The following is a 70,358-nucleotide window of genomic DNA, read 5'->3' on the forward strand; positions in this document are numbered from 1 at the left end:
ACCCGAGTCACCCCAGGAATGATTATTATCCATCCACAGAAACAGGACCTGATGGGGAAATTACCCATCCTCCGGCTCAGTAAGAAATGAATTTCTGAAAACATCCTAAACTTCCCCTCTGGCAAGCCCCCTCCTCAACAGCCACACTGACCTGATTATGTTTCCTTCCTTTTAGCTGGAAGAATAACAGACGTAACCCAAAGGGGGAGGGGGGAGGTGATTTCTGCAATATAGTAAGGGGTGCACTGAAAACCGGAAGTCCACCTTCCCCACTGTCAGCTTCAGTCCTGCTCTTACTCAAACTACTTTTGGTCTTTTCTGCATTTATTTCTTCCAGTTTGACCCCATGATGCCAGATATTAAGCTTCTACCTGCATTTCTTGATTTACTAAGTTAAAATTTTAAAAAATGTTACGTTTTCAGGGGCACCTGGGTGGCTCAGTGGGTTAGACCTTCCATGTGGTCCGCTCAGGTCATGATCTCGTGGCTCCCGAGCTCCCAATGCCTGGGGTGCGCTCTCTGCAGTCCGCACAGAGCCCTCCTGTGGTTGTCAGGCACGTAGTTACGAGGAAAACAAGCAAAACGAGTGAAATCACTCATGCAAAACGAGTGAAATCACTCATGCGTGCTTTCCTGGAAGTGTCTCACATCCACAGGTATGCTTTTGCCAACAGACCAACAATTCTGAAATACGTCACTACTAATAAATGTCATAATTTCAAAAGAAACAAGGACGAATGATTATATATCTCAACACGGAAAAGCTGCCAACGCATAACGTGCCGTGAAAAAATACATACAAGTCCTGAAAGATACATAACGTGTGATTAAAAGCAAGAACATGCATTGACGTTGGACACAGATCTAGGAAAAGTATGAAGTCTCACGTGGAATTATACTGAGCTTCGTCAGGACAGCTGGTGCGAGAAGGAGGGAGAATCGATGCGGCTTTGCCTTTATCTTCTACAAAATGGGGAGGAGCACCTACCTGGCTGGCTGGGTCGGGAGAGCATGGGAGAGCATGCCACTCTTCCTTTATTTATTTATTTATTTTGAGAGAGAGAGAGAAAGAGTGGGTGAGTTGGGGAGGGGCACAGGGAGACTGAGAGAGAGAATCCCAAGCAGACTCCATGCTGTCAGTGCAGAGTGAGGCTCGATCTCACAAATGGTGAGATCATTGAATCGAAATCAAGAGTCGGAATGCTTGACCGACCGAGCCACCCAGGCACCTAGAGCTTGCGACTCTTGACCTTGGGGTTGTGAGCCTGCGCCTCCGTTGGGGGGGGGGGGGGCTTACTTAAAAAGACCTGGGTGGCTCAGTCAGTTAAGCATCTCACCTCAGTGTTTTTGGGAGTTTGAGCCCCTGCATTGGGCTCTGCACTGACCCTGCAGAGCCTGCTTGGGATCTTCTCTCTTCCTCTCTCTCTGCCCCTCCCCGACGTGCGCACACACATGCGCACACACATGCGCATAAAAGCGTAAAAATATTTTCCTTTTTAAAGTGCATTTATTTTAAGAGAGAGAGAGAGTGAGCAAGCGAGGGGCCCAGAGAAAGGGAGAGAGCGAATCCCAAGCAGGGTCTGCATATTGCCAAGCTCGAAGTCATGAACGCGAGATCATGACCTAGGCCGAGATCATGACATGAGCTGAAATCAATAATCAGCTGACTGAACCACCCAGGTGCCCTGGAGCATGGGACTCTTGACCTCGGGGTTGTGAGTTCCAGACCCATGTTGAGTATAGTGATTACTGAAAAATAAAATCTTCAAAAAAATGTTTATTTATTAAAAAAAAAACCATCGTTAGGAAGATAATCCAATTAAAAGGAGCAAAAGGTTTGAAAAGAGACCTCACCAAAGCACCAAAGACATACAAAGGGCCAATAAGCACATGAAAAGATGCTCAACACATTAGTCTCTGTTAGAGAACACAGATCAAAATTGAGATACTATTGAGATACAATGAGATACTATTTCACACCTACTAGAATAACTATATATTTTAAAAAACCCAATAGCTTTCAAGGTTTCACAGCAAGAATGTCTAATCGTGCAGCCACTTTGGAAAGCAATTTGGCAGTTTCTTAAAAAGTTAAACATCAATTTACCCTAAGACCCAACAAATCCATTCCCAGGTATCTACGCCAGAGAAGTAATGTACGTCCACACACGTGTGCCCAAATGCTCACAGTGGTGTTATTCACAAGCGCCGAGCAGTGGAAGCAAGCCCAGTGGCCACATAAACACATAAACAAAATCTGGTGTATTTATACAGTGGAATATTATTAATACATAAAAAGGAGGGTGAAGCAGTAATCCAAGCTACAACATGGACGAATCTTGAGAACATTAGGCTCAGTGAATGAAGCCAGACACAAAAGGCCACATGGTGTATGGTCTCTTTTATGCAAAATGTCCAGATCAGGGAAATCTATAGAGATAGGAAGTAGATTAGTGGTGGTCAGGGGGTGGGGGATGGGGATGGAGGGGCAGGAGTAGGGGGTTGGGGTAGGGGTGTGGAGGGTGGGAGGTGGGGGGGAGGGGCGGGGGGGTGACAGGGGTGTTGCTAATGGGCATGTGGGATCTCTTTAGAGTGACAGAAATAGTCTAAAACCGAATTTGGCTAATGGTTGCACTGTGATGTAAATGTACTAAAAATAAGAAGTGTCCACTGGAAACAGGAACTTGATGGCAGTCAGAGGACACCTCAATAAAGCTGTTTAAACAAACAAAACGAAACACCAGAGTGTCAGAGCGTCTCCCATTGCGCCTGGCAGATGTCATCAGCAGGGGTCTCGCTCCCAGTGACAAAGGCTCCCTGCTGAGCCCCAGCGGGACCCTTGCCAAGCAGCGGGGCCTCAGGAATGAAAGCTGGTGTTTGTGAAGTATTCGGTTTGCCAGGATCTGAGATACGCCCTTGGCGTCAGCCAGGACGGGGAGTAGCGGAAACCGGAGAATCAAGCGGCTTCCCCAGATGGGGATTACTCTTCTCCCACGAGCACAGGGCCCGAGGCCAGCAGCCAGGGCTGTCCTTGTGGCCACACAATGTCACCAGGGACCCAGGCTCCCTCTCTTCAGGCTTACCTCCCTCGTAATGGGAGGACTTCTAGCCACATGCCCTAAAGATGCCTGAGGTCCCCCTGGGTACCATGTCCCACTTCTCTGCAGTCGGCAGGGCAGGGGTGGTAGGAAAGCATGTGCATCTGATCTGTCCCGTTTTAAGAGGAAACCACTAGATTTCCTGAAAGCCCCATTGATTAGATTTGAGGCGCCCTTCACTGCAGGGGATCCCAACGTTCTTGGCTGGCTTCGTGGTTACACCCAGTCAAACTGGGGTTCTCATGATGGAGGAGCGGGGGAGAGTGGGACTGTGCCAGGGACAAGCGCGTCTGCCGCTGGGGGGCGCCTGGCCTCTCTCTGCAGCCACCGGGAGAGTCTTTGCTGCTCGCTGCCCTGACACCCAGCTCTCAGGCTCCTGGCCCAGGCTCGGTCATCTTGCTCCCCCTCCGACCCGATATCTTGAGCAAGGCTTCAAGGACGCTCCTCAGACTTCCTAAGCGACACTCACTGCAGGAAAGCCAAAGAGAGGCCACCTGGGCGGCTCAGTCGGTTCAGTGTCTGACCCTTGCTTTCAGCTCCAGTCATGATCTCGTGGCTCATGGGATGGAGCCCCCATCAGGCTCTGTGCCTACAGCATATCCTGCTTGGGATTCTCTCTCTCTCTCTGCCCCTCCACCACTCACGTGCTCGCTCGCTCTCTCTCTCAAAATAAATAAGTAAACATTAAAAAAAAAAAGAATGAAGGGTTTGTGGCTCAGAGGCTTAACGGACTGAGCCACCCAGGCACCCCTCTCCCTCTTCCATCATGGCGGACCGGTCCTCTGTATTCTGGCGTGCATTCGCTTTGGGAAGTGCCCACAAGAGAGGACTGGGATGGGAGAAAGGAGAGGTGAGCCACCTCTCTCCCGTCCCGCCGCTGGGCTGCAGAGGCTGTGCCCTTGACCTACGGCTTACAGTTCCCGCACCCGCTCGCCTGGGCTGGGCTCCGGGTCCCCTTCTGAGATGTTGGGATACTATCAGCTTCGCTGTGTCCAGTCCCTGGGGGCCTGGGCATCCTCCCCTACGTCTCTGCACCCTACCTCAAACCGAAACTAACGCAGGAAACAAAAAGGGGAACCTTGCAGGGCTCCTGAGTGCAGGCAAGTCTGCACATTCTGTACCTCTCACAGGGCACCCGCCCCTGCAGAACGGCTGCTTAAGCCCGAGATCCTCGGGAGACCGGCTCATACACGGCCCGGTGCCTGGGTGGCTCAGCTGACTGGTTTGAGCGTCCAGCTTCAGCTCAGGGCATGATCTCACGGTCTGTGGGTTCGAGCCCCGCGTCAGGCTCTGTGCTGACAGCTCGGAACCTGGAGCCTGCTTCAGAGTCTGTGTCTCCCTCTCTCCCTGCCCCTCCCCTGATCACACTGTCTTTGTCTCTCAAAAATAAATAAATGTTTAAAAAAATTTAAAAAAAAGATGGATACAGAGCCCTTTATAGGAAAATTCCCACTTTGTACATATGAGTCAATCTACCAACATATATACAACGCAGCATGCTTTTTCTCTACACACACATGCCTGCGCACACACAGAGGACGCGAAACGGGCTAGAAGTTAACAGTGATCATCTCTGGCTAGTGGGATTACAGGTAATTTTGATCATTCCATTTTATGTTTTTCGGTGTTGCTGAGTTTTCTGTAGGGAGTCTGCTGTGGCTTGAAATATGCGGAAAAATAACAACCGAGAAATAAATGACTGGAATGGAATGCCGTCCTGTACGGACCAGTAGGGACCAGTGTCCTCGGGTCTCAGGTCACGCGGGGCCTCCTTTCCGAGCCTGCCCCCTTTCCATGGCCCAGGCCGTCTGTAACCCAGTCACCGACCCCCTGTGGTGCACACTCTCAGAAGAACACTAAAAACACTTTACGAATTTCCTTCTCACTTGCATCTCTGGGCCTTTGCACAGGCCGTTCCCTTTGCACCCTGTCTCCCCTGGGCTATACCCTGCGCCCCCTTTTCGCTTTGTTGATTTTAATCTGTATCCCTTTTCTGGAATCAACAGGAATAAATCAGCTTTTCTGAGTCCCGTGAGTCCTTCTAGCAAATCACTGAGGCAGAGTTGGTTCAGGGGACCCCCCCCCAACACAAGGAGATTCAATGACTCAAAGACGTGGTTCATGTAAAATCCTTCATAAGGTGCCTGAGGCCCAATACATGTGAAATGCAAGAGAATCGTGTCCTCTGTGCCTCAGTGTCCTCCTCTGCAAACTGGGGATCCCATACTCTTAGGATGAAGATGCTGATAATTTGGGGCGAAGGAGCTCTTCCCAAACAAGGGAGGAGAAGTAAGAGCCATAAAAGAAAAGACAGGAAAACCTAGTTTATCAAAATTAAAAAACCAAAATCTTTTGGAGGACAAAAGATACCCTGAACAAGCATTAAGGAATAAGTGAAAGGAGGCATTTCTCGAAGGAATTCGAGTGTCCGAGAAGCAATGGAAAAAATGCGAAGCCGGTTGGGGACCATCAGGAAACACAGACCACACCCCCATGCCAAGCTTCCTACCCCAAGGCTGCCATGAGAGGCTGGCCAGAAAGTGTCCCCACCTCAAGCAAGGCGCCAAGGGGCAGTATGCAGATGCTAAGAGCACCTACGGATCACCAGGAGAAAGGCTGAGCCGCCTACAAAAAGGCGCTATGGCACCTTGGATAAAGGACCCCAACATGTCCGCATCCCAATGCCCAGAACCTGGGAGTCTCACTTCATACGGCAAAAGGGACTTCGCAGATGTGACGGAGTTAACTAAGGATCTTGAAATGGGGAGATGATCCCGATTACCCAGGTGGGCCCTAACCCGGGTGACGAGTGTCCTCATAAAAGGCAGGAGAGGAGACACAGACGCACAGAGTAGAAGTAGAAAGCCACGTGGAGTGGAGACAGAACACCGTGGCTGGGGGAGGGGGCGCACCAGCAGCTGGAAGAGGCAAGGAACACGGTCTCCTCTCAAGGGACGGAGGTCGATCCTGCCACCACCTTGATGTAGGTCCAGTGACTCTTGTTTCGGTTTCCCGCCATCTGGAACTGTTAGGGAACACAGACAGACTGTGTTAAGCCAGCGATCAGGGGCCAGTGTGCGACAGCAGCCCCGGGAGACTTCCACAGTGGACAAAAGAAATGAACAGATACTTCGCAAAGAAGATACTGAGAATCACCAACAAGCTCATATAAAGAGGATCCACATCATTACTCATCTGAGAAAGATCAGCGGAAACCATAGTAAGGTACCTCTACGTACTTGCCAGGGTGGCTAAAATGAGAAGAGAAGAGAACAGAGGAGAAGAGAAAAAAGAAAAGAAAAAAGGAAAAAGAAAGAAAAGAAAACAGAAAAGGAAGGAAGGAAGAAAGGAAGGAAGGAAGGAAGGAAAGGAAGGGCACCTGTGTGGCTCAGGTGGCTCAGGCGGTTAAGCCTCTGAGTCTTGATTTCGGCTCAGGTCACGATCTCACGGTTCACGAGCTCAAGCCCTGAGCTGCACTCTGTGCTGACAGCTCAGAGCCTGGAACCTGCTTCAGACTTTGTGTTTCCGTCTCTCTCTCTGCCCCTCCCCTGTTCACGTTATGTCTCTCTATCTCTCTGAAAAATAAATAAACATTAAAAAGAGAAAAAGGAAAGAATGAGGGGAGAAAGGTGAGTCAGTCAATATGGAGCTTAGTCAGGGACAAGAAGCTACTGGAACTTTCATACAAGGCTGGGGTGGGAGAGGAGCGAGAGAACAGCATTCGTCAGTCGATTGCTTTTTTTTTTTTTTTAAGACAGGCAGTTTCTCCAAAGGGTAAACATACTCTTGTGCTATGACTCGACAATCCCACCCCTCCAATACCCAAGCGTGATGCCCTCCAAAGCCTTGGGCCAGATCAGTCCTAGGAGTTTGGCTCCTAACAGGGAAAGCCCGCCTGCTGGCCAATCCGTTAGAGGAATAAAATGTGTTACAGTTGACAACGGACTCCCCCCACGGCCAACCCACTGGCAACAAAGAAGAACAGACAATTGCAACAGGAACACAGATGCATCTCTCAGATACCATGTTGAGCAAAAAAAAAAAAAAAAAAAAAAAAAAGGAACATTCCATAGAGTCCACTGATACAAAGTAACCTACAGTGACAGAAATCAGAATAGTGGTTACAGCTGGGAGGCGCTGCTGCCTGGGAAACAGCAGAAGAGTGCATTCTGGGGGTCCTGGAAATCTCCTCTGTCTGGATCTGGATGTCCTTGCTGGTTACATGTATATATCCATTTATAAGCATTCATTGCAGTGCAATCGCATACATATATATATATACAGTGAAGCTTATACTCTTTACTCTTATGTTTATTTTATTCCAACAAAACGCATAATTAGAAGAAAAGAGAAACATCCAATAAGGAAAATGACTCAAGGATAGAAACAGAGCTCTGACGATCTGGAATAAATAAATTGCTCAATAAAATACGAGGCACCTGGGTGGCTCAGTCGGTTATGCGTCCAACTTTGGTGCAGGTCATGATCTCACAGTTTGGGAGTTCTACTCCTGAATCGGGCTCTCTGCTGTTGGTGTGGAGCCCGCTTCAGATCCTCTGTCCCCCCTCCAGCCCCTCCCCTGCTTTCTCTCTCAAAAACAAACAATAAAAAAAGTTTAATAAAATGTAAGCTAGTAAAGGATGATTACTCTTTCAATATATACTGCTTAAACGTGTTGTCAAAATCCCTGCGTCCATAGTTGAGAAGTTTCATGTTCTCCCAGTGAACACAGCAGAAAGCCACTAGAAGTCTCTGGAAAATCCAGGTCCAGCAAAGTGGATTGGATTTGTTATTTCTTCTTAATTTTTTAAATGTTAATTTATTTTTGAGAGGGGGTAAAGGGGGAGAGACGGAGACAAGAATCCAAAGCAGCTCCAGGCTCTGAGCTGTAAGCACAGAGCCCGAGGCGGGGCTTGAACCCACGAACCTCGAGATCATGACCTGAGCCAAAGTTGGACGCTTAAGCGACTGAGCCCCCCAGGCGCCCCTGTTCTTTCTTTTGAGGGATCAGAGCTACTCAGGGTGAGTCATCGGAGAGAGAATGGGGGAGTGTATTAGTCTCCTGTGGCTGATGTTAACATTGTCCCGTGAACTTGAAGACTTAATACAGAAATTTCCTGTCTCACGGTTTTGGAGGACAGAAGCCCAAAATCAGCATCACTGGGGGCCGAGAGCAGGGTGTCGGCTGGGTGACAGTCCCTCCGGAAGCCCAAGAAGAGAGTCAGTTCTCTGTCTCTCCCAGCATCTGGGGACTGCTGGCATTCCTGGGCTCGGGGCTGCCTCATCTGTGTGTGTCTCTCAAAAAAAAAAAACATAAAAAAAGACACCAGCCAACCATCCATTTGGAAACTGGAGAACGCAGATCCCAAACTTATACTCTTCAAAAACCAAAGCATAACAAAATGAAAAGCTGTTCTCGATCAATGACTTAAACACAAAGAAAACCTGAATAAAAATAGGAGAAGCCAGTAGAGCTGTAGATAGAAATCTTTGAGGGAGAGAAGCCCTTCTCAAATACAGACAGAAAAAAATAATGCCTGAGAGGAAAAATACTGATAGATTTGGTTATTTTATTCCATTTAAGTTTATTTTTTTAAGTAATTGCTAAACCCAACGTGAGGCTCGAACTCCCAGCACCTCAAACTCACTCTAACGCTCCACCGAAAGACCCAGCCAGATGCCCCCAGATTTGGTTATTTTAAAACAAAAAAACTTCATTTGGACACACATTAAACAAACAAACATTAAAAGGATAGTGAAAACAGGCATTTTCCCAAAAGCAGTACAAACGTCCAATAAATAGCGGAAAAGATGTTTGACATACAGGTCAGCAGGAAAATGTAACTTAAAAAGAACAATTGCATTCCATGTGCCCTCCTGTTTTTTTTTTTAAGTTTATTTATTTTGAGAGAGAGAGAGAGCATGTGTGCGAGCGCACACGAGAGGAGGAGGGGCAGAGAGAGAGGAAGAGAGAATCCCAAGCAGGCTCTGCACTCCCAGTGTGGAGCCTGACACAGCGCTCGAACACGTGAACCGTGAGACAGTGACCTGAGCTGCAACCGAGGGTCCAGCGCTGGAGGGATTGAGTCACCCAGACGCCCAGCCGGGTGCATGTCTGTGGTTTGAAAAATTCTCAAGTTGGATAATTGCAAGTGTCAACAGTTCCTCTGCCACTCCGCAGAATTTTAGGGGGCGCTTTTATATTCACTGTTTTTAAATGTTTATTTATTGAGGGGAGGAGGGGCTGAGAGAGAGGGAAAGAGAGACCAAGGATCCCAAGCATGGTCTTTGATAATAGCAGAGTCGGATACAGGGCTTGAACTCATGAATGATGAGATCATGGCCTGAGCTGAAGTCAGATGCTCAACTGACTGAGCCACCGAAACATTTTTTTAAATGTTTACTTATTTTTGAGAGAGAGAGAGAGTGCATGTAAGCAGGGGAGGAGGTGGAGAGAGAGAGAGGTGGGGACAGAGGATCTGAAGACGGCTCTGCTCTGACAGCAGAGAGCCCAGTGTGGGGCCCGAACCCACGAACAGAGAGATAATGACCTGAGCCGAAGTTGGATGCTTAACCGACTGAGCCAGCCAGGCGCACTATAACCATTTTTAACGGGTTCAATTCCTTCAGCCCTTGGCATCTCCCTTACCAAAGATGCACGCCAGCCGGAGGGGCACATGGAGAAGGCTCAGAGTCACAGGAGGACAATGGACAGTGTCCACGCCCACAGGAGGATCTCAGGGAAACCTTGCGTGGTCCCACCGTTCAGCCCTAGGAGCGGCCGGAGTTCTCCCAAACTGGAGTCAGGACCCCTACCAGGGACGGGCTTCAATTTCTCTGAAATGGCTGAACCTCGACAAAGAGGGTGTGCAATTGAGAAAAAATAAATGCCAAGGCACAAGGGATGTGCCCTCGGAGCAAGGTGGGCACACTGAGTGTGACGGAGCCCTCAGTGACCCCCCTGGTCCACAGCTGCCCTTGCCTAGTGGAGCGTGGCCTGAGCACCGCCATTCCAGGGCGAGGGGATCCTGCTCTAACACCAGGGTCCCAAGTTCAAGCCCGCCACCTCCACTTCCTCCTGCCTCTAGGAGGTCCCAAATCAACACCAGGGGTCTGGAAAAGGAGGTCAGTGACAGGGCATGAGGGTGGGCTCAGTGACCCCCCTCAGAGGTGACTAAGGATGCGAACGGTCTTTCCAGCCCTTGAAGGCTACAATTCAGAACACATACAAAACCTTGCCAGAGGGCACCCACATCTGGAGCCACAGGGGGGACAGGAAAGGACGGGGGCTACCACTATTTCCTCATGCCCAGTCCTGCTGCAACCTCGCCATCCTAGGACATGTTTCCCTTCTAGGTGCACGGAGCAAAAACCTTGCTGCTCTCAGTGGCTCCCCTACATCTCATCACTCAGCAAATCCTGTCTGCTCCACCTCTGAAATGTCAGTTTGCTCAGAATCCCACTTTCCTCCGCCTCCACAGTCTCTGCCTGGTCCAGCCATGAGGGACAAACACGGTCTTCTCTCCCCGGCGCTGGAAGATTCCACTGTTGCCCCCCCACCCCGCTTTTTTAAACATTTATTTATTTTTGAGAGAGAGAGAGACAGATCATGAGCAGGGGAAGGGCAGAGAGAGGGACCCGCAGAACCGGAAGCAGGCTCCAGGCTCCGAGCTGCCAGCACAGAGCCCGACGCGGGACTCGAACCCACGAACTGTGAGATCATGACCTGAGCTGAAGTCAGACGCTCAACTGACTGAGCCCCCCCAGGCGCCCCCACCATTGCCCCTTGTAGTCTGTCAGGGGCATCCTAAGTCAGCTCACGACGCTCCTCGGTGCAGAGCCCCCCCTGTGGCTCATGCCTCGCCTAGGTCCCAGGCAGCCTACTCTGTGTAGGTTTATGTAACCCATACATGCCGGTCTTTATGGGCTAGAATAAAAGAGAAAGTGGCAGAATGCAACACATATGGTAAGAGCAATTATCGTTTAGCGAAACTTATGTTCTAACAGTATATATAACATATGATATGGGATGTTACCATATGTGTTACATAATACATACGAGTTTTATATGTTTAGAATACATACTAGGTATAGATGTTACATACATATCTGTAGCTCTGCTTCCTGAAAATACGAACTCTCATACTGCACTGCGCATATTCAGGGTATTTAGTGAAATTTTCATCCCGATGGTACACACACACACACACACACTATCTATGTAATATGCAGCATTATGCTATTACATAAATACATATATATGCTACTATTTTTATTATTTTAGAGAGAGAGAGACAGCATGAGCAGGGGAGAGTCAGAGAGAGAGGGACACATAGACTCGGAAGCAGGCTCCAGGCTCCGAGCTGCCAGCACAGAGCCCGACGCGGGACTCGAACCCATAAACTGTGAGATCATGACCTGAGCCAAAGTCGGACGCTTAACCGACTGAGCCACCCAGGCGTCTGATAAAAATATTTTTATATTCCATTATATATTAGGTCACATAACGCATGAATTATGCCTTATTTATCATACAGAATGTGAGCTGAGTACTCTATAAATATGTAAATGTGTGCAGTAGGGTTAAGGCGGAGTCTGTGGGGAATGGGAGGCTTGCAGGGTGGGAAGGGAGAGAAGCCGGGCAGGGTCTGGGGTGGGGCCATGCTTTGGCCAATCCGATGGGGTGCCCAGAGCTGTACCGACTGAGACCAGGGTGCCAGCCTTTGCTCCCCCTGACCCCCCTTGCCCACTCAATTCCAGGGGTCAGTAAACGCTTTTGTGTTTGTTTGCTTGTTTAAGTGATCTCTACACCCAACGTGGGGCTCAAACTCATGACCCTGAGATCAAGAGTCTCATGCTTTTCCGACCGAGTCAGCCAGGCGCCCCGGGGCAGTAAACTCTTTACAAAAAGGGCCAGGGAGTAAATCTTTCCATCTTGGAAGGCCATATGATGTGCATCCCAAAGACTCAACTCTGCCCCTGGAGATCTTGCAGCTGCCTTTGAAGCTCCTCTCAAAAGAGCCACCCGGATCTAAATGAGCCGTGCCCATCGCTCCAGAACCATCGGGTTAGCCCTGTACTTCTTTACTGTTCCTCTCCTGCACTAGACGCCAGCTCCGTGATGCGGGGAAGCCTGGTCTTGTTCCTGGCTGGCTCCCAGCCACCAGAATGGGGCCAGGAGGCCACAGGTGCTCAGGAAACTTATTCTAATATAAGTTCTAATAAGAGGGCAGAGGATGCCCACTCAATTCTCCTTTGGGCATGCTCCCCTTCCTCTGTCCACGGGGGCCGGGGACACTCAAGGGTCCCAGGGGCTGGCACAGAGATGGTCATGTGGGCCCATGAATCAGGAAGGTGCTTAATGAAGCCCATTTTCTCTAAGCATGGCTTTCTCCAGGAGAGGGCCTGCCCGACTGGGACACCAATGCAGGGGACAGACACCAGGGCCTGCCAGGAGGTGGGAGAGGCAGAGCCCTGGGGCCATGGTTTGAGGCTTCTGGAGGCCAGTGTAAATGGGTTTCTGTTTTTTCACCCTTGTCCTGGGTCCCTCAGGTGGGAGGGATCCGGATTCAGTCCGGCCCCTTCTCCCCTCCTCACCGCGGGGCAGGCAGGTGACACTGGAAAAATAAATGTCTGATTGCGCAGGTCCCCCTGCTGGATTGTGAGCGCCATGGGGGCGGGGCAGGGCGGTCCCGCTCACTGCCTGGGACCCTGGCACGACACAGAACACGACACAGTGGACACCTGAAAGCAGAAAGAAAAAAAAAAGAACATCTTTTCCTAAGGTTAACAGGGATTTTTTTAAAGCTTTTATTTAAGTAATCTCTACACACAATGTGGGGCTCGAACTCAAGAGATCAGGAGTCGCATACTCCACTGACTCAGCCCCGAGATTTTTTAAAACGTTTATTTACTTTTGAGAGGGAGAGAGAGACACAGAGATTGAGTGGGGGAGGGTCAGAGAGAGAGAGAGAGAGAGACTCTCTCTGAAGCAGGCTCCAGGCTCGGAGCTGTCAGCACAGAGCCCGACGACGTGGGGCTTGAACTCACAAACCGCGAGATCATGCGCTGAGCCGAAGTCGGACGCTTAACCGACTGAGCCACCCAGGCGCCCCCTGAGATTTAAAAAAAAAATATATATATATAAAAAATACATCAACTTGAAGACAACCAACCTCATTTACAAATTTATTTATTCTACCCCCCCTCCACGTCGCAAAGGTACACCAAATTTCAGCTGGTAGGAAACCCGAATAATGACAGACCCCCCTGGCCTCTGCCTTGCGCACGGTGAGAGGGGTCCCTTGCATTTCCGCACCCCCTGATCCTACCCCACCCCCCGGCACCCCGACAAGTGGGCGAAGCCGCTGCATCCCCGAAGGTCCGGCCACACGGCAAGAGGGCAGGCCGGGCTGAGTTCTGAGTCTCAGAGGTGTGACAGCAAGGCCACGTCAGGGTCAAGATGGCGCAGGGGTTAGGAGCCTGGGCTCTGACGCACACTGCCTATCCCCAGGTCGCATCTTGCTTCTTCCTTGCCTGTGTGACCTTGGGCTGGTGGCTCCCCCTTTCTGTGCCTCAATGCCCTCATGAAGGAAATGAGAAAAGTACTGTTTAGTGATGTAATGGGCGGGGAGGGGGGTGGTGAGGAGCATCACAGTCCCTGCCTCCAGCAACCTGTGCCCCAGAGTTGGGTCGGCACCACCGTGCACCCCCGGGAGTAGCCATGGAAGCCAGGCCCTGGGTCTTTTCACCCAGCTCTGCTGTCACCCCTCCACACAGTGGTCTCTCTCTCACCATCTTCTCCTACATCCACTCAGGTCACTTCCAATTTAATAACTTTTTTTTATTAGTTTATTTATTTGAGAGAGAGAGTGAGTGAGCATGAGCAGGGAAGGGGGAGAGAGAGAGGGAGAGAGAGAATTCCAATTCGGGGCTCGAACCCACGAACCACAAGATCATGACCTGAGCCGGAACCAAGAGTCAGGATGCTCAACGGACTGAGCCACCCAGGCGCCCCAGGTCACGTCCAATTTTAAAGACACCTCCACCCAGGGCACCCTCTGCACCAGCTTCTCCTCCTCTTCTAGAAAGAATTCAGATGTTTCAACCCCCCACGTTTCTTGGTTTTCTATCTGGGCAGGTCTTGTCCACGTCACCCCGCCTGCACCCCCGCCAGGTCCCTGGCCGCCGGCAGTGAGGTGAGGGTGGATGGAGGGGAGAGGAAGCCGGCCCCGCCCCCTCCCCTGCAGCTTGCGGGAACTAGGCCAAGTAGAATGGATCTCGGGCCTTCCGGGTCCCCTCTCTTCTTCCTCCTGCACCAGCACCCTTCTTTACTCCCTTCCCCGGGCACCCCCCGCCCCCACACCCTGCTCTTAGGACTTCACCACCTTGGACTCTGTGGCCTTGGGCAAGTCCCTCTGCCTCTCCCGGGCCTCAGTGTTCCAATCTGGGGAAGGGTTCACAGGATGACGGCCCACGCAGGCACATCAGCTTCTCTGACTCTAACGAGTCTTGTCGTCCCCCTTTCGGAGACGCCTGTGTTCTCAGAAACACCCTGACATTATTCTGGGTGACACCCACAGTCTGAAAAGCAGAAGGCAGACTGCTGGGCTGGGGGGACCACACCCCTGGCACATCAGGGAGACTCCGGGAAGTGACACCAGGTCGTAAAGGCTGGCTCCTGGGCTGTCACTCTTGGGGGGAAGGCCAGAGGTCCTGGGGGGCTGGCAAGAGCCCCAGCGCTCTCTTGGGGCGGGGAGGGATGGTGGGTTGAATGGTGACCCCCCCAGAGATGTGTCCACGTAGTAACCCATGGGACGTGTGACTGGGAGCAAATCTGGGGGGCGGGGGAGACCTCTCTGTAAAGAAGTTAACGATCCTGAAGTGAAACCATCCTAGATTTGGGGTGGGCCCTGAATCCAATGCCAGGTGCCTTTACCAGAGACAGGAGCAAACGAAGGCCACACGACCAGGGAGGCAGAGACGGAGGTCTGCGGCCACAAGCCACGGAATGCCTGAAGTCACCAAAGGTGAGAAGAGGGAGGGGAAGATCTGCCCCGGCGCCTTCAGACTGAGTGCGGCCCTGCTGGCACTTGGATTTCGGATCTCTGGCCTCCAGAACTGTGGGACAGCAAATTCCTGTCGTGTTAAGCCATCAGGTCTGTGGTCAGTAGTTATGGCAGCCCCCAGAAACGAGTGAAGGTTACGACCAACTGGTGGCCTAGGCCAGGGGGGCGGAGGCGGGAGTGGGGGCAGTGAAGGCACGGGGGTACCACTGCATGGGGGGGCCTGGGGGCTGACTCGGAGCCGCTGGGGAGAAGGGCAAGGGCACCCAGGTCCCCAGATTTGGATGGAAGCCGAGGAATGTGATCATCTAGCCCACGGCTGGCAGGCCTCTGAGAGGCCACTGAGGAAGACAGCGCGGAAGGTGGGGAAGGACTGGTCAGGAAAGGCTTAGGGACCCTGAGGGCAGGTGTGCGGGCTGAAAGACAGGCTGGATTGGCCGGAGGCGGGCGGACTTTTCCACCACGGAAGGGGTGCTAGGAGGCAGGGCCGGTGAAGGCGCTGCAGCCATCAGGTGGGCTGCGACAAGGACCAGAAGGATTGTGTGCTGGCGGGGGATCTGCTGGCATATTCCACTCGGGGTCTCGGGAGGGCACCACAGATCCGGTTAAGGGGGAGATAGAACATTCAGTGGACGGAAGGCGAGCCAGGACACCCTTTTCTTCCCCTCAGGAAGAGTGAGCCCCCCTTAGATGAGGGGACAGAGAGCCACTGAAAGACACGGCATTTCTTTGTAATGGTCTGTACCTGTTGACAAGGGGAAGGGGGTGCTCCCGGGCAGGGATGAGAGTCCCAGGGAAAGGTGACAGTTATCAGGGACGTGGGGGAGGGGGTTGGGAGGTTGGGGAGGAAATAGCTTGATTTGGCTCAAAGCACGGGGTCCATTCTTTCTCTTGCCCGAAGACTGAGCCTGCTATCCAGGCCGGGACCCCGGACCCCCGAAGTCTGTGTGGTTTGGGGTGGGGGTGCAGTGATGAGCGCTGTGGACTGTCCCAACGAGCGAGACACTTTGTGGGAGCTTCACCTGCTAGGGGCCCGTCCCAGGGGAAGGTACCACTGGTCAGCAGGGGGTGACCGAATCCAAGTTCCATCAAGATGCCGGCAGTCTGCGCTGGGCCGGCACAGGCAGGGACAGTGTGGGGAGAGGCCACACCAGGGCACACACAACCATGTCCAAGCTCAGACCCCCGCAGACCCGGGCTTCTTCGACGCAGACGGCGCTGGGGGCGCATCCTGGATGCGGAGCTGGGCGCGCACCTCTTGCATCTGCGCCTGCAGCTCCTCCAGCGCGCTCTGCGCCTGCACCTGCGCCTGCAGGGCCTCCAGCGCCAGTGCCAGGTGGCCCACCTCGTCCCGCATCGCGTCCCAGGCGGCCTGCTGCTCCTCCTCCTTGTGACGCTGGTTCGCCTGGTGGCGCCAGTACTCCAGCACCAGGCAGCCGCCGCCCACGACGAAGATGGTGGCCTCGCCCAGCAGCTCGGCGCCCAGCTCTGCGGCGGCGTCCTCATTCAGCGGCTTGATGACCGTGCCCCGGAAGCCCATGATGCGCATCTTGGTCCGCATCTCCACCCAGTGGTACACTGCGGGGGAAGACAGGGGTCAGGTCGGCACCGGGAGCCCCCTACAAGCCCCGCCCCTCTGCGTTAGGTGTCGAGGTTGGCGCAATGGGCACACGACAGCCGGAATCGCGGGGGATCGCTTTAAGGAGACCTGCACCGGCCCAGCCCAGGCAAAGCACGGGAGCAGCTTTTTAAATTGGCCAGAGGGTTCTGCCAAGGAGCCAGGAATGAGGAACCCTGCCCCGAAGTCCTCAGCCTGGGGGCCTCGCCCTGTAGGGTTACAAGGATCTCCCAGGAGGCGAAGCCCAGTACGGCGTGAAGGGCTTATTGCCTGTGGTTTCTGAGCTCTCTCTGCTCCCTCACGCCACCAGCAGGCCAGCCAAGCATCCAAGACACACTCCCCTCCCCAGCCCCACTTTCCTTCCGAATCTTCCCCAGATTACTTCCGAGTTGGGGCAGCAGCGTAAGGGCGGGTACCTCCTGGCTCCAAAGCAAAGGGCTGCTGAAAACGTGGGATCCATGCGAAGCGACTGGGGCCGTGGGGACTGCAAGTCTGGTGGCCCCTTCTAGACTTCACTGGCCCTGAGGGCGGAGCTGACGGTCCTGTGAGCGCTCTGCCGTGAGGTCTGGGGCCCGCGCCTTGGAATCTGCTCGGAGTTGGCTAGATGGGGGTTGGTGGCATGAAAGCCTCCTGGTCTAGCTGCCCCTTTTCGCAGGGCGATTTTCAGCAGCTGAGTCTGAAAAACCCGAGGCAGCAGCGTTGATGCTGGACCCTGACTCCCTCCCGCCGTGATTCACACTCATCCGGGCCGCACGAAAGTGCTGGGGACGCCCGGTTAGTTCATGCGGAGACTCATTTCCAACACAGCGCTTGCTTGACTTGGAATGTTTAATAGTTACCGATGCAAATGCCTCATGTATGAAATGTTTTAAATGAATTGCAGACTCATCATTGTAAAACAAATCCAGAGGCAGAGACTTTCACATGTACGACCTTTCAGCCAAAGGAAGTTAAACAGAAAGGAAAGTGTGGCTTTCCGTGCGTATTTGGGTGGCTGACACATACTTAGCAGACAGAATTCTGCGGGGGAAGTGTAAACAGAAGCTCAAGGACAAAGTTCAAGGAACAATGTGAAACTCCTGACTGCAAAGGAACAGCTCGTTCATTTTTTTTTTCTCTTTAAACTGAGAGGTGCAGGCACCAAATTACAGGCGTTTTATGGATTGCATTAGATACTTGGAAGGAAAGACGGCACTAACTCTGAAAATATCAATATTCATGACACACCAGAAATTATATCCTCTGCGGCGACTCGAATTCAGGAAGACAGGTTTGAGCTGTCACCTTGAAAACGCACCAGAGGGTATATAAGTTTTCAATTTTCTAAAAGGGCAGGGGCGCCTGGGTGGCTCAGTAGTCAGCTAAGTGTCTGACTTTGGCTCAGGTCATGATCTCAGGGTTCGTGAGTTTGAGCCCCACGTCTGGCTGTGCTGTCTGCACAGAGCCCACTTCAGACCCTCTGTCTCTCTCTCTCTGCCCCTCTCCTGCTTGTGCTCTTTCTCAAAAAATAGATAAAAAATATATTTTTTTAATGGGGTAGGGCAGCATAAAGCGTCTGGCGAGCTGCCTGGAGCCCGCAGTGAGATCTGAGCAGGAGCGCACGGGGCCCCGCCTGCGACCTGCCCGCTGTCGCAGTCACTGTTACCACTACTTGTTACGGAGGCCCTGGGGTTGGGGGGTTCCCCGAGTCCGGGCAGCGCAGATCCCTCTCACACTGAGGTCCCAGCTGCAGGCCGCCCTGGGGCCCCCCTGGAGCTCTGCCACCCACAGCAGTGACAGCCCACGTTGGGCTGCCTCTGTCAAGCGGGGAGATGATGACCATACCCCAGCCCTGCACCTGTCACGTGATCCTTTATGTCAGGGCCTCGGAGCACAGTGGCTGGAGGGTGGGCAGGAGAGACAGCACCAGCTCCCATGGCGTCCCTGAGCGAATGTCCCAGCATTTCACTGCAGACACAGCATGAGGACCGGGCCCAGTGGGTGGGGGTCTGGGTGTGCAAGCAGGAGCGGGCACGAGGGGTGGGGGCACACATCTGGGCACAGGAAATTCAGCTGAAGGGTGTGTGTGTCTGTGTGTGTGTGTGTGTGTGTGTGTGTGAGACAAGACTTTGGGGCAGGGGCCGATGGCAGTCCCTCAGGCCAGCAGCCAGACGTGGGGTTCAGGAAACAAGGTCCGTGGGAATGGATAAGTGGGAAGAGGGGGTCGGTGGGGTGTCTGGGAGACACTGGGACACCCTCACTGGGTCCAAACCTGCCCCACAGACACTTGTTTCTCCTTCTAGGTCCATCCTGTCACCAGACCAGAGACCTGGGACTTAGGTGCTCCCCTCCTGAGCCAGGTGTCTAGCCTGCCCGGTAAGCATCTCTCCCACACCCCCGTCGCCATCCTGGTCCAGGCTCTGCCCCTGCTCTGACCGGTGTCCCACCCCTGACCGCCCTATTCAGGGATCTCTGTCCCTTCTGCCATGCCGTGTATTCGCTTCAGGGCGTCTGTCACAACTGGGAATGGTCTGTCACCCAGTCCCTTGTCTGCACGCTAGAGGGCAGGGCCCAGGACCATCACAGTCACTGCCGTGTCCCCCGCACCGGCCAGTAGCAGGCCAAGCGCACATAGCGGGTCTGTGCCCCGGTGTCAGCCCCCTGCCGCCAGTGAAACCACAGCAAAAACAAAAAACTACCATTCTTTTCATTAATTAAAGAAACACAGCACATGCAAATAAAATCCTCAAACTATAAATAAAAGTCAGAAGTCCTGACCCTTAGGCCCACCCCAAAGGGTCCCCTAGATCTTACCCTAACTGGCCTTTTTTCTGGCTGGCATCCTGGCTCTGATGTCCGATAACAAGCGTACATTGCTCACCTCTATTTCTGAGCTTTTCAACTGGAAATTCGCAGCTACTTACACATTTTCTATCAGGCCCCCAGCCCCAGTATCCCTCCTTTGTCCCCGTGTATCTGTCCTTCCTCCGCCCCTGCCTCCCCATTTTTACAGATGATCTTGTACGATATGCTTACTGCTGTCTCCCTCCCTTCGAGAGGCCCTCCCCACCCCCACCTGAGGCCAGATCATTCTTCCACATTATCTGGAGTTTGACCCACAGGTTGCTCAGTGGCTACAGTAGCGCCCCCTGTACTCTGTGCAAAGTCAGAAAAATGTGATGAGCACGGATGGGCACCCTGTCGAGTGTGATGTGATTAATCGAGAGCACCCCCCCCTCCCCACCGTGGGCTATGCCATGAAGGGGCCCACCTGGAGGAGAGGGTCTCAGCAGCAAGGTCGGGCGGCACCTCTCTTCTGATATTCCATCAAGCCGCTCAGAATGCCACCACGGGTCAGTCGGCTTTCCGCTGGACAATGATTTTCTAGAACTTGGTCTTCTCTCACATGGTATTTCTAAAACCACTGGTCTTGTCCCATTAGTGGGTCATGAAAGCTAATTTAGTTGCATTGATCAGCATTAAAAATATGATCATGAGGGGTGCCTGGGGGGCTCAGTAGGTTAAGTATCCAGCTTCGGCTCAGGTCATGATCTCACGGTTTGTGAGTTCGAGTCCCGCTTGGGCTCTGTGCTGACAGCTTAGACCCTGGAGTCTGTTTCGGATTCTGTGTCTCCCTCTATCTCTCTCTCTGCCTCTTCTTGGCTGTCTCTCTCTCGAAAATACACATACATTAAAAAGTATATATATTTATGTTCATGAAAATGACAGAAACCATCAGATGGCCCTTGAGGACATTACACTTTAGAGAAATAAGTGGGAGAAAGGCCAGCACCATAGAATTTCACTTACCAAACTCAATGATACAGCCTCTCTGACTCCTGCCGGAACGTAACAGAAAATCTGAAAGGCACTCTTTAGTAGTCAGGACAAGTACTGTCTCACTAAACTTTTTTTTTTATGTTTGTTTAGTTTTTTTTTTAATGTTTTATTTATTTTTGATATAGAGAGAGACAGAGCATGAGAGGGGGAAGGGCAGAGAGAGAAGGAGACACAGAACCGAAAGCAGGCTCCAGGCTCTGAACTAGCTGTCAGCACAGAGCCTGACGCGGGGCTCGAACCCATGAACGTGAGATCTGACCTGAGCTGAAGCCAGAGGCTTAACCGACTGAGTCATCCAGGTGCCCCTTTTTGTTTAGTTTTGAGAGACAGAGCATGAGCAGGGGAGAGGCAGAGAGAGAGGGAGACACAGAATCTGAAGCAGGCTCCAGGCTCCGAGCTGGCAGCCCAGAGCCGACGCGGGGCTCGAACCCATGGACTGTGAGATCATGACCTGAACTGAAGTTGGATGCTTAACCGACTGAGCGCCCCAGACACCCCATCACAAAACTTTTTTTTTTAAGTAGGCTTCGTATCCAATATGGAGCCCAAGGTGGGGCTTGAACTCATGTTCCTGAGATCAAGAGTCAGACACTAAGTCAACTGAGCCACCAGGGCGCCCTGGTCTCACAAAACTTTTGTTCGTGTTTTGTGTGTGACTGTGTAACCGCAAGCAGTCAAATGCCGAAAGCCATTGTCCCAGAATTTGGTTGGAATTCCACTGAATCTACAATCATTTTCAAGACGGTGACATCTTCCCAATGTTGAGTCTTTCCATCCATAAATGTAGTTTCTGTCTTCATTTAGTTTAACTTTCTCTTCAAGTCTCTTTGATTATATTTATTTCTAGGCATTGATATTTTTCGAAGTTATTATTCATGGTGTTTTATTTTTACTTATGATTTTTTATTCATGGTATTTTATTTTATTATTTTTTTAAAATTTACATCCATGTTTGCATATAGTGCAACATATTCATGGTATTTTAAATTCCATTTTTAATTTGGTTGGGGCTGGTATATAGAAATACAACTGAGTTATGTAAATGACTTTTAAAAATCTGTTGACCAGAAGGTATCCTTTCTTTAACCTTGAACTCTCAGATGGCTGCCCCAGCTTTTGAACCTGGCAGGCAGTCGGAGCTCTTGGTGAAGTTGAATCGACTCTTGGAAAGATGTCTAAGAAATTCGAAGTGTATAAACACTGAATCTCTATGTGTTGTTGCTGGTGAAAAGGTTTGGCAAATACGTGTGGACCCACATTTACTAAATCGCGATGGGATTATTGATGCTGCCAGCATTACTGCAATTGTAGCCTTGTCACTTCTGAGGACCTGATGTCTCTGTCCAAGGAGATGAAGTCACCCCGAATACACCCGAAGAGCGTGATCCTGTACCGCTGAGCCAGTTCTACTTTCTTCCAGCAAGGTACATATTTATTGGTGGATCCCAATGAACGAAAAGAACGTGTACTGGATGGCTTGCTGGTGATTGCCATGAACAAGCATCGAGAGATTTGTACTATCCAATCCAGTGGTGGGATGATGCTGCTGAAAGATCAAGTATTGAGATGTAGTAAAATAGCTGGTGTGAAAGTACTGGAAATTACAGAGCTAATACAAAAGGCTTTGGAGAATGACCAGAAAGTTAGGAAAGAAGGTGGCAAGTTTGGCTTTGCAGAGTCTATAGCAAGCCCAAGAATCGCAGCACTCAGAATGGAAAAGGCCCCTATCGATACCTCTCATTGGAAGAGAAAGCATTAGAAATTCTTGCCGAAGCCGAACCTCCTTCAGAAGTTGTTTCTCAACCTGTGCTTTGGACTCCTGGCACTGCGCAAATTGGAGAGGGAACAGAAAACGCCTGAGGTGATCCTGAAGACTCCGAGAAGGAAGAGGATGCAGGCGGCAGTGATGAAGCTATCATTCTTGATAGCAGAAAAAAGGACACTGGAGAAGTCTCCCATGTTGGAAGTCAAGATGCCCCTATAGTGCTCTCAGACAGCGAAGAAGAAGAAATGATCAATTTGGAACCAGACAAGAATCCAAAGAAAATAAGAACACAAACCATCAGTGCAAAACAAGAAAAAGCACCAAGTAAAAAGCCACTGAAAAAGCGAAAAAAGAAGAGTTGCTAATTGAAACTCAACATAGTTGTATATTTGTGTATATAACTATTAAAAAGGTATTTATTCAGTGCTAAAAAAAATCTGTTGACCTCACTAAATATATATATATATTTTTTTTTTCCTTTTCAAAGAAATACACAAATAGCAAGTGTAGGGCATGATAACTAAAAACTATTTTTGGGGGGCACGTGGGTGGCTCGGTTGGGCATCTGACTTTGGCTTAGGTTGTGATCTAACGGTTCGTGGGTTCAAGCCCTGCATCGGGCTCTGTGCTGACAGCTCAGAGCCTGGAGCCTGCTTCAAATTCTGTGTCTCCCTCTCTTTCTCTCTGACCCTCCCCTACTCACACTCTGTCTCTCTCTGTCTTTCCCTCTTAAAAATAAACAAACATTGGGGACGCCTGGGTGGCTCAGTCGGTTAAGTGTCCGACTTCAGCTCAGGTCATGACCTCATGGTTTATGGGTTTGAGCCCCACGTTGGGCTCTGTGATGATGGCTTGGAGCCTGGAGCCTGCTTCGGATTCTGTGTCTCCCTCTCGCTCTGCCCCTCCCCTGCTCATGCTTTTTCTCTCCCTCAAAAATAAATAAAACATTAAAAAAAAGAAATCCACTGTCTGTTAGTTTGTAGCATGTAGAAATACAACTGATTTCTGTAATTCATCTTTTATCCAGCAATCTTGCCCCAAATCATGTATTTGTTTTAATGGTTTTAGGCTCATTTGGCTTATTTATGCACATAGTCACATCACATCGGTCAAAAATGAGTTGTACTTCTTTTTCAGTTTATATGCCTGTAATTAGGTTTTGTTTTTTGTTTAAAGTAAACTCTACCCCAACATGGGGCTGGAACTCACAACCCTGAGATCAAGAGTCACATGCTCTACCGACTGAGCCGGCCAGGCGCCCAACATGTATGTATATATGTATGTATGTACGTATGTATGAATACATATACACATGTGTTTTTGCCTTTCCACACTAGCCTACAACATCCAATATTATGTTGGCGGGAAGAGGTGATGCTCGTCTTATTCCAAACACTGGGGGGAAAGTGTTCATTTTAATCTTTAAGTATAAATACGGTGTTAATTGAATTATTTTGATAATATAAGCTTTGTCAGATTACGGAAGTTCCTTTCTATTCCTAGTTTTTGGGGCATTTTTAATCACAAACAGGTGTTGAATTTTATCAAATGCTTTCCCTGTATAAGATGATTATATAGTTCTCCTTTCTACTGTTCCTAAATTGAATTACATTTGCTTTTCAAATGCTAAACCAACCCTGCAATCCCCCTAGGTTATGACTTATTTTCCTTCTTACATATTGCTGGATTCTATTTGCTAATATGTTCATTTAGGATATATATTTTTTAATTTTTTTAATGCTTTTTATTAGTTTTTGAGAGATAGAAACAGCACGAGCAGGGGACGGTCAGAGAGAGAGGGAGACACAGAATCCAAAGCAGGCTCCAGGCTCTGAGCTAGCTGTCAGCACAGAGCCCAACGCAGGGCTCGAACTCACAAACCGTGAGATCATGACCTGAGCCGAAGTTGGATCGTTTAGGATATTTGAATCCATGTTTATAAGAGATCTTGGCCTAAAGTTTCCCTTTCTTGTAATGGCTTTATTAGGTTTTTTGTATTAGTATTCTACTTGACTCATTAAATAAGGAAGTGTTCCCACTTTCTCTATTATTTAGAAGAGTTTAGATAATGGTATTATTTCTTTCTTAAATGTTTGGAAGAATTTACCAACAAAGTCGTTTTCTTTATAGGAAAGTTTTAAATTATGGATTTGATGTCTCTAACAGATACAAGACTATTAAGATTTTCTATTTCTTCCTGTGTCAATATCATTATATTGTGGTTTCCCAAGGAAACTGTCCATTTCCTCTCCATTGTCAAATTTATTGGCTAAAGTTGATCAGTATTCTCTTGTCATCCTACAATTAGGATCTGTACTGATGCCTCCTCTTTCATTCCTTTTAATGGAAATGTATGTGTTTTCCTTTCAGTAGTACCTTTTCAAACAACTATCTTTGGATTTTGTGACTTTTCTCTACTACATGTCTGCTAACTCCCAGTTATCTGGCAAGGATACAGCTCAGGATCTACTTCTTCTGGACCGAGTCAGGTGCCCCCTGGTCTCCTACATCCCAGCCCTGATCAATCCTGGGCGTCAACGGTGAAAGATCTCTCTTCCCCACTGGATCATGAGTTCTGCAAGGGCTGGGCTCAGGGCTCCTTTGCTCACTCTCCCATCTCTGCCAGGGACACTATTCTCTCACTCCTCTTTTCTTACCTCATCCCAATTCATCTTTTAGGTCTCAACTGCAATGTCCCTTCCTCCCCAAAGCCCTCCCTGATCCCTAGGCTGGGTCAGACATACCCTCTAGATTCCTGAAGCTCCCTGGGCAACCCTCATCACAGCACTGTTTGTTCTGGGTTGAGTGGTTCTTAAAATATGATGGTGCTTCTTGGAGCGCCTGGCTGGCTCAGTCAGTTAAGCGTCTGACTTCAGCTCCGGTCATGATCTCACCGTTTGTGAGTCTGAGCCCCACACTGGGTTCTCTTAACAGCACAGAGCTTGCTTTGGGTCCTCTGTCCCCCTCTTTCTGCCCCTCCCCTGCTCATACTTCTGTGCTCGCTCTCTCTCTCAAAAATAAACATTAAATTAAAAATAAATAAAACCTATTGGTCCTTCTTAAAATGGTTCTAGAACTATGTTTCAACTAGCCTGGTGTATCTTGAGGCCTCTGGCAAGTTCTCTCGGCTCCATGGGTAACTCAGTTGTCACTGCCTGGAAACTGGACTGTGAGCTCCTGAGGGACAGGCGGGTTCCCAGAAATACCCAGCCCGGGACCTGGCACCAAGAAGGCACAAGGAAATTGTTGAATGAATAGCTCATCTTTCCTTGAAGTTTCCTCAAATCGACTGTAAATGATGTCACTATGAGCGTTCACATTTTGTCAAAACATTCTTGTCTGTTATGAGTTTATGCTTTTACTAAAGTGTGATGTATAGCCTGTCTCCAAAGAATCAAAAGAATGTTGCTTTTCCCTGAAGGGGAGAAAATTTAACAGATTGCGTTAGCAATGGAAAAGGCAATACTGGCCTAACCTGCTCTTCAGCCCTTACTCCCCCTGCTGGGGCTTCAACCCCAGGCCCGTGGGCTGCTTTCACTTCCTGCTTCTGCACCAGAGAAAGAAGCATACAGGCCACGTGGGCCACTTGGCTGTGGGCCAAGGAGTGCTCTTCCCTACGCCTTAGTTCATCTGCAGAATGAGGCCCCTTCCCCTGTGGGCGGTATTGCTGAAAAACCGAAATGAGATCACGCAAAACCCTGTCGGGTCAGGGCCGAGCTTTAATAAATGCAGGAAGGCCTCTGGGGTCACACAGATCTGCACTCAGCTCAGCGCTCTCGCTTTCTGGACGTGCAAGGTGATTCTGAGCTCCCCCGTCAGTAATCCGGGGGCCAAAGTCCCAACGGACCGCGGTGGGAGAAAGGCAAGGAGACACTGAGTGACAAATGGCTCAATCTGGTCAAGGTTCATCCAGCATCCTTTTCCTGGCTCCTGTTTGGAATTTTGTTCCTGGAAATATGCCCTTCCCACCAGTCTCAGCGCTGGCCTCGGGCTACATGAAACAGTGGTCTGTCTCCTCACTGCCCTGTGTCCTGGTCCCCACCCCTGCTCTTTTTTTTTTTTTTTTTTTTTTACAGGCCTTGAACTCACAACCTGAGTTGTGATCCAAAACCTGAACTGAGATCAAGAGTCGGATGCTCAACCAACTGAGCCACCAGGCGCCCCTCTGGGTCCTAGTCTTGTTGCCTTTGATCTGTTCTCTGTACCACAGAGCATCCCTGCTCAGATACCCCCTCCTCCACGAAGCCTGCCCTGACTCTCAGACCCCTGGGTGCCCCTGCCAAACAAAGCTACGATCACTCTGGTAATCCCTGAGTGGTCCCCAACAGGACTGTGAGCCCCATGAGGGCACGGCTTGGGGCTGACTCCCTTCACTGCAGGCCCCAGCCCTGGGCGGGGCACAGAGCAGGCCTTCGATGAAAGGGCTGATCCGTGGAAGTCCACAGGAGGTAGCCACGGACCCTAGGCAGGGCTCCCTCTCGCCTGGCTCTACCCATGCTTCCTGCGTCACCTGGCCCCTGGCCGGAACGAGGCGCTGCACTCTGGGAGGTGTCTGCCTCTCTGGACTCTAGCTCCCCATCCCGCAGGCGGCCTCTCTGTCTCCTGCTGGACCTCTTTCCTGTGCCTCAGGGGCTGGTATTTCTCATGGTGCTGTGCCCGAGGCCCACCTTGCACTCAACCGGTCACATCTACTCTCAGGGGCAACCCGGACCTCAGGACCCCAACTCCTGGGCTTGGATCCCTCTCCTCAGCCCCAGGGTCCCCGGCTGCGGGGACCTCAGACCCTCCAGCTCACAGCACAATGGCCGGCCGGCCCCTGGGAGTCTTCCAAGGGAACGGAGTCTCTGACCCACCCCACCGAGTCCATTAAGATGGAGTACTTGGCCACGGCTAACCATTGTGGAAGTGTTTTCCTAAGCATGGACCTGCAGGTGGCTGGAATGTAACTCTTTCCTCAGGAAACTGTGCTGCTAAAGGCAAGGGCGCCTCTTCCTCCAGGGTGGGGGACGAGGCGCCTCGGGGCGCGCTGGCAGGAGACAGCGCTAAGCACCTCTTCCCCACTCCTGGGAACCCGTCTGCGGGCTCACGATGGCTGCTTCCTCGTAAAATACGGGGAAAGTGTGTCTCACGTGGGCCATCACTCACCCGCGAGCAATGAGGAGTCACGGACGCCGACTGCCTACTCACTAGTACCTACTGCTCATCTAGCCCGGGGTGACCGACGGGGACCCTGAGTACCGACCTGCTAAATAGGACGGAACTGGTAATAGGGACTGTTAACTGTAAGACCCTCGCGGGTCACGCTGACCCTAATGAAAAAGTACCCACCATTGTTTCACTCTCCAGCCCTTCTGCCTGAACAATCCAGGGTTGGGAAAGTGAGCTCCGGGAGTCCTAGGATGTAACCCATAAATTATAACTTAAAAGTTAACTTGTTTTCTAAGATACTGTTGCTAATCCCACCCTTTAACCGCCAAGTTCTCGCTTCTGTGCACCTGCTCCGCCTCCCCTTCGGACCTGTGATTGGTCACTTCAAAATAATTTTTTTTTAATGTTTTATTTATTCTTAATACAGAGAGAGACAGATCATGAGAGGGGGAGGGGCAGAGAGAGAAGGAGACACAGAACCGGAAGCAGGCTCCAGGCTCTGAGCTAGCTGTCAGACAGAGCCTGACGCGGGGCTTGAACCCACGAACGTGAGATCTGACCTGAGCCGAAGCCGGAGGCTTAACTGACTGAGCCACCCAGGCGCCCCTGACTGGTCACTTCCAATTTCTCCTGAGACAAAGAAAATTGATAGGTCTCCACCAAATCTTACGTCTGTGTGTCGGAATTTGATTGACCACTACAGAATGCTGTAAACTATGATTGCTGACTTATTTTGTCTTGCCAAAGCCCTTAAACACCCTGAGCTCGGCGGGGCTCTCTCCTGAGGACTTGCCAACACCCCGGAGGGACCGTTCGGCCGAACTAAAATAAACCCATACACCATCTCCGTTTGTGTCCGTGGGTTTCACTCCCGGTGACTCGCTTCAGGAGGGAAAGGTCTAACATTAACTATTTGAGGGAGAAGAAGTTTTTTTTTTTTTAAACATGGGGGAACTAAAAGCACTAAATCTTAGTTCCCACGTCAGGAGGTCAACAGGTAATAAAAAATGGAAAATTTTAAAAACTGGAAACGTAAGCACCTTTTTTGGAAATATGGTGGAAAATGCCAAAAGCAGCTGAAGGAGTTAAAGTGGTTATCTGTGGGGCACAGGACTTGAGGTGGAAAAGGAAACGGTTGCATTTTCTTCTTCGTTTGTCTTTTTTTAGGGTGTATTTATTTAAGTAATCGCTACACCCAGCACGGGGCTCGAACTCATGACCTCGAGATCAAGAGTTGAACGCTCTTCCGACTGAGCTGGCCGGGCGCCCCTGAGTTTTTTCTTTTCATCATAAATCACAGATGTATTTGACTCTTTAAAACTAAGTACTTGTTCTCTTTTGGCAACATTAGTAATTAATGTAATTTTTAAATCAAACACATTTCAAAAACCTGCCCAAGCCAAACATTCCACCCAAAATCAACAGAATACACATTCCTCCCAGGGCGCCCGGAGGGCTCGGTCGGTGGAGCATGTGACTCTTGATCTCGCGGTTGTGGGTTCGAGCCCCAGGTTGGGCGGTGAGATTACATTAAAAATAAAATTTAGGGGCCCCTGGGTGGCTCAGATGGTTGAGCGTTTGACCTCGGCTCAGGTCATGATCTCCTAGTTCGTGAGTTCGAGCCCCACATCGGGCTCTGTGCTGACAGCTCGGAGCCTGAAGCCTGCTTGGGATTCTGTGTCTCCTTCTCTCTCTGCCCGTCCCCCACTCATGCCCTGTCTCTCTCTCTCAAAAATAAACAAACATTAAAAAAATTAAAAAATGAATTAATTAAAAAATTTTAAACTGCACATTCTTTTCAAGAGTACATGGAACATTCTCCATCACATCCACTTCAGGGGCAACCGGAACCCTCCTATGACCCTCAGGATCATCTATCAGGCTGCACAACATGTTTTAACAAATTTTAGGAGGCTGAAATCATACGGACATCTTTTCTGACCACAATGGTATGAAAGTAGAAATCAATGACAAGAAGAAAATCGAGAAATCCATAAACATGTCAACATTAAGCAGGCTGCCAAACAACCAACAACCCGACGTAGCAATCAAAAAAGAAGTGACAAATACCTCAAGACGAGCAAAAACGGAAGTACAACGTCCCAAGACCTATGGGGACCCGCGAGAGCAGTTCGGAGAGGGAAGTGCACAGCGATCAACGCCCACGGCAAGAAAGAAGAGAATTTTCAATCAACAACCTAACTTTACACCTCCAGGAACTAGAAAAAGCACAGAACCCAGAGTCAGGAGGAGGAAGGAAAGGACAAAGATCAGAGCACAAGTAAGAGAAACCGAGGCTGACGGGGCAACATGAAAGGTAAGCAGGAGCCAAGGGCCAGTTCTTTGAGAAGATAAACAAAACCGAAAACCTTTCGGGGAGACTCACCAAGGAAAAAAGAGAGAAAACGCAAAATCAGACCTGAAAGGGGACACGTCACAGAGGATGCCATGGGAGTAGGAAGGCTGAGAGACTACTGCAAACAATTACACGTCCACAAACAGAGCAAACCGAAATGGAGACAGTCCTAGAGACACACGGCCTTCCAGGTCGGACTCATGAAGAAACAAAATCTGAATGGAATGATGATCACTAAGGAGACTGAATTCAGTCATCAAGAAACCTCTCAACAGGGCATCCGACTTCGGCTCAGGTCATGATCTCGCGGTTCGTGAGTTCAAGCCCCACGTCAGGCTCTGTGCTGACAGCTCAGAGCCTAGAGCCTGCTTCGGATTCTGTGTCTCCACCTCTCTCTGACTCTCCCCTTCTTGTGCTCTCTCTCTCTCTCTCAAAAATAAACATTACAAACATTAAAAAAAAAAACCCTCTCAGCAAACAAAAGGACAAGAAATAACAAGTGTTGGCGAGGATGTGGAGAAAAGGGAACCTTGTGCAGCGTTGGTGGGAATATAAACAGGCCACGGTGGAAAACAGTATGGAGGTTCCTCAAAAATTAAAAAGAGAGCTACCATAGGGGCGCCTGGGTGCCTAGGACGGTTAAGCGCCCAACTTCAACTCAGGTCATGATCTCACAGTTTGTGAGTTTGAGCCCCGCGTCGGGCTCTGTGCTGACAGTGCAGAGCCTGCCTGGGAATTTCTCTCCCCCTCTCTCTGGCCCTCCCTCACTTGTTTGTTCTCTCTCTCTCTCTCTCTCTCTCAATAAATAAACCTAAAAACATATAGAACTACCATATGATCCAGAGATTCCACCTGTGGGTATTTACCCAAAGAAAACAAAACTACCAATTCTAAATCATATGCGCACCCCAGTGTTCACTGCAGGGTCATTTAAAATAGCCAAGGTACGGAAGCCATCTAAGCAGCCACCGACAGATGAATGGATAAAGAAACAACGGTGAGCGTGGTAGATACGGACAGCAGAACGTGATTCAGCCACAAATAAGAAGGAAACCGTCATCCAAAACAACACGGATGCACCCTGAGGGCGCCGTGCGATGTGCAACACGTCAGAGACAAGTACTGTGTGATCTTACAGGGAACAGACGGGTGGTTGCCAGAGGTGGAGGGCGGCGGGGGAGGCCAATGGGTGGGGAGAGTTAAAAGGAACAAACCTTTTTTTTTATAAAAAATTTTTTTTACATTTATTTCTTTATGAGAAACAGAGAGAGACAGAGCGTGAACAGGGGAGGAGCAGAGAGAGAGGGAGACACAGAATCTGAAGCAGCTCCAGGCTCTGAGTTGTCCGCACAGAGCCCGACGCGGGTCTTGAACCCACACACCATGAGATCATGATCTGAGCCGAAGTCAGATGTTCAACCGACTGAGCCACCCAGGCGCCCCACTTAGAGAGTAAATCTTAAAAATTCTTGTCATAAGAAAAAAAATAAGTTATCATAAGAAAAAAATTCTATAATTATATATGGTGATATCTATATACATTACACTGTGGTGACCATTTTGCAATAAAAATATCAAATCATTATGTCTTATACTTGAAACTAATGTAACGCTGCATGTGGATTACACCTCCATGAAGAGCACAACAAGAGAACAACTTGTCCAAGCCCGAAATGTAAGCACTGTCTTTGGGTTCCCGGGCCTGCCCCGGCCCGGCCACCTCCCAGATCTCTGGCCCCATCATCCTGCACGTTCCATACCCGAAGACGCCATGCTGAAATAAACACAGGATCAAGATCATCTCCTGGTTAAAATCCTTCACCGGGTTCCGTGGACTCTAAGACAAAGTCCAGACTCCCTGAAGTGACCTAAAGGTTCCATGTGCTCGGCATATTTTTTTTTTACTTCCAGTCCTCAATACATGTGGAATACGTTCAGGGTTTAAAACAAATTTAAATGTGCACTCCTTCGGCCCAGGGCTCAGTTCAGGGGCCTCTCCTCCAGGAGGCCCTCCCTGACCCCTAGGCCGGGCCAGGTGCCCCCCCTGGGCTTGTCCAGCCCAGCTCTGCTCACTTGGGGCCGCCACTACTAGGACGAGTCTGTCTTTGTCCCCTTGGGATCCTAGGACAGCGGGACAGGGCTGTGTGGGCTGCTGCTGCCGTCCCCAGTGCCGTGCAGCACAAAACCGGACCCAGAGTGAGTACTCTGGAGGATGAAAACAAATAAATGAAGGAAACACGCTCCACATTAACTTTTGGTGATCAGCAAGCACTGGTATATGGGGTGCGTGCTTTTTCTCTATCTGTATTTAAATGTTTTCTACAAAAACATGGATTGCTCCTCTATTTTTATTTGTTTATTTTAATTTAAGATTATTTATTTTCAGAGAAGGAAAGAGAGAGCATGTGCATGCAACTAGGACAGGGGCAGAGAGAGACTCTGAGAGAGAGAGAGAGTACAAGCAGGGGAGGGGCAGACAGAGAGGGAGAGACTCCCTGACAGGCTACGCACCGTCAGCGCAGAGCCCCATGCGGGGCTTGAACACACGAACTGTGAGATCATGACCTGAGTTGAGGCCGGACGCTTACACAACTAAGCCACCCAGGAGCCCGATCCTCTGTTTTTAAAACTGAGGAAACAAGTGGCATCTGAGTGGGTCAGTTAAGCATCTGACTCTTGATTCCAGCTCGGGTCATGATCTCCTGGTTCATGGGATCAAGCCCCATGTCGGGCTCTGTGCCGACAGCACAAGGCCTGCTTGGGATTCTCTGCCCCCTCTCTCTTTGCCCCTCCCCCGCTTGTGCTCTCTCTCACAAAATAAATACACTCAAAAAAAAATTAGGAAGAAAACCACTAATTGCACATCCTTGGAACCACGGTTCTGATTCTAGGGATTTATCACCTCCTTCTCTAAGAAAGGAAGCATGGATTTACAGAAAGCAGAGAAAGATACCAGAAAAACACACGCCTGGCCCCAACATGTGTGACCCATTTAGGGATGAGCTTCCTTCCACTCCCAGGCCAGGGATTGGCTCGGCCGTGAGTGGGGGCTCGGGGGGCAGGGGCTGCAGCCGGAGCCCCCACCACCCCTGAGGTGGTCCCCTACAGCACTGACGGGGCTCTGAAAAGGGGAGTTCACAGGTGATTTGAGGGTGCGGCCTGGGAGTGGTGCGTGGCACCACGTGGTGGCCCGCAGGACTTATGGCCACGGAACAAGATTACTTTGAAGCCATTGGGACGATAGGTTGTTGGGATGTTACTCAAGCAGTATCGGGGGGGGGGGGGATGTGAGAAGCTTCTGGAACTCTCTCAGGAAGCTTTGGCACTGCAGATGGGCGTGGGCCAGCACGGCAGTGGGCCCTCCGCCAGAGCCCATGTCATGGGGCCAAGGGGCCAAGGGGCTGCTCGGGCTGTGCTCACCTGGGAACCCCGGCCCCCAGCCCCCCTCCTCTCCCTTGAAGCCCTCTGCCTCCTGCTGTGGCCGTTCTCTGATGACCCCTGCCCCGCTCCTGCCCTCGTGAGCCCAGAACCGAAGAGGGGTCAGGGGGGTGAGGAGGCCGGATCCCCAGTTGCTCCTGAGGAGAGGAGAACACGTGAGGGGGGGCGGGTACAACAGTCTGAGCACGAGTTGTTGTTGTTTTTCTTTTTTACATTTTGTTAGTTACTTTTTATTTATTTTAGTGTTTATTTTTGAGAGAGAGACAGAGCGTGAACAGGGGAGGAGCAGAGACAGAGGGAGACACAGAATCAGATGCCGACTCCAGGCTCTGAGCTGCCAGCACAGAGCCCGACACGGGGCTTGAACCCACAAACTGTGAGATCATGACCTGAGCCGAAGCCGGATGCTCAACCACTGAGCCTGCAGGCGCCCCTGTTAGTTACTTTGGAGACAAGAGTACAAGCCCGGGTGAAGGGAAACAGCACCCCTTTGAAGGGTCCAGCAGACACGTTCTGTGTCCCTAGTGTGAGCCCCTGCTCAGAGAATCAACCGGGCGTGCTCAGATGAAGGGCTTTTTTTCTTAATTTTTAATTCTGTTTTTCAGCTTCAAAGTTCATGAACATGCAGTGTAGTCTCGGTTTGGGGAGTCGAATCCAGCGATTTACCCCTTACATAGGACACCCAGTGCATGTCCCAGCAAGTGCCGTCACCCCTTTTCCCCAGTTTGCTCCCTGTATGTAAGAGTCTCTTATGGCTTCCCTCCCTCTCTGCTTTTGCCGTGTTTTTGTTTCCCTTCCCCTATGATCCTCTGCTAAGTTTCTCCAATTCTCCATATGAGTGAAATCATGGGACAGGTCAGTTCCATCCACATTGTTGCAAATGGCAGGATTTGCGTGGCCAAGTAGGATTCTGTGGTGTATATATATGATACACGTTATATATACACATCGCATCTTCTTAATACACTGGTCGGTTGGTGGACATCTGGGCTCCTTCCCTAACTTGGCTCCTGTCGATAGCGCTGTTGTAAACATTGGGGTGCATGTGCCCCTTCAAATCACCACTCCTGTCTCCTCTGGATAAGTTCCTAGCGGCGCACTTGCTGGGTCATGGGATAGTCCTATTTTTATCTTTTTGAGGAGCCTCCACACTGTTTTCCAGAGCGGCTGCACCAGTTTGCACTCCCACCAACAGGGCAGGAGGGTGTCCGTTCCTTCACATCATCACCAACTTCTGTTGTTTCCTGAGTTGCTAATTTTGGCCACTCTGACCGGTGTGAGGTGGTCTCTCATTGTGGTTTTCATTTGTATTTCTCTGATGATGAGTGATGTTGAGCATCTTTTTATGCATTTGTTGGCATCTGGATGTCGTCTTTGGAAAAGTGTCTATTCATGTCTTCTGCCCTTTTCTTCACTGGCTTATTTGTTTTTTTGGGTGTTGAGTTTGGGCAAGTCCTCCTTTATTTGTGATACAAACTCTTTACCCGATCTGTCGTTTGCAAGTGGCTTCTCCCACTCTGTCGGCTGCTTTCACTTTCGTTGCCGAGCCTGAGTTTCTCAACTGCAGGCCTATGACCGTAGCTGCAAATCTGGTCTTGCGTGTGAGAACCAGCATCTCTTTAGAGAAAGATTTTAATACATCTGTGTAACTCCAATTACCTAAACTTCTGGAAAATGCAAACTCATCTCCAGCAGACAAGTGGTTGCCAGGGGTCAGGGAGCGCGGGGAGGGGCTCCTGGGGACACAGGGATACTCTGGGGGTGGCGGGAATGTTCACTCTCTAGATTGTGGTGACAATTTCACGAGGATGCACGCTGAGTGAATCTTAACACATTGTACGCATTAAATATGCCCTGTTTACTGTACGTTGGCTATACCTCGATAACGCCATAAACAAACAAAAGAAATAGAGGAGGATTAAACAGAACCGGGCAGACCAGCCAGCCAGGAAGGAAGAGGAGTCGGAGCTGGCCGGGGCGGAGGAGCAGTTCCCAGACGCAGGAGAAGAGCTGCACTTGACCCTGTCTGAGGAAACCGGGAGTTCGGAAAGCACGAACTTCTGAGGAACACGCTAACCGCTCTGCCCCTAGGTCCTGCAGACCCTGGCCCTCTGCCCACTGGCCACCCCCGAGGCCTAGATGGGTGCGAGCCTGCTCCCCCTGCTTGATGGAGATTTCGTGCAATTCGGTTTAACCAACAGACACTTCCAGTCTGAGGTCAAGGGGAGGTTCCCATCAGCAACCAAGGTCCCGGAAGGGGTCTTCCTCCAATTCCAATCCAAGGTTTTACATACATCTTCCTCTCCCTCCTTCCTCTTCTTCTCCCTCTCCCTCCCTCCCCTGACTGTGTAGATGTGGGACGGAGCCTGTCACCCCCAGATTCTCTGATTCTTTAGTATTCCACACCCTCAAGGTCATCCGTTTTAGCTGCACATTCCAGAAACCCTGACCTAAGGCTAGCATACACTTCGGCTCAGTATATAAGGGCGAAATGTGGATCTGCTCAAAGAAACAGGAAAACTAAAACTAAAGGAAGAGCTGAACTTGAGCGAGGAGGGGAGAGGGACCGCAGGGCAGCCCAGGCGGGGCTGTTCCCGGCCCCGAGGTCGGGGGGCTGGTGACCCACGAGGAACCCCAGAGACCGCGTGTGGCATGGGCCCTGAGGACGGCCAGCGGAGCTGCCCAACCGAGATGAAGGAGCTCCTGGTCATCCTCAAGGACCGCACCAAGTCAGAACGTGACGGCTGCAGGAAATACAACAGGAAGAAGGGCTAGGCCCCGGGAAGCATCCTCCCCGCCCTCTCTCTCCCCCTTCTTTCCTAAGCCTTCCACTTTTGAGGACCTGGGACATGCCTGGTGGCTCTTTCTTTCCAAGAATCGAAATTACGGGCCCCAGGTTCCCACAGTGGGATCTTGGGTAAATCGCCTTGTATTTCTGGGCCTCAGGCTCCGTGTCTGCAAAACAGACCTGATCAGAGAAGCTTCCAGGCAGGGAAGATGGGGCACGCTGGTCCGGAGCCCCTTACCCAGAATTCTTTGTGGTGGAGGAGATGCCCTTGTGGGAGCAGGTGAGCGGGATGAGCTGAAGCTCCCGGGGTGCTGAGCTCACCCCAGGGCGCTGTGGGAACTTCTCTCTGTAGCTCCTCCTTCCCAGAATCCTCCTGGGCCACAGGCCTCTCCCTGGCCATGCTCCTCGCACCTGAGAGGCAACAGGTCCAAGAGGGTAAAGTTGGGCATCTGGGGATGTTCTCTGCATGGAGGCTGAGGGTGGCGTGAGGTGAGGAGACCACCCAGGGCCGGGGGTGGATGACTCCCCATTCCTGCTGTGACAGTCCTCTGAAGGACACTCCCCCAAAATCCCCACCACACAGGCCCAGGATGTGTGAGGGGTGACCAATGAGACACATCATCCAGGCTCTGTAAAACGGAAGGAGAAAGACGGGCCGCCCCCACCCCCCTGCTTCAGCTCAGTTCTGCTGGCAAGGCTACACTGGGCACATCGGAAGTTTCCCTGGTGCACTTTCAGGGTCCTATCACCAACATGCTGGATGTCATGCCTTCTGGCCTCTGGATGGCATTATGTTGACATGTTCTTCCATGCGACATTTAAGCGGAGAGCCTCCTAGGCAGCAGCTCCCCTGGTGGGTCAGTCCTGCAGCGTCATTCTGGAGGTCCGGCCAAGAGCCAATGCATCCCGCCCTTCCAATGACTGTGTAAGCCTCGCTCTCTGTATTAAATCACGTTCTGCCAAATTTAGTTTGAAATGCATCAAAAATGAGATGGATTGGGGAGCCTGCGGGGGTCAGTCAGCTACACATCTGACTCTTGGTTTCAGCTCAGGTGATGATCTCATGGTTCGTGGGGTTGAGCCCCATGTTGGGGCTGTCAGTGCAGAGCCTGCTTGGGATTCTCTCTCTCCCTCTGTCTCCCCCTCTCCCCGCCTCAGAATAAATACATAAACGTTTAAAAAATGTAAGATGGATGGATGGATGGGTGGAAGGGTGGACCAAGGAGCAAAGTGTGATGAAACAAGTATGCTAAAGTGTCAGCGAGAGACTCACCCCCTCTGAGGGTGTCCAGTTTCAAATTCTTTCAATGTTGCTATACGTTTGAACACAGTCATAATAAGATGTTGAGGAGAAAACTTTCTTCTTAGGAGAGCTGGAATGTTTTCTTTTTCCCACAGGTGAGCTGGATGGTGCAGTGGACCTCAGAAACGACGGGAGCTTTCTACGGCAGATGTGGGAAGGGGCCCTGACCTGTCTTGGCCTCGGCTGGTGCCCAGCGGGGTGGAGAAACCTTCCTGGGGATGGAGGCAAACTTGGGCGCAATGCTAAGGCTCAAGGAATAGGGGCCTCACGAGTTACTGGATTTCTGAGTGTGCCCCCCGGCTGGCCCAAGGGGAAGGCGGGAGGGTGGGAAGGGCTCCCTCATGTGGAATATGCTGCTTCCCGGGCTGGGGTCACCACAACACTCCATCTCCAAGGCTCAATTTCCTCCTTTATAAAATGGTTTAACAATAATCTTCGCCCACAGGGTTATGTGAGAGCCAACAAGACTGTGTGAGGCTCCGTCCGAAGGTTTCAGTAAGGAGGGGCCGTTGGTGTTGTTATAATTAGGTCCTGAGGGGGGCCGCTGAATCTCAACACTGAAAGCTTTCGTGTGGCGTAGAGGAACACGACAGAAAACACACTGGGGTACGCTCCTGGAGGCCTGAGACTTCCTCCTGGGACTGTGAAGACCACAGGCCTAGAGACCCTGATGTGGGACTCGAACTCATAGACCATGAGATGGTGACCTGAGCCAAAGTCGGACGCTTAACCAACTGAGCGCATTCCTCCTTCTCTATTTATTAATTAGAAGTCTGGGGGCGCCTGGGGGGCTCAGTTGGTTAAGCGTCTAACTTTGGCTCAGGTCATGATCTCGTGGTTCATGAGTTCAAGCCCCGCAGGGGGCTCTGTGCTGACAGCTCGGAGCCTGGAGCCTGCTTCTGATTCTGTGCCTCCCTCTCGCTGCCCCTCCCCCACTCCTGCTCCATCTCTCTCTCTCTCAAAAATAAACATTTTTTAAAAAATAAAATAAAAATAAATGGAGAAGGAAGGAAAGAAATATAAATCAACACCAGGCACATACTGTAACTGCTGCAGAAAGACCCCCTGAGGGCTGCTAAAATTAGCGGGCAGAAGGTTGAGGCGAAAGGGAACATCTGCATAGTCAAAGTACCTTCCCCAAGACATTTATTCACTCACGAAGGGAGAAATGCAATACAATGGACAAATCTACCAGACACCACCTTAACCACGCGGCCAGGGTCCATCTGGTCAGAAACAGGACAAACCGACGTCATGATGCCCTGATGCAGGCTCTGAGGAGGGCCCAGCACGTTCCTGCGGCGTTCTTGCCAAAATGTGGAAGCTCTTTCCAATCATGAGAGAGCATTAGACACACTCGAACTGAAAGACAGTCTACAAAATTACTAATCAGTACTCTTTAAAAGGGTCAAAGTTTCGTAGTAACTTTTTTTAGATACCTCGCCTACAGTAAGGGAAATAAAAGCAAAAATAAACTAGTGGGACTCCATCAAAACAAAAAGCTTCTGCACAGCAAAAGAAATAATAAAACTAAAAGGCAACTCACAGAATGCAGGAAGATATTTGCAAATACTATATCCGATAAAGAGTTAGTATCCAAACTACATAAAGAACTTCTACAACCCGCCCTCCCTCAGGAGCTCACAATGAGACCATTCCAGCACGCAGCGAGATGGTGGCTGCCCACCACTGAAGGGACAGCTCTCATCAGACACCAACCCTGTGGACACCTATTTTCAAAAGGAAGGATGTCAAAAGGTGTCTCCTCCTCCTTTTGGAAGACGACAAAGACTTTCAATCACTAGAGAAGAGTCTCATCATTGGAGAAGGCACTATTTGAGTTTGCAGAACAAACCTTATTAAATAATTCTTATCTTCCATTAGTTTCCCCTATAGCATTACCTTCCCACAATTCAGCACCCCTAGAAGCTCCGACCCCCCACCCTTCTTTCGTCTAGTGACTTCTCCACGACTCACTGTCCTTTGTTAAAATGGTACGTAAGCCTCCAGGTCTACCTGTTCCTTGGAGTTTTTCACTTCTATTTTTCTGTGGAACCTCCTGTGTGCATATAAAATAAGTCTTTTCTTCTGTTAAAACAAAACAAAACAGACCCTCAACAGCCAAAAAACAAATGATCCAATTAAAAAATGGGCAGAAGACACGAAGAGACATTTCTCCAAGACATACAGATGGCCAAAAGACACATGAAAAGATGCTCAGTACCACTATCATCAGAGAAATGCAAATCATTTACGCTGGATTTACAACTTTTCTGTAAATCTAATTAGTGTGAAGTAAAAAGATTAAAAAAGAAATAGCCTTGGGGCACCTAGGTGGCTCCGTTGGTTAAGGTTGAGTATTTTTTGTTAAAAAATGTTTTAATTTTTATTTATTTTTTAGAGGAAGAGAGACAGCGTGCAAACGGAAATAGGCAGAGAGAGAGGCAGACACAGAATCCGAAGCAGGCTCCAGGCTCCCAGCTGTCAGCTCAGAACCCGCCGCGGGGCTCGAACCCACGAACTGCGAGATCATGACCTGAGCTGAAGTCGGACGTTTAACCACCTGAGCCACCCAGGCGCCCCGAGTTTCCCACTCTTGATTTTAGATCAGGTCATGATCTCACAGTTCATGAGTTCGAGCCCCACATTGGACTCTGTGCTAACGGTGCAGAGCTTGCTTGGGAATCTCTCCCTCCCTCTCTGCCCCTCCTGCACACACATGCTCTCTCTCAAAATAAATAAGTAAACTTTTTTAAAAAATGGAAGAAATAGACTCCAGGTGCCAAGACAGTGAGGACACAGACCCTCTCAAACCGCTGCTGTCAGTGTAAACGTGTGGCCCCCACGTGAGTGGGTAATTCTGCCTGTGGGAATTGAGGACAGATTTAGCAGCGCAGGTGGGAGAGGCTTGCCCGCACGTTGGACCTGCAGTATTTGTTTATACCAACAGTAAAAAAAGTTGGCAAAAACCCTACAAGACTACCTATAGCCTCGGAAGTGACAGTAATTCTGTGAGCAGCTGAAGCACAGGGTGAGGACCTATTTCGTGCGCTGTCGGATACTGTCTCCGGATTAACAAGGTCGGTGAGAAGCAGTGCGGTCTGGTACAGGGGGCGCACTGTTTGCCACACTCACAGAGACAGAGAGGGGGTGCGTGTTAGCATTTGCTTGGAAATGCAGTTTGGGGGTTTTTTGTTTTGTTTTCCAGAAAACACACAAGGTAAGAGCGGTGGGGAGCAGGGTGCCAGGGGAACGGAAGTTTGGAGGGAGATTCTACCCTACAGACTCTTTTGAACCTTAAGCCGTGTGAACTTACTACCTTTTAATAGGCTGTTAAAAGAACTGTTGCTAAAAAAGAAAGACATCAACACACAAGCCACGCCCACATCCACGTCAAGCCTGTGAGGTTGAACACTCTGCTTTCCCCTGGAGCCCACAAGAATGGCAGTCGGGTCGAAAGAAGCTAGAAGCCAAGAGAACAGAGGGGTCAGGAGGGAAGTGAAGAGGAAGGAACCTAGGCAGACCTCGCACCCATGGAGAGGTTGGAGGAGGCGACGAGAGGCAGCTGAATGGAGAGCTAGGACGGCAGGTATCAGCAGGGATGAGCTGAGGACCCCCAGGACCCCTTGAACCTGATAGAGACTTCAGAGGGTAAAACAAGGGGACCCCAGGAACAGCTCAGGGTGGGATACCATAGAACACAGGCCAGGCCCTCTGGCATGGGGCTGGTGGCTAATGACAGAGGGCAAGAGGCTGGAGATCTTGGCCTTGAACCTCAGTGACCCTGACAGATTTGCCAGGGGCAAAACCACACCTTGCAGTGCGGGACAGAAAGGGGCTCTCCTCAACGGTGCGCTTGGTCATCCCAAGAGCTGGGAAAGACCTGGGCCAAGGTCATCTCAGCAGCCTCCAGACCCCTCCCCTCTCTCCTTCCAAAGCCACACTGGTGTGGGTATTTGCTGGGTTTGCTGCCCGGCACCACTCCCCTATCCCTGGAAACTGCCCCTGACTCGCTCTGGGGGAAGCCCAGCCCCACTCCCAGTTTCAGGCGCTGGAATTTTCCCCGGAATTTCAGAAAAGGGGTCCTCTCTTTCCTTTGCTTACTGCATGGCATATGAACCTAGAGCCATCTTCTCCCCAGAACGAGAGAGCTTGCTTGAGAAAGAAGACAGCACGGAGAAACAGGGCCCAGGGATGGGGCAGTGGTTTCCGGGCACTGTCTGAGTTCCTGAACCCAGCTGAGCTTGAAGCCATCTACTTCTGGAGCATCGGGCTGTTGGAGCACGGGATTCTGTGGCTTGCAGACAAGAGCTGGGGAAGAGCCTGGGGTGGGGTCATCACCGGTTTCTTGACGAACAGCAGGAGATGGGGGTGTGGGGGCTGCGGGGAGCCGGGCAGGGCAAGCGCAGACGCCCGTATGCAGGTTCGATGATGCACACACAGAACGAGACACCAGCATCACAGAAAAAAGACTGGAAGGATGTACGCAGACAGGTCTCCTGCGCAGAGCGACTGTAACAAACCAGCCTTCTTTGAAAAATAAAGCAAATTCCTTTTAACTCCTTTTTGTCCTCAGCTTGGCTTATGATCATGACACAGGGTCCCTGCTGTGCTCAGGGTCAAGCCGACATGTGTTGACACGGTGGCCCTGAGGGAGCTGTCCCCGCAGAGCCACCAGTCTCTTCTCTTGCCCCTTCCGGTTCCGCCATCTACATTTCAGCCATGCCAGGCTCCTGGAGGTTCCTCTCATTCACACCTTGACCTTGCATGTGCTGTTACCTGTGCCTCCATCTTTCCACTTTGTCTGGCTCGCTCTTCCTTGAGTTCTGATCCATCTGCTTCTCCCGGAAGCCCTCATCGAACCCCAGACTGGCTGAGGACACCCCCTCCCCGAGGCTCCCCTGGTCCAGCACTGACCACTCTGGATCATCAATGTCTGAGGACCAGTACCTAGCATGGGACCCAACGCAGAGGAGATTCCGGGAAGTGCAGGATGGATGAATGAGAGAGAGGTGAATAAATAAGGTAGGGACAGGGTTTGTTTCACTCCTGGGTCCCTGGCACCTAGCACAGAGCATGGAATAAAAAAAATGTTCATGGGAGGGACGCTGAAAGAATGAGACCAAGAGTGAAAAATCTGAGATAGAAACAGACACCAGCTCTGGCAGAAAAATACGCATTATTCAATCAGTGCTGTTGGGACAACTGGACAGTCAACTATGAGAGATAATAAGACCGATCCCTACCTCACACCTAATGCGCCAAACAAATTGCAAGATACATCAAGGACTTAAACATGTACACAAATAAGACTATAAAGCCACTAGAAGAAAATATAAGAGAAATCACTGACAATCTAGAAACAAATAATCTTTCTAAGTATGCCACAAAACCCAAAGGCCATAAAAGAAAAAAATGAATAGTTTCACTAAGGCTAAAAAAACCCACAAAGTTTTACACAGTAAACAACAACAAAAAGACAAAAGAAACAAAGTCAAATGACAGTGTTGGGAAAAAAAAAGAAGTGCTAATTTTCATACCGAAAGAGCTCCTATTAATTAATTAGACAAAGACCCCAACAACTTGCTATAAAAACGGGCCAAGACTAGAGAGTGATCAGTGCAAAATTCAAATGACTTTTAACCTAATGAGAAGACACACAACTTTGTCCACAAGGAAGTAAAAATTAAAACTCCAATGAGAGGGGCACCCGGGTGGCTCACTCAGTTAAGCGTCCTGCTCTTGATTTCGGCTCAGGTCACGATCTCACGGTTCGTGGGTTCGAGCCCTGCGTTAGGCTCTGTGCTGGCAGTGGAGCCTGCTTGGGATTCTCTCTCTCCCTACCTCTCTCTCTCTGCCCCAGCCCAGACGCGTGTGCTCTCTCTCTCTCTTTCAAAATAAATAAATAAACATTAAAAAAAAAAAAACCCTACAAATGAGAAACTGATTTCCAACTCCTGGATTGGAAAAGATCAAGGGTCCTCGTCCTGGGTGTGTGGGCAGGGGGTGGGGTCTTGCCGCTGGATGAGGAGGTGACTCCGGGTGGAAACGCAGCCCCACAGCTCACATCCCCACAGCCTCGCCCGGGGAAGAGTGACAGGGAGAAACCCTCATGTGGCAGCCAAACCGGCGACCCTCGCGTCTTGCTGCTCCTATATACTCCTAACGACTTTTGAAAAAAACAACTGACAACGACTGTCACATCCATTTTTCCATCCTAGGCTAAATTAACCGCGAAGAGCATGAACTCAGAATACGAGTGTGGGGAGCTGCCAGAAGAAAAGAGATGGGCCTGCAGGCAGGGAAGTGTTATCACTCCCAGCTCAGGGCTGGAGACAGTCAGGCTGGGCTTTCTTATCGGCCCCTCAGGCGCTGTGCTGAAATTGACCTCAGCTGCCTTGTTTCCCCGCCTTCTACCCTTTATAAGACGCGTGTGGTCTCTCAATAAACGAGGCTTGATCAGAGACTTGTCTTGCCTCCATTCTCTGTGCCCCCAACCCCCCAATTCTCACTCCCTCCCTCAGGACCTGTGTTGACCGACTTGCCCGATGGGCCATACAAGAGATATTAACAGTTTAGAAAAAATCTGTTACACTGCTCTTCCTGAGCCACAGAAATGTTCCCGCCACCATCAGTCCTCTTCATATCTGCCTCCCAGTTCCTCCTTAGCTGTGTCCGCACGGTTCCTTGCTGTCCTTGGAAATTCAATCTATGTTACATTCTGCTTTCCCTACAAAATTTTCTAACACATCTTTATGCTCGAATGTTCTCTTACATTTCTCTGAAACAAACAAACAAAAATGTATCTATAAATAAAAATCAAAACGTGATATTAGTGAATACTTTTCGCTCACACTGAGTTATCACTACAATTATTAGTGGCATACCAGTGATCAAAATAGCATGTATTGCACGATTTGATAAGTGACTATGAAGATACAGAATAAATTTGGGGGGCACCTGGGAGGTTCAGTTGGCTAAGTGACCAATGTCTGTTCAGCTCATGGTCTGACAGTCCGTGGGTTTGAGCCCCGCGTCGGGCTCTATGCCGACAGCTTGGAGCCTGGAGCCTGCTTCAGATTCTGCGTCTCCCTCTCTCGCTCTCTGCCCCTCCCCCGACTCAGGCTCTCTCTCTAAAATAAATATTTTTAAAAAATTTAAACAATAATTTAAGGTTCTATCTTATTGGGAAATGGCAAAATTAAACCTTAAGTAAACAGATAGAAGACAGTAAGGATAACAGAAGAAATCAATGAAATAGAAAACAGATAATTGAGAGGAAAATATCAACGCGAAAGGTGACTGTTTTGATTCATATATATTGATAAACCACCAGCAGGACAAGTGATCAAGAATACAGAAAAAAATAAAACAAAAATGATCACTGTCCAGGATGAAAGAGGAGACATGTCAGGCTCAGCTCTGAGTGTGGAGCCTGTTTAAGATTTTCTCTCTCTCTCTCTCTCTCTCTCTCTCTCTTTCTGCCACTCTCTCCTTGCTCTCACTCTCTAAAATAAAAGCAAAAACAAAACAAAACAAAGCCAAAAAACAAAACCAAAAACACCTCCACAACTTATGAAAATTGACACAAAGAAGTAGAAAACCTGAATAGTCCTATAACTAGAAAGGAAATTGAATGTAATTAAAAACCTTCCTTCAGGGTGCCTGGGGGGCTCAGTCAGTTAAACATCCCGCTTCGGCTCAGGTCATGATCTCATGGTTCATGGGTTTGAGCCCCGCGTCGGGCTCTGTGCTGACAGCTCGCTCAGAGCCTGGAACCTGCTTCGGATTCTGTGTCTCCCTCTCTCTCTGACCCTCCCCTGCTCAAGCTGTCTCTCTCTGTCTCTCAAAAATAAATAAGAAACATTAAAAAAAACCCAAAACTTCCTTTAAAGAAAACTGAAAGCCAAGATGAACGTTTCTATCAAATATTTAAGGAGGAAACCACTCCAAGTTTACACAAAACCGTGCAGTAAATAGAGAATAAGTAGTATGTTCCCAATTGTTTAATGAGGTCAGCCAAACGTTGATATTAAAACCTGTCAAAAACAGTACAGGAAAATAAAATTACATACTATATCACTATTGACCACAGATACAGAAAAAAGAAATCTTTAGAAAAATATTGCCAAATCAAAGCCACCAATATATAAAAAAGAAAACATACCATGACCAAGGGGCATGTTTACCCAGGACTGCAAGAGTGATTTAATAGTCCTTTAAAAAAATCAATCATCTGCAGGGAACCTGGGTGGCTTGGCCGGTTAAGTATCTGACTTTGGCTTGGGTCATGATCTCGTGGTTCGTGGGTTCAAGTTCCACACTGGGCTCTGTGCTGATGGTGCAGAGTCTGCTTGGGATTTTCTCTCTCTCCCCCCATCCCGCCCCCCCGTCCTTCCCCCACTTGTACGTGCTCACACTCTCTCTCTCAAAATAATAAACTTCAAAAAAATAATAAAAATTCAAAAATCAGTATTTTAATTCATAGTAGTAATAGAATGGTGGCTGCCAGCCTCCAAGACAACCCCGGATAATCTCTGTCTCCTGGCCTTGACACCCTGCAACGTCCCTTCCCACATTATACTAGGGTCGGTCTGTGTGCCCAGTAGAATATGGTGCAACGGGCAGTATGTCACTTTTATAACCACGGTTATGTGATAAAGACACCGACTTCGGTCTCGGACGCTCTCACTCCTGGATCACTGTCTCTGGGGGAAGCCCGCTGCCAGATCATGTGTAGCCCGGAGGAGAGGTCCACGCACAGAGCAGCTGAGCTCTTGGAGCGACAGCAAGTGACAGACTGCCCAGCAGCGGCTGAGTGAGTCAGCGAGCAAGCCCACCACCCGGCCCCGCCCAGCAAGCCTTCCCCCTGGGAGACTCGAGCCAGAACCACTCAGCGAGGCCACGCCCCCAATTCCTGGTTCTCAGGAACTGTGTGCGATAATAAATGTTTATTACCACGTGAAAAAGTACTTGATGTCACAATTCATCAGAGAAAAGCGAGTTGCCATTTGACCCCAACCGGGATGGCTAAAATTAAACAGTGCAAACACTGATGGTTGGCAAGGATGCAGAACAGCTAGATCCGCACTGGTAAACTCGTTCGCAGTTTCTTTTCTTTTCTTTTTTTTTAATGTTTTCTATTTATTTTTGAGAGACAGGAAGAGACAGAGTGAGCAGGGGAGGGTCAGAGAGAGAGGGAGATACAGAATCTGAAGCAGGCTCCAGGCTCTGAGCTGTCAGCACGGAGCCTGACGCGGGCGACCCGGGGCTCGAACCCATGAACCATGAGATCATGACCTGAGCCGAAGCCGGGTGCTCAACTGACTGAGCCACCCAGGCACCTCAAGCAATTTCATTGGCAGTTTCTTATAAAGGTATTATACCTTCATCTTTGCCATATCCTGGGTATCTACCCAAAAATGAAAACATACTCCTATATAGACTTGTTCAAGAATGTTTATAGTCGCTTTCCTGGTAAAAGTGACAACAAAAAAAGGGACATCGAGTGTCCGTCATTAGGAGAGTAGATAAAGTATAGCATGTTCATATATCAGAATAAAAGACTATATACTCACAGCAGTAAAAGAAACAAATCACTGACACAGCTGAAAGATCCCTCAAGTATCAGGTGAATAAAAGCTAGACATGATTCCATTTATATGAAGCTTAACAACAGGTAAAACTAATCTATAGTGAGAGAAGTCGTACAAGGTGACAGAACGGGAAAGGAAAGAACTTCCAGGGGTGATGGAAATGCTTTTTTTTTTTTAATTTTTAATGTTTTATATTTATTTTTGAGAGAGAGAGAGACAGAGGGAGACACAGAATCCAAAGCAGCTCCAGGCTCTGAGCTGTCAGCACAGAGCCGACTCGGGACTCAAACTCATGAATGGTGAGATCATGACCCGAGCCAAAGTCATCCGCTTAACCCACTGAGCCACCCAGGCGCCCGAGAAAGGTTTTAGATCTTGGAGGTTGGTTATATAGGTATGTGCATTCATCAGTGCTAATTAAACTAAGCATTTCAGATCTGTACAGATTTATCGAGACTGTACCAACAAAGAATACGCAAAACCTAAAATAATGAAACATGAGAGGGGGAGTCTGGGAACCCAGGCGCTGATTTCTTATTTGTATTGCCCCAGGGAACTTGTTTCTCTCTCTCGGAGATAGTTCCCTACTCATAAAACCAGAATGATCATATAAACTCCCTAATAAAGTGGCTAATATCATTTGTTGAGATCATAGAAAGCACAGTAAATGAAAACTGTTATCGGTTAAGAAATTATTCTAACGAGTAAATAGCTTCGAGCCAGTGCCTGCCCTGGACGGTCTTTCCTGGGTGTGTTCCCGCCGGCTGAATGCCCACCCCAACACTGTCCCGGTGTTACGGGACTTGGGGTGCCTCAAGCGGGGCCCCAGCCCCTACCACTGCCTCTGGAGCCAGCAGTGATGCGCACAGTGGCACCAGGGACCGTTCTGTCTACAAAGGTACCCGCTGGGAGAATCCCCCCTCCCCAGCACTGGGCCCAAAGGCTTCAGAAGGACCCTACCCTTCGGACTGGCCAATCAGACTGCATTCCTCGGGCTGCGGTGATTGGCTCAAGGAAGGGGGTGTGACTGACACTGGACCACTGAGATTCAGCCTGGGAATTTGGGTGGAACCGCCCGGAAGAAGGACCACGCTGCACCCTGGAGTCAACAGGCAGGCAATTAATATCCTCAAATGTCAACCCCAGGAGGGCGGGGATTTTGGTCTGCTCTGTCCACTGCTGAGTTGGTCGAACCTCCTAGAATAGTTCCTGGAGTACAGCAGGCACTAGGCAAAGATTTGTTGAGTGAGTAAATTACACAAGCCTGTCCTTGTCCCAGAAAATAATCCTACCTCTAGATCCCACCGATGCCTGGAGAGACCACCTCACCTCAACTTAGTACAGACAGCACCTGGGAATGCCAGAGGCACAAGGGAAGAAGCTAATAAAGGGGCTAAGAGTGCTCTGGGGATCCTAGCTCTGGAGTCAGGTGGTCCCGGGTTCAAGTCCTGACTCTCTTATTTACTTGCTGTGGGACCTTGGACACCATTTCTCAACCTCTCGGCATCTCCATTTCCTCTTTCTCAAAACGGGGATCATACTTCCTGGCTAGCCCAGAAACTGGCACGTTCAAGTCCAGTGGGTGAACTGTAATCAGGTCACTGAGCAGCTCTGCTCAGTGTCTCCATCTACAAAGGCAGTGGTAATGTTTACGCCTCAGTGCTCCTGATTAGCAATGTTACTTCATATTATTATTCTCTCTTCTTTAAAAAAATTTTTTTAATGTTTATTTTTGAGAGAGAGACAGAGTGTGAGTGGAAGAGGGTCAGAGAGAGAGAGGGGGACACAGAATCCTAAGCAGGCTCCAGGCTCTGAGCTGTCAGCACAGAGCCTGACGCGGGGCTTGAACCTATGAACTGGGAAATCATGACCTGAGCCGAAGTCGAATGTTCAACCAACTGAGCCACCCAGGCGCCCCTATTCTTTCTAAGATTTTTTTAAGTAACCTCTACACCTAATGTGGGCCTTGAGCTTACAACCCCGAGACCATGAGTTGCATGCTCTACCAACTGAGCCCCCAAGGTGTTCCCACTTTATACTACTCTTTCTTTCTGTTTAGAGTGAGATTTTGTGTTTTACTTTATTTGTTAACTTATTTATTGTATATTTATCTTTGAGGTCGGGAAGGGCAGAGAGAGAGACAGAGGATCTACAGCAGGCCCTGAGCCATCAGCACAGAGCCCGATGTGGGGCTCGAACTCACAGAACTGTGAGATCATGACCTGAGCCAAAATCCGATGCTTAACCGACTGAGCCCCCCAGGTGCCCCTATATTATTCTTTTCTGTCTCATTAACAATATCTTCCCCCGCCTTATCATCTAGAAGGGAGGCTCACCCCACCCCCATATAGCACGTGGTGATACGTGACTTGATTCTGGCCAATCTGCAGTGAGGAAGTGCTTCTGAGAAAAGTCTTCTCTACTTGAAGAACATGCTCTCATTTCCCAGTCCCACCCCCATCCCCCATCCGAACACACACACACACACGCACGCACACACACGCACGCCCATGTGCGCACGCACGCTCTCTCTCTGTCCTTTGGACACCGCCACACAAAGGTATGATGTCTGGAGCTCCAGCAGCCCTTTGGAGCCTTGAGGAGAGTTAAGTGCCTGAACACAAAGCTGGTACTGAAAGAGTCCCCAGGTCCCTCGTGATTTCGTGAAGCCACTAAACCAACCACAGAGCCACCTTCCTCCTCTGACACCAAACATCCTTTTTAACTTAGGTTTAATGAAGGCTTACTGGCTGAGGTTTCAATTATTCACAGAGGAATGCAACCTAATTTGTATCTTGTTCTTTCTCTCATGATAAGCATGTATTACTTTTGTAAATTTAGTAAGTTGCTCTAGAAAACTTCGCAGGAAAAAAACAAAAAAAAAACCCCTAAACCCCAAAAGTAACAAAAACTATGATTCAATTAAAATAGATGCACAGAGTCTGGCACACACTAGGCCTTCAGCAGAGGGGGGCTGTGGGTGTGTGCTCAGCAAACGCTACACCGAGGTGGGTTTGGAAGCCCAAGGATCACCTAGTACAAGAGGGGGAGGGGGGCGGCTGAAGTGGGGTGCCTGAGTGGCTCCAACGGTTGGGCATCCGGCTTCAGCTCAGGTCAGGGTCTCACGGTTCATGGGTTCGAGTCTCACGTAGGGCTTTGTGCTGACAGCCCAGAGCCTGGAGCCTGCTTCGGATTCTGTGTCTCCCTCTCTCACTGCCTCTCCCCGGCTCACGCTCTGTCTCTCAAAAATAAACAAACATGAAAAGTGGGGGCTCCTTGGGAAATCACCAGCTCTATGGAGACTTAGGGGTCTGAGGTGGAGCCAAGTGGAGCTGGTGAGCAGGAAAAGAGAAGCCAAGAAGCTGGAAGCGGGGTAAGACTCCAGTGAGGGGCAGAGGCACATCCTAGGGGAGCGGGGGGGAATGGAGACATCAGGAAATGATGACGACCGAGTCTCAAGGAGCGGTGATCAAAGAGTAGACAAGGTGTTTCTTTCGGGCACAGGAAGAAAATGTCAGGGCTTCTGGGTATGTTCACGTTTTGAAGGAGGAGGAGGGAAAAGGGAGGAAGGAAAAGGAAGAGTAACAAGATGAAGGGAGGGGAGGAGGAAGAGAAGAAATTGAGCCTTCCTCTGCGTACACAGCTAAGGGAACTACCCGCTCAGCAGGCAGGTGCCATCAACCCCCGAGGATGAAAGGCCGACACAGGCGCCCTCTCCTGTCCACTCGGCGTATTGCAGTCCGGGCAAATGGATTTCCTGGGATAGTTCCAGGTTGCAAATCAACCAGCCCTCGCAAAACCGCTTCTTAAAAAAGACTCCTGCTCAGAAACCATGGACTAAAGGCTTAACAATGTGAGCCCAAGCGAATTCCAACAAATGCCTCTGCATGTGAAGGGTGGGGCTGAAGGATGAGCCGCGGGATTAAATGGAGCTGACAGCACCCTTCTCTCATCGGGCTCTCGGGCGCCTCGGTTCGGTCTTTGCCAGCTCTGTTCACCCAACACCAAGAATGCCAAACCCAGACTCTCGCAGAGGGTTACATGGAGAGGTTCCAGACCTAGTTAACAATGCCCGTATAACAAAATACTTTTAGCAAGAGCAAAAATATTTGGTGGGTGGGTGTGCCATGAATAAACATTTTTATTTTGCTTTTTATTTTTTTAATGTTTATTTATTTTGAGGGCGAGGAGTGAGTGCAAAGGGAGGAGGGGGAAAGAGAAAGAGAGAAGATCTAAACGGGCTTCACGCCAATAGCAGCGAGCCCTACTGGGGCTCAAACTCGCAAACCGCGAGATCATGACCTAAGCCAAAGTCAGATGCTCAACCAATGGGCCACCCCAGCTGTCCCTGAAGCATTTTATTTTTTAAATATCAACTTCACACCTTCCAATTTTTTTTTTAAAATTTTTTTAATGTTTTATTTATTTTTGATACAGAGAGAGACAGAACATGAGAGGGGGAGAGGCAGAGAGAGGAGACAGAACCGGAAGCAGGCTCCAGGCTCTGAGCTAGCTGTCGGCACAGAGCCCGACGCGGGGCTTGAATCCACGAATGTGAGATCTGACCTGAGCCGAAGCCGGAGACTTAACGGACTGAGCCACCCAGGCGCCCCGAATCTTTTAACATTTTTAAATGCACACAATATATTCACCGTGTTATATGTCAGCATGCTACATGCGCGCACGCGCGCACACACACACACACACACACACACACACACACACACACGGGGAGAATGTGCAACATGCTTCCGTGACAGGACAGCATAATAGAAGCAGCGTCCGGAGGTCACCAGCAGCAGCCTGGCTGTCGCGCAGCATGACCCATGTGGTGCCCTGGAGATTATAAATAGACCCTAGGGAAGTGATTTTCATGTTGTTGTTTTTTTTTTTTGAGAGAGAGAGAGAGAGAGAGAGAGAGAGAGAGAGACAGCATGAGCAGGGGAGGGTCAGAGAGAGAGGGAGACACAGAACCCAACAGAACCTGAAGCAGGCTCCAGGCTCTGAGCTAGCTGTCAGCGCAGAGCCGGACGTGGGCTTGAACCCACGAACCGTGAAATCATGACCTGAGCCGAAGCTGGACGCTCAACCGACTGAGCCACCCAGGTGCCCCGGGAAGTGATTTTCAAATGTTTTCGAATGGGAGGATCCTCTCTGGACAACGTTAAAAATAAGTGTCCAGCCCAGCCTCCCCCAGATAGACCCAACCAGGACCTGCAGGTGGCACTCCTGGGCAGCCAGGGGAGCATCCCTTGAGAGATGCACACGGGTCCTCCGGGCAGCTGGGTTGAACCTGGTGTTTGTTTAGTGCTTGTCCTCAGTCCCGAATGTCCGCTGTATCGGTCATTTCTCAAAGCGCAATTGGGTTCTTTTTCCAACTTCCTGGTAATTTCGGAGCGCACTCATGTTTCCACCTCCCTCCTGATGCATCCTTTTCACATATAAACACGGGCACTTTATATGCACATCTGATCGTTCCAACAGCCGCAGCGTGTGCAGGTCCCGCTCATGATGCCTGTTTCTCTACATGGCTCATCATTTTTGTCAGGCGATGGGTCGGGACCCCGCCGGAAGGGGTCCTCCAAGGCTCAGGCGGAACAGGAACGCCTCCAGGGAGGCTTTATTTGTCCCTGTCAGGTGCACACGGACCTGGTTCATTCTCAGCTAGCTGTCTCCAAGGCCTTTCCTGGAGCAGAATTCAGGCCCCAGACCCACAGCAGGGACCGTGGGGGCCACAGATTCTCACAGGAGACTTTCCGAATCTCCATCCAGCCCCAAGGCTGTGCCTTCCTCTGCAGGGCGGGTTTTTTCCTAGTTCGTCCTTTCCCAAAGGGGTACCTTTCCTGGGATCTGGTTTTGTACAAGATGGTCCCCTGCTCCGAGTCCCCATAGGATAGCTCCTGTCCCCAGGGCCCCGGGACTCTGTTAATCTCCCCTGGTACTTACTCTCCTCCCGGACTCTGGGAGGAGTCTGTTTCCTTCCTTGCAAGCACCCCATTCATTTCAAATAAGGCTTCGAATGTTCTGTGAAGCCCTGGGTGGCAGGAGGCCTCTTAGGAGCCACACAGGCTCTCTCTCTGACGCACTTTTCTTTACTGAGATAACTCTGACCCCAGCACCTAATCAGACAACCACAGTAACTGCCCCGTGCTAGGGAGAAACGTGCAGGGGAAAGCCCAGATCCGTCTGCCTGTGGCGAGCCCGGGACAGCTGGCCGAGGAAGAGATAGCACGACCATAGAGAGGTAGGAAGTTCTGTCTTGGGTTGTGACAGCAGAAGGCTTAGCATCAGGATCCCACCAGAAGGCTTAGCATCAGGATGCTGCTGCTGCTGGTGGCGACAGTAAAAATAATAAAAGTTAAGGGCCAGGCACTGCACGATGCTCTGTGGACAGGAACTCCTGGAATCATCGCGACAACACGACATACGGGAAACGAAACCGAAGCCCAGAAGCTAAGCAACTTGCCAGAGGTCACAAAGAAAGTGGCAGAACTGGGATTCAGCCACAGGCTGCAGAGCGGCGGAGGAGGGGAGCCTGGTCACCGAGCCACACTGCGGTTTATGGAACTCAGAACAAGCCAGAGGCGCCTGGCCTTTGCTCGGGGTGTTCCCCGCAGGCGGCAGACCCTCCCAACGCACCCCTGAGGTGCGGAGTCTGAAATAAGTCTCCAGAGGCTGAACGCAAGGTGTCAGCAGGGGAGAACACGCTTCCTGGCGTCTTTCAGCGTCCAGAGGCTGCCTGAGTCTCTTGGCTCAGGGCCCCTTGCTGGCAGACAGTCCCTCCTTTGCTGTCCTGCCCGCTGCTCCCGTGCAGTGTGGTCAACTACCTTCTCTCTCCTCTGTTCCCCCTTGGGTGAGTTCGCTCATCGCCGGTGCCGCTGGCCTCCAGCGATCGGTTGCCCCACACTTGCTGGCCCTCACGGGGACCCTCTGTCCCCCGGACTCTCCCCAGATTCTCCAGGAATTTCTTGGGACATTCCCTCGTGGACGGACTCTAGCACTCCTTGGGGAACTGACTGACAACCAAGGTTACTCCTCTGCAAGGACCCGAAGCCCCAGGGGGCACCAGCCACACTGCTCTTGCCCGAAAGGGGGAGGGGTTTCCCCTTTTGCCCTTCAGAGGGACCCTGCCCTCCCTGCCTCTCCTTTCTCTCGTTGGCCCTTCGGTGGCCTAACCCTAGAGCTCCCCAGACCGCTGAAGATCTCTGGCCGGGCAGCTCCCTGCTGTGGTCTGAACGTCTGAGGGATAACAGGAGGGGCTGTCCGCGCCTACAAGGGCAAAAGACCCCTTTCCTCTGCTTTCCGGCTCCGTCCCCCGAGTCCTCCGTTCCCACCATCGGCAGCTCATGCAGGGCGAGTCCACACACATCCGGGCTGGTTGAGACCCTTCCCACTCCCGCCTCTGTTGCGAGAACACGGCCAGGCCTTCCCTGCTGAGTCCGGAGAATCTCAGCCAAAGGCCTGGACGCTGGATGCGCCAGTCAGTGCTGGAGGCCTGACCGGGGAGAATGCACAGTCACTCAGGCCGGGGCCCACGGCAAAGGGGAAATGCCAAACAAAGTAATCTTTAATTATATTATATCTTTTAAATTATAAGTCCACACACTCCAGTATCTGACGGCACCTCTAGTTAAATCTATCCCAAGCTGAATTCCCGGTCCTTTCTGTCCAACCTGCCGTCGCCTGCAGTCCGCCGTGTCACACCCAAAACACGGGAACTCACACCAGCTTGGCCCTCCACACAAACCTACGGGGATGGGGATGCATTACTAAGAGGAAGAGGAAAGGCTCAGTCAGTGGTCACCACCTTAACCAAGAGATCCAAGTTACCATCACAAATGACGGAACAAACAGACATCAGGAGCCCCCTGAGGTGATGTCCTGAGGACGCACCACCCAGACTGGGGTTCCTGCCAGATCAGCCAGTGTGAATCAAATCAGAGGAAGCAGCCGGAAACTCCGGATTGAACTGACTTGGATTCTTCCAAACGTCAACGTGGGAAGGGGAGAGGAAGGGGGAAGGGGGAGGGAAGGGAAGGGAGGAGGGAAGGGAGGAGGGAAGGGGAGGGGGAGGGAAAACGGAAAAGGGAAGGGAAAAGGGAAAAGGAAAGGAAAGTATATTATAGAGCAGGATCAGCAAACCTTTCCTGTAAAAGGCCACAGAGTAACTATTTTAGATTCTGGGGCCATAAAACCCAACTCTGCAGCCACAGACACTGTGCAAACAAATGAGTGTGGCTGTGTGCCAATAAAACTTTATTTACAAAGATGGGCAGTGAGCTGGAGAGCTGATCCATGTTGTAAATTGAAGGAAACTAAAGAGGCATGATAACCAGATGCAGTGCGTGATCCTCGAGCCGACCCTAGATTAAAAATAGTGAAAAAACCACTAAAAAGGACATTTTGAGGATAACTGGAGAAATCAGAACCTGAGCTATATATTAAATATTAGCTATATATGAAGGAATACTGTTATCGAGATGATTGTTATCGATGTTAAATGTCTCTGGTGTGACATCAGTGCTGTGTTATCTACGAGAAGGTCTTTGTTCTTAGCAAACACAGGCTAAAATAGTTATGTCCACAACTTATTTTCAAATTGTTCAGGGAAAAAAGAGGGTGTGTTCATATACACACGCATGTACATACAAGACTGAGGACAAGGCCAACTTGTTGAAATCTAATAACTGATGAATTAGGTGGCCAAGGGTACATAACTGATGATTATATCATTCTTCCTTTTTTTCTTAAATACCTTAAGCATTTTTTTTTAAAGTTTATTTCTTTATTTTCAGTAATCTCTACATCCAACAAGAACTCACCATCCTGAGATCAAGCATCACATGCTCTTCCGACTGAGCCAGCCTGGAGCCCCTACGTCATTCTTTCTTTCAACTGTTCTTGTGGGTTTGACATTTTTAAAGTGTTTTTTTTTTTTTTAATTTATTTTTGAGAGAGAGACAGAGCATGAGCAGGCGAGGAATAGACAGAGAGGGAGACACAGAATCTGAAGCAGGCTCCAGCCTCTGCACTGTTAGCACAGAGCCCGACGCAGGGTTCAAACCCATGAACCGTGAGATCATGACCTGAGCTGAAGTCAGATGCTCAACTGACTGAGCCACCAGGTGCCCCTGGGTTTGACAGGGGGAAAAAACATCTCCAGAAACTGAGTCCTCCTCCCCACTCACCTTCTACCTAGAGTACTGTGGTCAGCTCCTCCCTGCATTCACCCTCGCCCTGTGATTGCCAAAGGGATCCTGTTAAAATATAACTCAGATCCTGTCCCTACTCTCCAGGGAGTCCCACCCGCTCAGAGTGAAACCAGAGCACCGCAGTGGCCCCCAGGCCCTCCACAGCCTGCCCCCCTTCCACCTGCCGTTTCCTCTCCATCCTTGGCCTCTTTGCTCAGCCACACTGGCTTCCTCTCTGCTTGGCCAACACACCAGGCAAACTCACTACAGGGCTTTGCAAGTGCAGTAACGTTCTTCCTCCAGATTCCTGCACTGCTGGCTCCCTCCTCTCCTCATGTTCTCACTGAGGTCTCTCTGCCAACCTAGCTAAACTCACAACCTCCTCCCCGACAGTCCTCCCTTTGCAGCCCTGATGTTTGCTCCAGAGCAAGTACTGCTAGCTAATATAATTCATAGTTTAACTACTCATTTTGTTTATTATCTGTCTCCCTCTGTCCCCTCCCCAAGAAGCAAAATCCCCAAGGCCAAGATTCTGTGCCTTTTCTTCGTTTCTGTGTCCATCACAGCCACACAACGGCCGTATCTCGGTGCCACACACTGACTTAACACTTTATAGTCGTTCACTCCTTGCAACGACCTAAGTATTATTTACAGCAAAAATGGAGATCCGGCGTACGCACGAAATGGCAATAATAACAGGGCCTGCCTCGTAATTTGTGAGGATTTAGTGCCAAGAGGCCTGTGACGTGCTTGGCATACAACCTGGTGCAAAGTGAGTGCCCATTAAATGTTGCTACTACAGAATGTCCCCGGTACAGGAGACAGAAGCTCTGAGTGGGTATGTGACTCGGCCAGGAGGCGTGGGGCCCAGATGAGAAGCTGTGTCAGTCTGACCCAAGAAGCCACTTCCTAAACCAAGGTGCTAGGACGCAGTGTCGGGGAGAAAGCCGGTGGCTGAAAACAAACTGGCGCTGGGAATCCAGACGGCAGGATCAAAGTCCTGACTCGGGCACCAACCCCCACGTGTGACGTCAGCAACTCCCGTCTGGTCCCGGGGCAATGTGCTCTGCTATGAACTGGGGGAGTCAAGTCCCTTCCTTGACACGGGGACAAAACAGTGTGAGGGTCAAATGAGAGGGCAGATAGGGAAGCACTCTGGTAACTGTGGAAAATCCGACGCTTTTCCATTCTAAGCTGGGGGCCTCTGGCAGGGGCCCCACAAAATGCCAAAGCACCAAGAATTCTAGGTCCTGGAAAGTGTAAGACCCTCCTCGGGTCAAGCTGACCCTAATGAAAAACTACCAATCATTGTTTCACTTTCCAACCCTTTTCTGCTTGAACAATTAAGGGCTGGAAAATTAAGCTCTGGGAGTCCTAAGATGTAACCCATAAATTAAGGTTGACTTGTTTTCTAAGATATTGTCGCTAGATCCCACCCTTTAACTGCAAAGTTCTCGCTTCTGTTCACTGGCTTCGCCTCGTCTTCGGACCTATGATTGGTCACTTCAAATTTCCCCTGAGACAAAGATGTTTGTGTGTCGAAATATGATCGACAACTACAGAATGCTGTAAACTATGATCGCTGACTTATTTTGTCTTGCCAAAGCCCTTAAACACCCTGAGCTCGGCGGGGCTCTCTCCTGAGGACTTGCCAACACTCGGGAGGGACCGTTCGGCCGAACTAAAATAAACTCATACACCGTCTCCGTTTGTGTCGGTGGGCTTCACTCCCGATGACTCGCTTCAGGAGGGAAAGGTCTAACAGAAAGCAAACCTTGGGTACCCAAACTTCTAAGGAAGGAAAAAAAAGGTGCGCTCTCCTTAACCGTGTGGCCTTCGCGCATGCTCCCCGCGCTCCTTCACCATCCTCCCTGCCCGTGTGTTGTCCGGTGAGACTCTCCTCACCCTTCAGGACCCCGCCCAGAGGTCTCCTCTGCAGAAAGCTCTCCCTGAATGCCATGCCAGGTCAGGCACCTCCAACCTCCCAGGACGGGAGGAAAACGGAGGCACGGGGTGGGGTTTGGAAGCCAAACCGTCCCAGGATTGCCGGGCAAATGACCCTATCAAGTCTCTCCTCGGCCCCGCCCCTAGTTCCTCTCACTCCTGGGATGTCCCGCCCACACTACTACTGCCCCCCACACTATGGGCTCGTCTAGACGTCAGTCTCTACGCGCTCTCTTCCCCTATTGGCTGGTATTCCCAACTCCGGCGAGGGCGCCCTGCCCTGCCCCACGGCCGTTCTTACTATTGGGCTACCCGCATGCCCCTCTTCCAAGATCCCTTCTTATTGGCTGTAGAGCTTTGCCGGTTCGGGCTGCGATTGGTAGTAAACAGTGGTCCATCCCCTGAGCAACCACCAGAGAGGGGTTGGAGCATGGAAAGGCTGGAGGGACGTGGGGTCAAACTCACGCTGAGCGGGCGGGAGGCAGATATAGGTCTTGAAGAACTCGCTTCGGCGGGCGGCCTCCTTAATGCGGTTGGCAAGCGGCTTGCTGACCTGCCGGATGCCCAGGTATAGCAGCTTCGCCATAGGGAACGCGCCTACCACCATCTTGGCGGGTCGCACGGGGCACGCGCAACCTCGCTGACTGGGCGGGGCGCCTCCGATCTGTCCCTCCCCCGCCCGTTCGTCTCCGTGCGTGCGTGCGTACGTGCGTGCGTACGTGCGTGCGTACGCTCAGGGAGGGGGCACTGCAGGGGCGCTCCCTGATGTCACCGCGTCGACGCTGACGCATGACGTCCGATTACTGAATATGCAAATAAACAGCGGAAGTGAGGCGGGTCAGGGGGCGGTGCAGTTAAACTGCTGCTCGTCGGAGCGTGGTTGGGTTCCCACGCCCGCCTTGGCTGTTGTCACCGTGTTCCTTCGTGACGTCTTGTACTTAGGTGGCTTCCCGGCTTAAAGGAGGCTCTTAATGAGTCCTGATTAGGGCTAATGAGTCCCAAGTACACTTTCCCCGGAGGTTAAAGCCCCTCACTGGGAATAAGAAGAAACCGACCATGAAGTCATACAGACCTGGGTTGGAATCCCAGCTCCGCCCTTTACTTGCTTGTGATGTTAGGCGAATGACGTAACCTTTCTGGGCATCAGTATTCCCGTCTCCAGAACGGGACTTAACCTTATTGGGTAGTTGTAAGGCCTGCATGCGAATCTTGAATGTCAAAACATACTGAGTGAACCGTGATAAATGTCTAGAAGGTCCCAATCACTGAAAGCCGTCGATAAACAGCCCTTAATGCTATACAGGTATTAACATTATTATTGCTAACTCCAGCCTGAGGGTGCATTCCATTTCCAGAAATAGCTAATCTAACCCTTTCCCAGGTAACTGAGGCACGGAGTCGAGGGCGGGGGGCCGCTGGCAGAGGTCTTTCAGCCAGTAAAACCACACCCGTTCTCAGGCAGCCCCACTTCCTGCATTGGTGGGCGAGGGTCCCCAGGGAGCTGGCTCAGGAAGGAGTTTAAGGACAAGGCCCAGACTGTCCTCCTTTACCCAGCAGGGAGCAAAATCATATAAACAAGGTCAGGGAGAGGTTGAGAGAACTTTCTGGATGGCGGAGTCTTGATGGGCAATTAAGGGATTCTGGGAGAAGCAGAGGGAGGGCGGGGGCCGAGGAGTGGTGTGTAGGAGGGTGCAGCCTTTCGAAAAGCAGAATCCGAGCGATCGGGGCTTTCCAGGGGAGGACCCGGGGCTTTCCCCGCCATCCACTCAGACTCCTTTAGTGTCCATTGTCAGATCCCTGAGACAGATGGACCTCCGAATCTCCGTCTGTAATAACGGTGCACTGATGTGCGAACCCAGATTATCTAAATTAGCAAAAATGCCAAGAGTCCATAAAAACCACCCTTTCCCAGGACCCCTTCTGGACTGAAGGTGTGACAGAACTTGGGGCCTATTCAAGGTCAGTTATCTGCCTGGGACCAACCCCTTCTCCATTTTACAGACTGGCCAACTGAGGCCAGAGGAAGAAAAGGGTTTATCCAAAGTTCCAGGGGTAATCAGAATGGAGCCAGGGCTGGGATTCCTGAGTTCCAGCCAAGTCTTCTCCTGATTCCTGGGGTGTTAGTCTGGGGCCCAGAGACCTACTCTGGGGCTGAGGTCCCCCATGATGGGTTTAGGAAACTTCCAACCCGTACATGACTTTTTTTTTTCTGTTTATTTCACTGCTCTTTCCTCAGCAGCTAGAAGAGTGCCTGGCACACAGTAGGTGCTCAACAAATATTTATTGAATAAATGGGAATGAGGATTTGGTGGCGGGGTAGAGGGCAGGCTTTCAACGGATTCTCCCAGGAGACAGTGTTCCAAAAGGTTCTGGCCCCGAATATCTCCGTCCCAGTAGCTTTATGGTTTTGGGGTGGGAAAGTTATGAGGCCCCGTGGATCCCAGGCTTCCCTCTTTTCCCCTCTGCACCCAACACCAAAGCTCTAACTTCCTGTATCTCAGTAATGCTCCTCCAGCAAAACCATTTTCCTCATTAAGCCCATTTTTTTTTTCTCATTCCCCTCCTCCCTCCTCTTCCTTTCTCTGAGAAGGGTTTCCAGGAACATCTACTGAGACAAGGGTGTGTGTGTGTGTGTGTGTGTGTGTGTGTTGGAGGAGGAGTTTCACATTTCGTCAGGAGCTTGGAACCATTGGGAGGAAGGGAGGGAAGTGACCTATCAGAAAGGGCGAGAGGGCAAGGCCTGGGCAGAGCTGGTGCTCCCTCCTGCTCTCCAGCCTGGTCACGGAAGGACGGCCATTCCTGGTGACCCCCGAGGGCCAGCAGAGGAAGGGCGACACCACCCGCCATGGCAGGCAGCCTTGACCACCCTGGGGCCTGGAAACAGAGGCAGAGATGGAGAGGGGAGAGGGAGCCCAGGATAACCCCAACGTTGACTCACCAGCTGTGTGACCCTGGCCTAGTCATTTGGCCTCTCCGGCGACCGCCCTGGAACAGGGCCTGGGATCATTCCCAGAGGTCCGTCTAGTTCAGGCCCTCTGGCTACCCTTTTCTCAGGATGGGCAAGGGGTTCGTGTTACACAATCCCACAAGGCCCTGCGCTCCTGCTTCCATCATTTTGAAGTCTTCCTTCAAAATAAATCCCAAAGCTGACCGCTGTGCCGAGCTCACACCATCCCCACCCCCACCCCCACCGCCCCGTTCAGCCGCCAGCATCTCCTGCCTGGAACTGCTGCAGTCACCTGTCACTGGCCTCCCATGCTGGGTCCTACTCAGCAGCCAGCAGGATCCTGTTCACGTTGAAGTCAAATCCCATCCCTCCTCTGCTAAGAGCCCTCTTTGGGGCTCTCCTTCATTTCAGAGGAGAAGGCAAAGTTCTCACCCGGAGAAAAGAAGCCCCCAAAAGATCGGCCCGTCCTTGCCTGTCTCAATCGGCGACCATTCCCTTCGCCCCTCCGGGCCTCCAGCTCCATCCGCGCGCCGCTGTTACTTGGCTTTGCATTCTCTGTTCCCTCTTCCCTGCGGTCCACACCCCCCAGCCCCCCCCCCACAGCCACACTGCTGATCCCCACACATGCACGTCTTTGCTCAAATGTCACTTCCCAGTGAGCCCTCCCCTGACCTCCTTCTAGATCAGAGTTCATGTCATTCTCTGTCCCCTCAATCGGCTCTAGGTTTCCCCAGTACACTTACCAGTTCCAAACATTGTATTTATTTTTATTTACTTATTTACCATGAGCCCCATGAGGGTGGGGCCTGGGCTGACTTGGTCACCCTTGTGTCCCCAGCCCCAGCCAGCACAGGGCTGGGCAGAGAGTAGATATAAATAAATCTCTGTTGAACAGATGAATAAATACCCGTCTCTTGTCCTGAGCCCCTTCCCAAGCTTGCCCTGCTCGCCCTCCTCCAGCCCCTCTGCCCCGATGGCCCTTCTCTTAGGCTCTGACAGTCCCCCTGCCCCTCAGTCCTGACTCGGAGAACACCGGTTATCTAGAAACTCACCATGTTCTTTGTGCCCTCACTCCCTTCTATGACCAGGGGCTTCCCAGGGGCAAAAAAGTTCACTCTACACTCGGTGAATTTCTTCTTCTGTCTCCTTCCGTCACAAAATTTTACCTCCTTGTTGGAAATAATCTTTTTTTCTCTTTTTGTCTTTACCTTCTGGAGACTATATATTTGACTTCATTTACTTTGTCCCCTCCTCCAGGAAGCCCTCCCTGACTCACAGAGCGGGTCAGATGCCCTTTGGGCTCCCTCTCTGAGCCCTGCCCAGTCTGGGTCATCACTGTCTGGGCACAGGTCTGTTTCCCCCATTGGAGTGTGGGCAAGTGAAGGAGGGCCAGCGTTGTCCTTGGTCGCCACCGTGTCCCTAGTACCACCGAGCGCAGTGCTAGGCACAGATAAACTGAATTGTTAGGGGGTCGTGGTGGATGATGATTGGCCAGTGACCCACCAACCTCACCGTTCTCCTATTTTCTTATACTCTCATGAGTATTAACACAGCCTTATTTACATACACTTTGCATCCATCAGACCAGGAGGGAAGGGAGTGGGGGGTAAGACCTGAGGGGTGGGAATGGGGGACAGAGGGGGGTTCTGCGCCAGCTGGAGGGTTCACTGCGCTGGCGGCAGCATCTTCAGCTGCACCTGGTCCGCCTGCGAGGGTGGGGCTGCCGCCCAGCCAGCTGCCATGGCCTTGGCCACGCTGTTCCTCTTGGAAGTGAGCGGGGTCTCCAGGGTGAGCGAGGCGTTGGCCATCTCCTGCGGCTTGTCGCTGGCCAGGAAGCGGACTAGATTGTGCAGGGCCTTGGTCACGTCGCCGCGGGCCCCCTCGTTGACGAGGCAGTAGAGGATGGGGTCGGCCACACAGTTGAGGCTGGTGAAGGCCAGCGAGCTGTGATAGGCGGAGAAGATACGCTCCTCGAAGCCGCAGTCCCACGGGCGGCCCAGGTAGACGGCGCTGCGCGACAGCAGGAGCACGTGGTAGGGCGCGAAGCAGACCAGCACGATGGCGATGAGGCTGAGGGCCAGCCGCTTGATCTTGGCCTTCTCCTGGCGCTCGGTGGACACGCTGCTCCGCACGGCCCGCAGGATGCCGCGGTAGGACAGCAGCATGAGGGCCCACGGGAAGAGAAAGCCCACAAACACCCTGTAAAGGTTCATCCAGGCCACCCAGCCCTCCATGGGGAACTTCTCGAAGCAGAAGGTGTGGTTGTAGCGGTCCCGGAAGAGCTCGTCGTGGAAGAGCGGCGCCGAGTTGGCACCCAGCTCCGTGGCCCAGACCACGGAGCTCACGGCCACGGCCGTCTTGACGCGGCGCAGGCGGGCGAAGCGCAGCGGGTGGGCCACGGCCAGGTACCGGTCCACGGAGATGCAGCACAGGAAGGCGATGCTGATGTAGATGTTGGTGTAGAAGATGAACCCGAAGAGCTTGCAGGAGCCGGGGCCGTGGATCCAGTTGTCATGGTGTAGGAAGTAGTCGACCCAGAGCGGCAGCGTGCAGATGTACAGCAGGTCGGCGATGCTCAGGTTCATCAGGTACACGCCCAGCTCGTTGCGCTGCCGCACCTGCCGGTAGGCCGCCCACAGCGCCAGGCAGTTGGTGGGCAGCCCCAGCCCGATGACGAAGATGTAGAGGGACGGCGGGAAGAGGTGGTCCACGCGGGAGTCCACGTGGCAGCCCTCCCACGAGCGGTTGCCCATCCTCGGCACTGGGGCCTCCGAGGCCCTCCCCCTGGCCCGCGGGGGCTGTGGGGCCACGGGGGGCGGGCGGCCATCGGGCCCCCTGAGCCCCCTCCTTGGAGGCTCAGGGGGCCATGGTGGGACGCGGTCCGCGGGGAAGCGAGGAGGGTGACCGAGAACGGCCGGCCAGCCTGGGCGGGGTCGGGTAGAGCTGGAGAGGAAAAAGTTGGAGGAAGGATAGAACTGTGATAGGAAGGAGGCAGGGGGTGGGGTGGGGCAGCGGGATCAAAGAAAAAACTTCGTCTTGTTCCAGGAGGCGCCTGCAGACCCGGTCAGAGCGTAAATGAGGGAGTACTGGGGTAGCACAGAAATTGGCTTATGGAGGAGATGGAGGCATTAACGGGCAGTGGTAAGAGGGAGATACTTGTACGGGGCCTGGGTGGCTCAGTCGGTTAGGCTTCTGACGTCAGCTCAGGTCACGGTCTCGCCATCCGTGAGTTCAAGCCCCACATCGGACTCGGTGGTGACAGCTCGGAGCCTGGAGCCTGCTTCGGATTCTGTGTGTGTGTGTGTGTGTGTGTGTGTGTGTGTGTGTGTATGCACGCCTCTCCTCTGACCGTGCTCTGTCTCTGTCTCTCAAAAATAAATACACATTAAAAAACTTTTTTTAGAGAGAGGGAGATATTTGGAGACGGTGGAAAAATTATGTGTGGCTGTGCTGAAATGGTGAAATACGCAAGATAGTGTTGAGCTCGGACAGGCCGCAATTAGGGAGTGCTGAGAACACCAGGGAAGGTCAGTCAGGGTGCTGACATTTCCAGGACCTCAGTATGAAATAAGGAAGTAAGCGAGGTAACCAGTAAAGAGAAGATATGGAAAAGCAGGAGCCTTCAGTCTGGGGAATGTGGCAAGGGGTTTTAAGAAACAGAAAGGAGGGGAATAAGGGCTCCTGCAAAGAGGATTATGGATGGAGTGAGGAATTTGAAGGGGGCAGAGGAGGGGCTCTGGCTTGGTCTTGGTCTTGGTGGGAGCTGAGCAGTGGGGTGAGGTGGTCCGCTCACACGTCAAAGCTGACTTGACAGCGCCTGCAGGGAGAGAAGTCCGCAGTGAGGGGAGTCACAGACGACCCCTTCTCCCCACATCCCTTGCCGTAACCTCTGGGTCGCAAGAGCATGGACGACCTGGCGATGCTTAGTTGACCCTCATCCTAAGCAATGGATGTCTAAAATGCAGATTTGGGGACCCAGATATATTTTCCCTAATAGATATTAAAATAAAGACCCAATTTAGATTTTAGAACTTCCTTCCAGGGACACCTGGGTGACCGAGTCAGTTAAGCCTCTGGCTTCCTCTTAGGTCATGATCTCATGGTTCGTGGGTTCAAGCCCTGTGTCGGGCTCTGTGCTGACAGCTAGCTCAGAGCCTGGAGCCTGTTTCAGATTCTGTATCTCTCTCTCTGACCCTCCTCTGCTCGCACTGTCTATCTCTGTCTCTCAAAAATAAATAAATAAACAATAAAAAAATATTTTAAAGAACTTCCTTCCAGAAACTGTGTAAAACGCACAAGTGTGGCCCCATGCTTGGGGAAATGTCATTTCACAGACAGGGAGGTGAGGTCCAGAAAGACTGGTGGCTCCTCTCAAGGATGGACAGCACGGCCATGCTGGGGGCTGGGACCAGTCTTCCGCTAGGAACCCAGAGCACCCTTTCTTGACAATGATCACCGTAGATAATGACAGATAATGTATTGAGTCTCACCACGTAGCAGACCCTGTCCTAAGCGCTTTTATGGGTTTAAAATCATGACATTGTCAAGAACCCTATGAAGAAAGTACTGTTATCCTTTCTATTTGACAAACTGAGGCACAGAGCAGCTCAGAGACCTGTCCAAGGTGCTGATGATGAAAGAGGGACAATCTCAGCTCTCACCATTTTTCTCCAGCCTGTGATCCTGTTTCCACCCAAGAATAACTCCACCTGGACAGAGAGGGGCCCTCGGATAGATAGTGGGGGCTGGGAACTATGGCTGCATTGGACAGGAGGGGAGGGGAAGGGACAAGAGAAGGACCTGCTGGATGTGATCACATTAGGACAGCAAGGGGAAGCCCTGGAAACAGGACCCACAAACCTCTCTCAGGGACTGCTTCCCTCCTTGCCTCTCCCCTGCACTAACTTTCCTGAGGGAGAGCCTTGGGCCTGTCTCTACCCCTTGGGAAGACTTGCAAACACAGGGCAAAGGACAGTCATGGACCACACCCCTCTCCCCCGACCACTGTCAGCGCCAGAGAAAAGGACTGTGAGGTTCTCAGTCAGCGGCATCTTTGGAAGCCATTCTATCCAGAGCTTTGCACAGAGTTGTTTTTTAGATTTTTTTTTTAACGTTTTATCTCATTTTTTGAGAGAGAGAGAAAAAGAGAAAGAGAGAATCCAAAGCAGGCTCCAGGCTCTAAGATGTCAGCACAGAGCAGGATGCAGGGCTCGAACCCACACAGGGGGAAATCATGACCTGAGCTGAAGTCGGGTGCTCCACCAACTGAGCCACCCAGGCGCCCCTGGAGTTAGTTTTCTAAGCTGTGAAAACATCATCATCACTATATTATTATTATTATTATTATTATTATTATTATTATTATTAATCTTTTTAAACAAGATCTTAACTGGAAACCCATCTAAGACAGTGAAAAGCTGCTAGGTGTTCTCAGTGAAATGAGGTGGGCTGAGGGGGACCACCTTTGAAGGGTCCCCAGGACACACTTAGGAAACCACTGGTTGGGTCAATTGGACATATGAGGAAACCGAGGTCTGGACAGGGGAAGGGATGAGTCCAAAGTCATACATGGAGTTCTTGGGAACCTCCCAGACTCCTAAGTGTCTTTCCATGGGAAAGTCCTCTTGGCTCTTCCTCCATAATAAACCCTCAATTCATGCATGTCTTTCGGAAGCCCTTGCCACTGTCTGATCACTACTATCACCTCTTGCTCAGACCCCTGCAGTAGCCCCTCTCTGCTTTGCAGGCTGCCACTGCAGTTTCCTTCAACTCCCCCCCACCCCACCCCACCCCATGCAGCCACAAAGGTCTTTGTAACATGTAAATCACTTCTCTCAGTTACTTCCTTGCTTGAATCTCCAGCCCCCCCCAACATAAAGTATTCCCAGTGGATTTAGGGTACAGTGCAAACTGCTTGCCCCAGGTGACAAGGCCCTGCCTGACTTTCCTCCCCACCTCCCCTCCCCCATCTCAGCAGGCGCAAGGTCCATGACCTTCTTTGCAGCCTCAAAACCTTTGCTCTTTCTCAGATCTTCTTATGACTAAGCTCCCTCACCTCCTTCACTTCCATGGGGAGGCCCTCCCTGCCCAGAGCCCCCCCCCCACAATGTCGCCCACCAGGGGCGCTCTCCTCATGCCACCTAGTATCTTGTTCCTATCTCTCTGCGGGTCTGAGACGAACATTCCAGGAGGGCAGGAACCTGGTGTGGACCCAGCACCCAGGATAGGCCCATCATATAGTAGACACTCAATAAACTCAGTACATGGCCGTGGCTTGAAGGAACAGGCATTGGCCAGCCCATCCGGTGAGGCAAGAGAGGCAGCATTCTCCCACCTCCCCCACCAAGTTCAAAGACGTCCCTGCAGGGGTCCAGGGAAAGAGGTTGGAAGGGAAAAAGTGAAAAGGGCAGGATCTATCCGCCACATAATTGACTTTGAAAGGTCAGGGCTGAGTCCTGCTTAGTAAGCCGTACCCCCTGTGGGGTCCTCACCAGCCCTGCGGCTGCCCCCACCCCAGACCCCCAGGCAGAAGTTCCTGGATCCCTTGGACAAAGGATGGAGAGGGCTTGCTCCGGGCCGCACCCCAGTCCCTTTGAATCTTCCCCACCCAGAGCCACTCACTCAGAAAACCCCTCCTCTCTCTGCACTCGGCTTCCCCGTCTCCCTGACCCTTGGTCTCCTCCTCTCTCCCCCTCTTTCTCTCCCTCTTCTTGTAACATTGAGAACATTTCTTCTTTTATTTTTTAAACTTTTTAAAAATGTTTTTTATTTATTTTTGAGAGACAGAGAGAGATAGCGCTAGCAGGGGAGGATCAGAGAGAGAGGGAGACACAGAATCTGAAGCAGGCTCCAGGCTCTGAGCTGTCAGCACAGAGCCCGGTGCGGGGCTCAAACCCACGAACTGTGAGATCATGACCTGAGTCGAAGCCGGATGCCCAACCGACTGAGCCACCAAGCGCCCGTCTTTTTTGAGAGTTTCAGTTTCCTCTTCTGTATAAGATGGGAGGGGGCACAACTTTTATGCTTGTCCCTCCGCAGACATGGAGATCCTTGGTAGAACATCCTAACATCCACAAAATGTGCAGCATTTGGACAATTGTTATTCCATAGATGAGACAGAGAGACCAGGGTTGGGAACTCCCTCTGTCCCACCTCTGAAGAACCCCCCCACCTGCCAACCTCGGGTTCAGCTGGGTGGGGCGGGTACACAGGCATGAGACTTCTTTCCAGAAGCCAAAGGAAATACACTGCTCATTGCTAATTTCCTCGAGGGGGGACTAGTTGGGTGCTCGCCTCACCCTCCTCCCGTCCCTCCTCCTCAACCCACCGGCTTCCTGGGGACTCAGAGCATGGGGGAGGGGCATTCAGCCCTCTCTCCTCCCACCCTGGGCTCTGCCCACCATCCAACCCTCAACAGCACGGAACCAGAAACTTCGAATTGCGTGGCACAACTGGTCTCTACGCCCCCACTGAGAGCACAAGGCTACTCCTGGTCTCTTCCTGGTACACATGGGGAAACTGAGGCCCTGAGCAGCAAGACGGCTGTCTGAGTCCTAGGATGCATCAGGAGCGGGCAGATCTCCTCCCATGGTTCTTAACCGAAGAGCCTTCCCTTCCCCGAATGTCTTCTCTCCTCGCTCCCTATGCTCCTGTAGTTTTTCTCCAGTTGTTCTGGGGTTCTCAGCCCCCCTGGAGAATACGCTAAAAAATACAAGGATTTTCTCAGCACAAAAAAAGCATGTGACCACAGTGTCTTTGGTGCTCCTTCATCAGCTGACTCCTTTGCCCAGCTCCACGGGGTCAAGACCCTGCTGGCCCCTCCCCCAGAAAGGCAAGGAGAGGAGATAACCCCAAGTGTGGAGAGATAGTGAGGGGGCAGGAAGGACTGGTCAGACCCCAGCCCCCACTTGATGCCTCAGCTGCTCAAGCCAGATAAGTCCCTGGGGCCCACCAGCCACCCTAAATCCAGCAGCACCAAAGGACTGAGAGGCTTGAGAACACAAGACGGGGAGGGGATGCAGCCCCCACACCCCTGGCCACCCTCAGGGTTCACTCACCAGCCTTGTCCTAGAAGCACCAGACTGCCTCTCTGCCCCCCTTCCCTCCTCTGCAGGCTCCCACTTACCACCCCCCTTGGCAGCCCCGGGGGACCGGCCAGCTCCGGTCTGCTCATTAGGGGACACGAAATGTGATCACCGCGCCTCGCTCTCCACCTGGTGCCCTGGCGGGCCAGGCGGAAACTGGGGGGCAGTCAGGTCCCCGTGACCACCTCACGGGGCCTCAGTTTCCCCATGTCTCCTGAAGGGGTCCCCAACACCCCCCACCTCCCACACCACCCAGAAGGGATGCCAGGATCTTCCTACCCTACCCCTCCATTCCAGCGTTCTCAAATCCTCAGGATCTATTGTTAGTCAAGTTCATGGTTTACCATTCTGTTATTACAACGTTCTAGAGCTTTACCTTTCTTCCATTCTATTATTATTATCCTAGCGGCTTTCCATGTCCTTACCCTTTATAAGTTTCCAATATTCTAGGAGTCTCACATTCCAAGATTCTAAAGTTCTATTGTTAGAACACTCTATGATTTTTTTAAAAACATTCTACGACTTTCATAATCTATTATTAAACTCCCAGTGATTATTATCTTTGTCCAGCAAACACAGCATACGTATTTCCCTTTTCTTTTTTACAGAAATGGGGGAACATACTCTATATACAGGGAACCCCATCCTCTTCTGCCCCCTGATCTATTCTGCTTTTTAACAGCCCAGCTGCCGACATTGTAATATTGTACAGAATTCTAAAATACTAGGGATCGATGGGAGGTTGGGGGGAGTGAGCCCTCATCTCCCTGTGGCCCCTAATACCTCCCTACCTGGGGTGGGGGGCTACTGGGAGCCCAGGCTGCCCCCATACCCTGCCCTGCCCGCCCTCCCTCATCCCTCCCAGCTCGCTCACACCAGCTGAGTTATTATTTGTCTAGACACAAACCAAATTATAGGCCCTGTCCCGGGGGAGCAGTGGGCTTCATGGGGAGGGTCAGGAGAAGCAGGCGGGAGTTAATCCCTGCACCTCCCCATGTCCCTCCCCCTCCTCCCTCCCTCCCTGGAACTCCACCCCTTCCACCCAAGCCGCCTCTGGTCCCTTCTCCCCTCCCCACCACCACGGTTTTGGAAATATTTTCTCTTCTCTCCTTCACAAACGCTCCCCTCAGGATTCCAACTATTCATACTCACCCTGGCATTCTTCCCTCCACACTGTGAAGACCTCTTTTCCCAAATT

The 70,358-nt window shown here is 51.0% G+C and overlaps 3 protein-coding genes and 1 pseudogene across 4 annotated transcripts in view; 1 reads left to right on the forward strand and 3 right to left on the reverse strand.

The window, feature by feature from the left end:
* The window catches only part of OPA3 (outer mitochondrial membrane lipid metabolism regulator OPA3), a 10,066-nt gene extending 2,255 nt beyond the window's left edge, over nt 1-7,811 (reverse strand). The window contains exons 1-2 of the mRNA XM_029924316.1: nt 7,762-7,811; nt 6,011-6,123 (exon numbers count right to left, since the gene is read on the reverse strand). Of these exons, the coding sequence (XP_029780176.1) occupies nt 6,011-6,123; nt 7,762-7,811 (163 nt within the window). The remainder of the gene's footprint in view (nt 1-6,010; nt 6,124-7,761) is intronic.
* Nucleotides 7,812-15,873: 8,062 nt separating this feature from the next.
* On the reverse strand, nt 15,874-58,808 carry LOC115280616 (optic atrophy 3 protein-like). Of its 2 annotated transcripts, none has more exons than XM_029925622.1 (2): nt 58,595-58,808; nt 15,874-16,741 (listed from the first exon to the last, which is right to left on the reverse strand). In XM_029925622.1, exons 1-2 carry the CDS (start codon nt 58,734-58,736, stop codon nt 16,341-16,343), a joined length of 543 nt encoding a protein of 180 aa, XP_029781482.1. In that variant the 5' UTR covers nt 58,737-58,808; the 3' UTR covers nt 15,874-16,340. The 2 variants fall into 2 exon arrangements, with proteins under 2 accessions (XP_029781482.1, XP_029781483.1); XM_029925623.1 differs by lacking the exon at nt 58,595-58,808 and adding an exon at nt 58,091-58,227.
* LOC115280615 lies at nt 17,910-22,810 on the forward strand (annotated as a pseudogene).
* A 3,776-nt stretch (nt 58,809-62,584) lies between the features above and the next one.
* GPR4 (G protein-coupled receptor 4) lies at nt 62,585-64,312 on the reverse strand. The gene has a single exon (XM_029925230.1). It carries the CDS (start codon nt 63,827-63,829, stop codon nt 62,741-62,743), a length of 1,089 nt encoding a protein of 362 aa, XP_029781090.1. The 5' UTR covers nt 63,830-64,312; the 3' UTR covers nt 62,585-62,740.
* Between the last annotated feature and the right edge of the window lie 6,046 nt (nt 64,313-70,358).

This window comes from Suricata suricatta, chromosome 16, assembly GCF_006229205.1.
Source record: "Suricata suricatta isolate VVHF042 chromosome 16, meerkat_22Aug2017_6uvM2_HiC, whole genome shotgun sequence".
Taxonomy (NCBI): domain Eukaryota; kingdom Metazoa; phylum Chordata; class Mammalia; order Carnivora; family Herpestidae; genus Suricata; species Suricata suricatta.

What these genes read in the sequence shown, in the direction of transcription:
- LOC115280616 (XM_029925622.1), bottom strand. Translation starts at nt 58,736, where the DNA reads ATGGTGGTAGGCGCGTTCCCTATGGCGAAGCTGCTATACCTGGGCATC. An exon ending in CTGCCTCCCGCCCGCTCAGC is followed by an intron (nt 16,742 to 58,594) that starts GTGAGTTTGACC and finishes CTTCCCCCGCAG; the next exon opens with TGTACCACTGGGTGGAGATG.
- GPR4 (XM_029925230.1), bottom strand. Translation starts at nt 63,829, where the DNA reads ATGGGCAACCGCTCGTGGGAGGGCTGCCACGTGGACTCCCGCGTGGAC.